The sequence below is a fragment of the Ixodes scapularis genome, unplaced genomic scaffold (genome assembly GCF_016920785.2).
Source record: "Ixodes scapularis isolate PalLabHiFi unplaced genomic scaffold, ASM1692078v2 PGA_scaffold6__148_contigs__length_123643588, whole genome shotgun sequence".
In the NCBI taxonomy this organism is placed as follows: domain Eukaryota; kingdom Metazoa; phylum Arthropoda; class Arachnida; order Ixodida; family Ixodidae; genus Ixodes; species Ixodes scapularis.
The window spans coordinates 71,022,168-71,094,256 of record NW_024609881.1 but is presented as its reverse complement, the minus strand read 5'-3'; the positions used below and the strand labels follow the sequence as shown (position 1 = coordinate 71,094,256).

General features: G+C 44.1%; 1 pseudogene; it reads right to left on the bottom strand.

Moving 5' to 3' along the window:
• Positions 1-21,734: 21,734 nt before the first annotated feature.
• On the bottom strand, positions 21,735-43,697 carry LOC121838318 (annotated as a pseudogene).
• Positions 43,698-72,089: the final 28,392 nt, after the last annotated feature.

Below are 72,089 nucleotides of genomic sequence, written 5' to 3'. Positions count from 1 at the left end.
CAGAGTCTGATCTCTCCACTCTTTTTACGGACGAGGACTAGAGGTATAGCCCACTCCGAATGTTGTACTGGCTCGATTATATCCTGCTCTTGCAGTCAGGACAGCTCTGGTGTTACTGCAGGTCGCAGTGCTAGTGGAACGGAACGAGCCGTGCAGAACTTGGGCGCTGCTTCCTCCTCTAGTTCCAAGTGAACTGAGGGTCCAGTGTATCTCGAAATGTCCTCACTAGACATTTCGGGATACACTGCAGAACTTGGGCGGCACCCGAATCAACTTCGAACTCCAGTGGTTTGCCCTCAATTCTAAGTGTGACGTGAAACTTTGAAACAGCTGTGTCCGACGCCAGCTTGTGAAGTTCATAAAATGAGCATCCAGCATTAGGCGGTATTTGGCTCTCTGAACTTGTCGGTGCCATTATCTGGTTCGCCTTCTTGAGCGGTTTGCTTCCCTGATGCTTTTTCTTGGCAATACAAGCTTTTCAATATGTCCGCGCTTGTTGCAGTATCTGCAGTCCGCGTTCTTGAAACGCCACTCTTGCGGATCATGTTGTCCCGTACACCGGTAGCAACGTCGTCCCTGTTGTGTTCAGGGCTCCTTGTTCCTCCTTTCCGTCTGGTGCACCTGATTCTCGATTTTCCTCTTGATGTCCGGCTGCTGCTTAAGTGCGCACTCAGTTCTGACTGCCATGTCAAAAGCAGTTGCAAATGTCAAATAATTTCTGCAAACAGACGTTGCTGCAGCAGCTCGTCGCGTCCGCAGACAAATCTGTCGCGCAGCATGATGTCCAACGGCAGTCTGGTGTCGCAAAGAGGCGTTGCTGGTGTCCCAGTCGTAGCCCTTGTACCGGAGACCTGAACTGCCGTTGATGGCTGCAATGTCGTCGTTGCAACAGTTATCGATGAGGTCAAGGGTATACTGAAGTTGCAGTCTGCTGCCAGTTGCTTCAGAGTCGCGACGTAACTGTTGATTGACTCGTCGGCTAACTGATTCGACGCGGGAACTTGTAGCGACTGTACAGCTCCGATGCTCTAGGGTCGAAGTGTGTCCCAAGAATCGACACCAGTTTCTCGAACCCGATAACTCCCGGCGTCCTAGGGCCACTAAACTTCGAACGATTGCGTACGTTTCTGGCCCGCAAAGCGTGAGCAGCAGTGCCCTTTTCTTTTCTAAGCTCGTGATAGAATTAGCCACGAAGTAGAAACCTCAGCGTTCGATCCATGACGCCCATGCCTTGCCTGTGAAGGCTTCGATGGTACCTTGGGTCGGCATGGCGTGCGGTGGCTGTCCAGGCTTCGTTGGCTCGTACCAGGTCTCGTCGCCAGTGTTGTATTCGCGAGGCAGAAAGACTACCGCCGAATACTTCGTATTTATTCTGGTCCGGCCGTTGCGACCGGTCGGCAGATCGAGAGCTTGCGAGTGCGCGCGTTCTGCGAGTGCGCGCGTTCTGTGGCTGTTGTGCCAGCATCGCCGTCCTCTAGCCAAGTGTTCCGACACAGGGTATAAACATGAACTATCATTTTTTTATTTAGATCATATTTTACGGAGGTTTCGGGAGTTTTTGAAGTTCGATTAATGCCAAGCCTTAGCACAACTAAATATGCATTTAAGCATTGTCGTTTGCTTCTATTATTCGGTGAAGTAAATGAAAAGTAGGCCGAAATCGCTGCTGCCGCCACGCTGATTCTCAAAGAAATGCGGCAGAAGTTCACGCAGAGATAATATATAAGAACGCATGGTGAATGCAGTCTTTCAGCACTTTTCCGTGGGGGGAAAATTCCCAAATCCCTCTCCTCCCTGGTGCAAGCAGGTCAGTTTGTCTATGCTGGAAAAAGCGGTGGAGAAACGGTGGACTGTGGCGATTGAGTTGAAACTACATCGTTTCTTTTTTTCCTACAGGGAATTTCGGGGAATCGCCGAGTGGGTATAGCGCACACCAGCTCGGAGCACGTGGAGCGAAAGCTTGCGCTACAGAACCCAGGGATCCTGGGTTCAATCCCCGCCCCCACCCGTTTCGATCTAGATGAGCATCGTACCGACGTGCGGGCGTGTATCACTACTGCGTGATGCACGTTAAAGACCCCGGGCTAGGAGTCGTACTCCACTGGCTAAATTGCTTATCTACAGTGGGTAACAATGTCGCCATTTTCAGGCAGACTAACCTCCTGCTGTATAGACAACTAACGACCAATTTTACTTTTTGGCTATATTTGACTGCGTTAGTGCAACTTCTCTGGTGCTGGACGAGAAAGAAAAAATGTTCCTCCTGGGGTCAAATTCTCGGTGAAGTAGGAAGCCAAAAAGAAAAAAAGAGAATATTTCCCTCAAGTTGGGTTTGTAGCAGAAGAGGAGGAAAAAGCAAATCAGTTCTTAGTCCCACGGTGTGTATGGTCTTTTCTTTATGTGTATGTTTATTCTAGTTCAGCTGGCCTTACCTGAAGTAGTTGCTTTAAAATAAAGTATATCCCTCCCTCTCTCTAAACCTGAAGTATGAACGAACTAGCTCAACTTAAGCCTGCTACCGTTGCTTGCTTGGCTTTTCGCTCAGCCAAATCGCTTATATAGGATGCACTCAAATGAAAGCACAATTGTGTTGAATCGTGTAAGAGTATTTAGAATATTTATCGATCACGCCGCTGAACTTGCATTGCTAGAGGGACTTCCTTTTTGTGAGCACCTTCTCTGCTTGAGTTTGTTCGAAACACAGCCACTTCGATCCGAGGCAATCGATGATAGCGTTGGTGCCATCACCAAGTACGCGACTCACAGAGCACTGGTGAACACCAATGTTTTCGTCGCTACCGGCGGTTCCCTGGAAGTCGCCAGCGGCGTAAAAGCGTAGAGCTGCGTGGACTTGTTGTTCGACCGTCAGCACACGGGGCCCTTCACGACAACGCTGGAGCTTTCCGCGAAGCTGGTTGCACAGCCAGCGAGTAACCCTTTTGGTCAGCCGGTATTCGCCCACAAACCTCGCATCGCTCATCTCGAAAGCATCCCGGTGATCTCTAAAAGCTCGATCCGCTGGCGAACCCAACAGTAGAAATGCATATGTTAGGGTCGTCATCTTTTACGATGCAGATTGATCTCTGGCTTCGTTTCGACCACTCAGTTTACTGCATCGTCAAAGTGCATCGTGACGACATTTTGACGTCACCGCCAACTGCATCATTTTAACGAGCATAGCTCGAACTGCATAGAGAAAAACTACATTTCAACGTCATGTCACGTGACCAGAGAGAATAGCCAATCAGTGCCCAATGCAGTTTTCTACATCATTTAGTTTGCGTTCCAGCATAGATAGACAGGTCACTTTGCATGTGTATAATGCACCTGCGCTTGACGCGCAAAAAACGACAGAACCATTTCGTTGTTGTGCTTACACATTTTTCATAAAGGGGCGGCGACACCGTGCGCTTACGGCCCGGTGACGTGGCAAGACGACTTTGCGTCAAGAACGGTGTGGGAGGCCCAAGAACGGAACCGCAGCCCGTTTGTGTATACAGGTTTCCAAAGCCGCGGTGGCAGGAGCTTCCGAGGTCTTCGAAAGCGCGCACCCCCCGTGCCGGCCGCCGGACGTAACACCTAGTAACCCAAGTGTAAAGGGGGACGACGGGGCTATACTTCGTTTCAGCTGAAGTCTAGACGCAGCGGACGCTACGAGCTAATGGGATCCATCAAGCAGCGTCTAAAGCGCGAAACACTGGGCCTTTTTTGTTTATGATTTGTTCAGTGATGATAGAACACGTACAAAGACATAACGAACACCATGATGTTGCGCTTTTGATGCTGTCTGATCGGTCCCTTCAGCTCGTAGCGTCAGCTGCGTCTGGAGTGAAGGTGAATCGAAGTACTATACAGGGCGTGTTTGGGCCGCTGGCGGGCGCCACGAGGCGGCCTGTACGGGTGAACCAAGGTGGGTTAATATTTGGTAATGAGCTATCCGTAGACTGTCGCCGCGAAGCGACGTGAACGCCGTTGGGGGGGGGGGGGGGGGGGGGGGGGGATGGGTGTTGACACGCACCCCTGTTATACATCCTCTTAACCCCAATGCGCGGCACCGAAATTAGAGAAGGGGGACGTCACGGACAATCTTCGTTTGCTAGGTGTAATTTACAAGAGAAAGTTGCTTAAACCGCTTCCGTGCGTCGAATGCGTGTATTGTCTCGCACTTTGTTCCCCACTTCGCGTGCGGTTACGAAGCACGTGGGCAATGTACGCGCAACTACTCTGAGTGTTACGTGGGGATCCACGTCATCCCGTGGTGACGTCGCGGACTTTGGATACGTGTTCTTCGTCCGCTCCAAGGTCAGAACATCTACCAGGGCACTAATTCCATCCCATTAAAAACACAGTGCGACGAAAGAAATCGATGAAAATGCCCAAAATAAGGTTAAGCTTTCCTGGGTAAACCGAAAACGCCGGTTTTATTTCTGCTTTTACCGACATACCAAACAGAGGTTTACAGGCCAATTCAACGCCAACTCAATGGTGCGCTTACAAAGGGACGTTTCGAAGAGGACAGGGAAGCTGCTAGTCATGTAATGCATTCAATCACCCGATATAAAGAGCAGAAGGGTACTCAATACTAACGTGCAATCGCCACAGCTCGGGTTTTAATGGCCAGTCATCAGGAAAGAAGCATTTATTGGGGAGACGGAACTCATGTCCGCTGATCATGGCGCAGCTTGCTTCTTGTGGAACGAGAGACGAGTCCAGGTGGCATCCTGGGTACACAGGTAGGAAAGGCTCAGAAGAGCATTTTACAGCGGCCTCAAAACGTCGAGCTGAAAAGTCGCGGCTACTGGAAAAACAATATTCACGGCTAGAGACCGAGGCCCACCTTGCTCCTTGCTTAACTATGGATGAGGCTATATTGTGTTTTGAATGATCTTATTAGGATGCTTCAACAAACCACCCGCCGAGGACTTGAGATTCATAAGCAAACACACAGCCGCCATTGTTTCTGCCCGACGCCGAAAAATTCATGACCTTGCCTTGAACTGATTCTATACATTGGGATGGAACGGAACGGTGTGGTAGGACCGAATTCCTATGGCAGCAATGAAATATGACTGGCTGATAACCTACAGGCGTATCCATGTTGCATCCGAAATTCGCTTGTTGCAAAACCAGAGCGGGCCTCTTGCTGTAGGTCGCAGGATCACAAGTTGACAGGATACTACCGTAGTTGTCCGTGCTCGACGCAGAGAGACCTTGAGCTTGTTCCTCTGTCAATTCCAGTGGTTGCGATGAAACAAATGTCCAAGACCAGCTCAGGCAGATGGTACAGCGGCCACCATTAAACAAAAATGATGGGTGGCTCAGCGGCGTCCATCGTGCGAAGCTCTTGGCGCATAAAAGGTAGCCTCTCGAAAGATTGCTTTCGCGGCTTGTTGCTAGTCTCGACTGATTCATGGTAAGTGCTAGTAAGTCTACATACAAGGCATCCACTCCGACTGCAACGATTAAAAGCCTGATATCCCGGGTGAGTAAAGTTCAGGGGGCGGCGTATGTTGAAGGTCCGGGCGGAGTTGAACGAACACTTGGGGTAGGGGCACTGGTGGACTGTCCTCCCTGTTGGCATTCTGTCTTGCTTGATGATATCTTAGGAAATCGGCTAAATAAGTCCGCGTTGTCTGGATTGAGAATGTCGAGTGAAGTTGTGGCGTAGAGTAATATTGTAAATGTAATGAGAGCTAGGACACAGAAGCCGACTCGCGGCCCAGATATGTGTCTCAGACTTGTGCCTATCTCAAATACTCTACTCAAGATACTGTATTTCAAATACTTTTTGATGCATCTTGGCATCTTGCAAATACTTCTGATCGAGAGTATTTGGCATTGTATTTTAATTACATTTTTGAGTATCTTGTACACATTATCTCAAATACACTTTTCACATTCCGCCATTTTCCGAGTTTTTCGGTATAAAGTGTCGTGGGCGTGGCATGAGCAAACTTGAACATTCTTTCGAGCAACCAAATCCTGTTCCTAGCTCAGATAAGCTCCGGTGACTTAGATTGAGCTTGTGAAAACATCGCTTTTGTGCCGATTGTGACTCATATTTCACACCAATGTCCGTACAATGAACGTTTTTCCCTTCGTCTTCCTAAAGGTGCTTTTGTTTCGTAGAGTTTACTCAAAAATATTTCCAAACAAAATGGGTGGTTTTAGGGAAGTAAAGATTTCCACACTGAGGCATTGCGCCTCAGTGTGAAACGAGAAACGACCCACGACAACAATGCAGACTTCAGTGTAAAGAAAATAACGAAAAGAACAAGATGAGAAGTGGACACAAAAAGAGGTCACTTTTTTTGTTGTTGTTGCTTGTTATATATCTGACCCCGCTACAGCAAAACGTCGAGGTTTCTTTTCTTTTTGTTGTCAGTTCGGCACTTATTGCTCTCGCGAACACTGTCTGTAAGCGAACATTGATAAGAAGAGAACAGGACAGGAAACTAACTACGCAACAACGTCTCCCAAAGTCGAGTGCCTTTCTGAACGCAACCCACTTGAAGAAGGTGCTGCGAGTGCCGTGGCTATTATGTGGGCTCTCTTTGTTATCCATTCACTCATTTCCGTATCCCGAGTTCGTCTATAGTTCTGATGTCTAGCACGGCGCCACTCGCGCATGCACAGAAGAGGATCGTTTTGCCTGCGAGGGTCGCATGATCTTTGAGCACGCGAACTCATAGAACTGCGAGCGACTGATGGCGCAAGCCAGACTCTGATGTCCTGGAAAATATACCAACGAGTATTCGGGCTGCAGGGTCTCCTTACTACGCGGATACGACACTGGCGACGAGAATTCAAGAGCCTACGACGCCTGGAACCTCTGACCACGAGCCATGTCTACTCAAGGCAAAATGGAAGTCTTTTCAGGCAAGTCATGGGACTTGTGGAATGAACGTCTGGGTTTCTACTTCGTGGCGAATGGCATCAACGCCATGGACAAGAAGCGAGCACTCCTACTCACGCTCTGCGGTCCCGAAACTTACGAGATCGTACGAGCGTTGGTGGCACCCAGAGGACCCGGGGACGTTGAGTTAGACGAACTCGTGACAATCCTCGGCGCTCACTTTGATCCTCGACCGTCAGAGCTCTATAGCCGGTACAAGTTCCAGCGGTGAGACCAACTACCGGACGAGTCGATCAACAGCTACGTTGTGGCGCTCAAACATCTGGCGGGTGACTGTAATTTCGGCATCCTGGCTTCCGCAACTGCGCGTGTTACATCGACGACGGCGCCACAAACGGCATCGCAGCAACCAACGTCGCAACAGGCATCCAGTGCCCCGGCTACGGCTGGACAACTAGCAACGCCACAACGGGACACCAAACTGCCGTTGGACGTGATGTTGCGTGACAGGTTTGTCTGCGGCATCCGCGACGAACTTCTGCAGCAGCGCCTGTTCGCAGAAAAAGATTTAACGTTCTCGAGCGCCTTAGATATCGCCATCCGAGCAGAAAGTGCCTCGAAACAACAAAGCATCAAGAAAAAAGAAGACCTCCAGATCAACAAGACAGGGGCAGCAAACAAAGACTTCACGCAGCAATCGACAGTGCTATCGATACACAGGCCAGCATGACCCACAGGGATGCCGATTCAAAAATACAGAGTGTCGCTACTGCAAAAAGCTTGGACACATCGAAAAAGCATGCATTGCGAAGAAAAAGCAGCAAGGCAAACCAGCTGACAAGAAAACTAACCACAATGTTGCAGCGACTGAAGTGGTGAGCCAGCCAACGGGCTCGTTTAGATGTTCCTGTTACGAATTGAACAAGTTACAAACGCCAGGAGGCGTTCCGACGTTCCATGTTTCCCTTCAGATTCAGGGAAAGCCACTTAAGTTCGAGGTCGACTCTGGCGCTACATGTTCGTCGATCAGCGAAGAAACATTTTGCTCAACTTGACCCAAAAATCCACCCAAGCTCACGAAAGACGACTAGGAACTCTACACTTGAAGCGCTGAAGGCCTAAAACTTCTTGGCTCACTTCAAGCAAGGGTACGCTTCAAGTCAAAAGATTACCTCCTGCCACTTTTGGTGATGAAAGGAACTGGCTGCAGACTTTTGGGAAGGGATTGGTTCAACGCGCTTCACATCCGAGTGAAAAGAATCAACCAGATGCAGCAACACACCGCACCACCAGAGGTGGAGGAAGTCCTTCGACGACATCCTAATATGTCATCCTAATGTGTTCAAGGACAACATCTCTGGATACACGAGACCTCCAGTACATTTGGAGCTAGAGGAAGGAGCTTCACCGAAATTTCGCAAAGCTCGGCCGGTTCCTTCTGCGCTCCGGTCAACGATACCAGACGAGCTCCAACAGTTACAGAGTCAGGGAATAATTGAGCCAGTTCAACACTCTGCATGGGCTACGCCGCTGGTACTCGTCCAAAAGAAGAGCGGAGCCATCCGACTTTGTGGCGACGGGTGGTTTTCATTTGAACCCGTTCGCATTTCTACCTTCTCGTTTTTACCTTCTCATTTCAACCCAGCGCAAAAGAACTTTCGCGTTTCTCCCTTTCTCATTTAAACCGTTCTCAAAACAAACTTTCGGGTTTTGACCCTTCTCAAAACGACTTTTCTCATTTTAACTTTTCTTATTTCAAATTTTTTCAAAACATACTTTCTGGTTTTGACCATTGTCAGAAAGACTTTTCTCATTTTAACCTCTCTCATTTTGAACCCAAATTGATCCAACATCATGATCTCGCAATCTTTCTGCGGTATTTATGGCGAATTCGGGTAATTAATTGCCTTCGAGCCCTTGCCTCTGGCACCGGCGACCAAAAACGCGCCAGCGGCGCATCACGTGACATTCTCCACCCGATTGCAAAGCACAATGAACTGGCCTTTTTATTTGACTGGGTCGCGAGTGAGTTCTTCTTCGATCATTTTATGGTACAGTGAGCACGCTGCATACGCCAACAACATAAATCACGACTCTTTGAGATGTGTGTAAACAGAAGCGGCTTCACAAAACTTTTCAAAATATTGGCATTACCACAGTCCGTACAGCTGACAGAATATTAAAATATAAAATCAATGAAAGGGCAGATGTATAAATCAGTGTGGTGCTGCCCGCACGCGCGTCAAATTTCAATAAACTTCGTTTGGATTTTCGATTAACTGTTGCCACGGAGGCTTGCCAGCGTCGCTTTCCATATTCTGTTTACTGTTAGTAGAGAGTTTTAGTAGATCGTTCCCATGACTCCGATAACGATACCTGAAACTCCGCCACCGCCTCCCTTGCATACCATCGTTATCGGGGCTATCAGGGGTATCGGAACGATCTGCTAAAAATCTGTAGTACCTTTTTTTGGAATTCCCAGTCTTCTCATTGCACCCACCCTCCTTGAAATTGTAATGCTTGTTCTAGTTTCAAACTGCATCACTTTGCATACTTTTTTTTCAACGGTGTAATAACTTGTTATTACAGAGTTGTAAAATAATGTGATGTATGATGCAGCCCGTGTCTCAGAGCAAACATACCTTGCTCAGGCTGGATAAATTCTTCCAAAAATGTTGACTTTCTTTGAAACACAAATTATCTTTCTCTTCGTTGTTTTTGCTATCTTGTCTCAGAGCACAAAAGGGTGCCTGTCTCGATGGCTTCGTTTGCCACTTGAACTCGCTATTTGCCACCTCAGCGAGCATTGTTTCGTTTGGTTCCCTATCCCGATTCGGATGTGACGACACCGGATACAGTCTGGCAGACAAGCTGCCCGACCTCTTGGAGCTCGGGAAAACTGCTGCTGGTAAATTTCCGGTACACGCCTGAGAAGCGCAACCCGAAAAGCTTGCACCCGCCAGCCTTTGACCACGCGAACGCCCTTGCCGAAAATATGGGAAAACTTTTTTTCAGGGAAAATGACCACCCGAATTGGCCATTACAAGCAATAACACACGACTAGCACAATGATCCATCCGCTCCACACGACGACATCTTAGCAACATACAGCGACAGAAGAGAAAGGAAGTACCGAATATGCGCTAGCACTTTTGAAACCACGTCACCATGTGACCACGTATCTACGTCAACAGGCTCGGGGTGGCACGCAGGCATAAGGAAAATTGTTTCATGTGCTATGCAAGAGATGGTGCCGCTACGCTTCATCTTCAACCTTCATCCTCAACTGTTTTTCCTTCTTTCTATGCCTCACTACGGTGTTCAAATGACAACGGCTTCAAATGAGAAAAAGTCGAAACGCGAAAGGTTAAAACGCGAAGGGCATCTTGCGAATGGGTTCAGACGAGAAGGGTTCAAATGAGAATGGGTTCAAATGAGAAGGGTATAAATAAGAAAGGGTCGAAACGCGAAAGGTTAAAACAAGAAGGGCGTTTTTCGAATGGGTTCAAACGAGAAGGGTTCAAATAAGAATGGGTTGTTTCGAGATACACCCGTGGTGACTACCGGAGCACGGTAAACGCCGCATAAAAAAAAAAAAAAAAGAAAAAACCAGCTATCCGCTACCCACAACAGGAGAAACGCTCTCGAACCTCAGAGGAGAAACTGTTTTCTCAACGCTGAACTTGTGCCAAGCATACCAGCAGCTAAAGGTAACGGACGAGACGGCAGCAGTACTGACAATCAACACGATGAAAGGACTGTACAGGGTGACGTGACTTCCGTTCGGGATCTCAGCAGCGTGCGCCATTTTTCAGCGGATGATGGAAACGACACTCACTGGCATCGGCGGAATAAGCGTACACCTTGATGACATTCTCATCAGTGGAGCGACCAAGGAACAACACGCTGAACGCCTCGAACAAGTGCTATCCAATCTAGACAGCACCGGTCTGAAAGTTCGCAGTCACCGAAGTCACATTCTTAGGACACAGGATTGACGCTTCAGGGGTACACACGACTGCGGACAAGGTGAGGGTAATTATGGTTGCTCCAGAGCCAACAGGAAAAACCGAGCTGCAAGCTTTTCTGGGGTTGCTCGCATTTTATGACCGCTTCCTCGAGAGCAGAGCTGCAGTCGCATCAGTCCTGTACAAGATCCTTGAGAAGAATGTTATTTTGTTGTGGAAACACATTCACCGGGAAGCATTCCAAAAACTTAAATAATTAGTAAAAAAATGCACGGTCCTTGCGCACTATAATGAAAACAAACCCCTGCTCCTTTCCTGCGACGCGTCTCCTTACGGCGTGGGACCATTACTTGCGCAGAAAGACGCTTTGGGACGTGAGGCTCCAGTGGCTTTTGCGTCACGAACGCTAGGGGCTGCGGAGAAAAACTATTCTCAGACTGATAATGAAGGGTTATCCATCGCCTATGCAGTATGTCACTTTCACGAATACATCGCTGGACGACAGGTAACCATCTACACGGGCCACTAACCCCTATTGTGAATACTTGGAGGCACAAAACCAATACCACAAGTCTTATCCCCGCTTATTACACGATGGTGCATCAAGCTAAGTGCGTATCACTACGAGTTGAGATATTGACGGGGACGGACACACCAAAACGCGGACGCTCTGGGCAGGCTGCCTCTACCTGCTCGTGTCGACGAGCCCTGCCCACCTGGCGATGTGCTGATGTTAGCCTGCTCGCCAATTCCACAACTCTGCCCAGAACGCATTGGAGCGCTCACTGAACAAGACAAAGCTCTAACACTCGCCTACCAGGCCATACAGCACGGCAGACTAGGAGACCTAAACAAGGACGAGTGCAGGGCCTACAAAAGTGTCGCCGACGAACTTTCGACGCTCAACGGTTGCTTGACCCGAGGTATAAGAGTGGTGATTCCTAATACAGTGAGAGCTCAAGTGCTCGACTTGCTTCACGCTGGACACCGAGGCATAGTAATAATGAAGGCGACTGCCCGAGGTTACGTTTGGTGGCCTGGAGTGGATAAAGACATCGAAGCCAAGGCAAGGGCGTGCAGTATTTGCGAAGAGCACCAACGGGCACCACCTAAGGCACAATCCCCGGAATGCAAACGACCATCGACACCATGGGATACACTGCACACCGACTTCGCTAGTCCCATTAAAGGTAAAATGTTGCTGATGCCAGTTGACGCCTTCAATAAATGGCTAGAAGTTCGTCAGATGAAAAGTATCAACTCCAGCTCACTTATTCGGGAACTTCGTAACTTGTTCGGAACGTTCGGCGTACCACGCAAGGTTGTTAGCGATAATGGTACGTCATTAGTGTCACACGAAACCGAACAGTTCTTTAAAAATAACAGAATTCGTCACGTCACAAGTGCTCCGTATCATCCGGCGACCAATGGTCTAGCGGAAATGATGGTGTATGAAACCAAACAGGCGTTGTCTAAGGACAAGGCAGGAAGTTTATTGTGCCGACTTTCCCGATTTCTACTGAAACAGCACACAACGATTAGTCTCACGACAGGAAAGACTCCGGCTATGCTAATGTTTGGTCATGAGTTGTCAACCGCAATCACTCTACTACATCCGCAAGCCAGAGGGAGGGATGAGGAGACGTTGGAGTCAACTACGTCCCCAAGAAATATTTCGGCTAACCGAGAAGTGTATATCAAAAACTTTGCTGGAAAGCCATCGCGGATCCGAGGAACCGTATTAAAAAGACTGGGATCTCGTTCTTGGATCATCAAAACAGAACAAGGCACGGTATGGCGACATGAAGACCACATAAGGAACACTGTAACAGACTATTCGGAAACATTGGTCACGGGATACTCTGTAACACGAAATATTAATAATGGTCTACAAGCTGTGCCAGCACAATGGACCATTCCGACCATTGAGGGACCTGCACCAACCGAGGAGCAAGATGCCCCACACGCTCAATCGGACATCCTTCCTGTTCCAGACGCGGTTATAACAACGGGTTTGGCTAGGCCTCAACGTCAAAGGCGGCCTCCTCAAAGATACGGCGGAGGCATCTGAGGGGGAAGGAGTGTGATGTCTAGCGCGGCGCCACTCGCGCATGAACAGAAGAAGATCGTTTTGCCTGCGAGGGTCGCGTGATCTTTGAGCACGCGAACTCATAGAACTGCGAGCGACTGATGGCGCAAGCCAGGCTCTGATGTCCTGGAAAATATACCAACGAGTATTCGGGCTGTAGTGTCTCCTTACTACGCGGATACGACAATAGTGAACTCGCCATATAGGGAATGTGAATTGTAGTTAAACGATGCGTCTAAGGTTTGCCACAGGACGTCACACTCAGCGATGTCGCTATTCGCAACTTTCAGCGATGGTGGTACCGTGGTGTGAGAATCGAAGCTCCCTAGCTCCTGGATGATCGGCTTCACAAGAAAGGTGCTTGCAAACACCTTCCTGGCGGGAAAAAATAAAGTAAGGCTGCTTGTATAAAGCAAAACTAGAATTGATTACGCGTCGCAGACCCCGCCTCTTACTGATGTTCTACGACAATCATCCAGATGACAGCCATTTTTATTTATTTTTTTTTTTTTGGGGGGGGGGGGGGCACCAGCGCGCCCCTTATAGGTCGTGAAAGTTGCGTATAGCTGAAGCGACGTCATTTCTTTTTGTCCCAGAATTGTTTTGTAACATGTACCAGTGATATTCTTCTCCTTATGGTTGGACCGCATAAAACAGCCCTACGATGTTTTTGTTTGTTTGTTTGTTTCCCGTTATTTGTTGTTGCGTGCTAATAAACCATTCTGGTAAACCAGATTTGCGCAACTATAATTGTGTTTGACACTGATGTCGATACAAATTACGCAATCCAGAAGTATCTTCAAAAGTAGTTGAATTACATTTCTAAGTATTTCTACTCTACTCAAGATGCTTTACAGTGAAAGTAACTTGAGTAGTATTTTAAATACCTTATGAAGCAGGTATTTAGTAACTTAACTTACATACTTTTATCGAGTATTTTGTCCAACATATCCGCTCAGCGGCGCTACTGTGTACAATATTTTGAACTTAGTATGCAAGTTTTGCGAATAAATACTTCGACTAAATAATTGTGATGTTCATGATTCGTTTTTATTAATGTTTAAATAACCTTTGTATTTTGCGTCACGTCGACCACGTGACTTATGGCGGCGGCCCGAAGGCCGGCTACGAGCGTCCCCGGGTCTCGCCGGTCCCACGTGGTCACACTCAGCCGCTTTCTACTCAAAGGCCACTTCGTGAGCAGCGGGCTGGTACACGCCAGCACGCTGCTCCGCTCGCTGTGAGTTCCTGGAACGAGCTCTCTACGTAGTAGTTTCTGTCAGGTCAGGTGTTCTCCCATGGAGAGAATGTAATTTCACGGGTTCGTACCGTTTTGTCGAATTACGTTTTACGGAAACACCGAAACACGTTCCGCAATCAACTTTTCATGGCACACGTTGCGTCGACACTGTGACGTTTCGTGGAAACGTCTAGTAGACATGCGCTCCTGGAACATATTTTCCTTTACCAAGTGCGCAAATCAAGCGTGAAATTCAATAAAAGGCGACACCCCCTTTCCCCTTCCAAACAAGGTGACACACAAAAAGTTTGTTACGAAGAGAGCAGAGGAGCTGTGCTCGAAAAAACGGCGAAAGACTTTCAAGGTGTGGGGTTGAAGCTTACGCGGGAAGTTTTTCAATAAAACGAACTGTTAATGAGACGTCGCATGTTGACGAAACAATCTGTGGTTGCGATGAACTGATTTCCACCGCTTTATCGTATACGCTGCAGTGTATTATAGTACTAGTCTGTCCGCCGCTCATTTTGGAAGCTTTCGCAATGAACTAATAGACCGCGTTGTTGATGATCCAACTGATGTCTCATTCTTCTCTCCTATCCCCAGGTAATGTCCTACGGAAGCTACTGGTGTGTTATTTGTGCGCCAACAATAGAAAATACATAAAACGCCAGGCGATAAGTTTTTTGCTTCGGAATCCACGTGACCCAAGGTATGTAACTCTAAGTAAAGACTCATTAGAGCTAAACAAAGAATATTCGTGAGTAGATTGTTTTTCGCAAAATTAACTAAGTAGCTTCAATAACGGCTATAAATTACATATTAACATGCTACTGTAGTACTATTCTGTAACCGTCACTCGTCTCATCGGTTCAGCCTTAATTGTGTAAACGGAAAAGACGCGTGCCAGAAGTGAGTGCTGTGCTGCCACTCACTGCCAAATGCCTTATTTCAGGAATACGCTGCCATTTGCTTCCAAGTGCTGCTCGGGCCTCGTGCGCAGGCACTTTGACGCCACTTACGAAACCAACACAAACACATCAAGGGGGTTCAGGCGGGGTTAGCCATCAGGTGTGTTTACCGCACCATTCTTTTTGGAGCATCGACAGTCCACAGTCACTTCACGGTCGCAAGTTGGGACGCCATGACGACAGCGGCACTTGTGCTGCTTGGTTTATTCATTAGAAGTTTGAAGACCAACTGCCAGGATCTCGACATCCGACAGCATGACACTTCCAGTTCTGCGACATCATATGTTGCCACCTTGGGACCACTCTTAATACATGGGAGGAAGAGGATTGTAATCACACCAGTGGGAAATACCTCAAGGCCATCTACCTGTACTTAAACGTGCTTGAGCACGTGTTTATCTAAGATTATGTGTACACTGGCAGCGTTACTTGGAGCTGGGGTTTCCCTACCAGAAGAAATATTCGACTGGGCCATAGGTAAAGCCGAGTCCAACTCGCGCTGCTGATCCGCACGGCCCGGTGCTTCTACAAGGACGAGGATCTGGGCAATAGGAGCGTGACGGGCCAGCCTTCCAGACGTGACATAAAGCATGGCGCCGTGAGAAGGACGCCTATTACACCTGGCAAAGTGGATGCAATTGCAGCTGCGTGCCTTGCTGCATGTCCACCTTCCCGGCTCCAAGCTATGCAGCAATCGGCAGGTTTGCCATCATGCATTATATAGGTTTTATAGACCACACGCGAAATAGCTCTCGGGTATCATCACAATGCCGCTCGGAGCCAACATGTTGAGGGTTTTGCCATCTTGGATGTGTAAATGGCACTATATGCTGTCTCGCCTCAGCATGAAGCAACTGCGAAGGCTGTGCAAGAGCGAGTGAGTCGCCCTGACGAGCAGCCGCTGCATGAGCGTTCATGGAGCCGCCGACGCTTGATCCAAGGCATTTAGATTGCACGTTTAGCAGGCGCGGTCAACAATGGCTGCGGAGCCTCACAAATATGCAGTGAATTCAGATGGCATTCAAGTAGCTATCTTCTTATTTTGTTTTCAATTCTGTGAACAAAAAAAAAAAAGAAACACTTGCCAGTCTCTGTTTCCTTCAACTAGGAAGTTTTGTTTTAGTGATTAAAATGCTATTAAAATATTTAAACATTATTTTTAGACATCATCTCTGAGTGTATATACCTCAGTCCTTGCAGCAAGCCCTAGCGAGAAAATCAAACTTTTTTTTTTTTAAATTCTGACGACCTAAGCTGATTTTTGAACTCTTTCGGCTATATGTACTGGCTGGCATGTTTACTTTCTTGGAGCCGCCAAGAGAGCGATTCAGATATAGAGGGTAGCACTGTGTGCTCCATACTGAAATATCACATTATGTAGTGTGGTTAAAGGGACATTGAACTGAAATATGAATTACGGCTAAACATGCAGTGGGAGCGTTCAAGTGGAAGCTACAAACCCCAAAACATCACTTTTATAACACCGTGTCGAACGGATGGCTGTAGTTTTGGCAAAAGAAAAACGCAATTAAGCGAAGCTGATGTCATGTTACCGGGCTTCTCGGCCTTCTCCTCTGCCCCCATTCAAGCTTGGAGGACCTCTGTGACGAGACGTGAGACCATTGACGTAACGTCAGACGGCCTGTCAGCTTCGCTCAATTGCATTTCTTTTGATGTTTTGAGGTTTGTAGCCTCCCAATGAATGGTCCAGCGGCCCTTTCTGAGGAATAAACATTACGATTCAGTATCCCTTTACGAAGCCTCTCCGATGATTTTTTGACTGGTCTGTAACTTGCGGCGAGGCTTACCTCTGACAACATAATACCACGAAGAAACTTTCTTTAAAACAAAATTCACATTGTTTTGCTCAGCGAGAGGCTGGCCATGGCATCAGGATCGCGTAACTTTTTGTGGCATCCGCTGTTTAGCATGTTGTCCGAGGCACCCGAACAAGTCTTCGATATTTATCCAACTCAAGTCACTCGTCATAAAAATGGTGTTTGATTCCATGTCCTTGGTGCTCCATCCACTCATTCTAAAAGCATTCTTCGCTTTAGCAGGAAGATGTTCCTTGCCTTCTGCATCTAACAGCGCTGCTGCCATAATCGAGTATCGCCGTTTTATATACGCCTACGTTTTTTGACTCTCGTCAGCGCGCACCAAGTCATGTTGTAGAGTGCGACCCCTAAATGCGCCTGATAACACTTGTATTCTTCTCCGTCACGTGGGCATTGAAGAAAAGGCCGTGAAGGTCACTCTTCGACACCAATTCCCCAATCACCTGCGTTATCTGTAGAGCAGCAGACGAGAAAACCGAACACCTGATACTAAAATGCGGGGCCCTCAGCCCATGCTCCCGTGGATACGGGCTGCCGGAGGAGTTGGGATTTCGGACAGCTGGGGTTGAGGGCGACAATTAGGGACTCATGAAGTACGCATAGACCACCAAACGCAGACTGGATCACTAGTGGGAGTGTTCCTGGTGGCTGTGTAAGACGCGAAGTGACCATGGCGAACTCCTGGTGCTCCAGGTACAAGACGGACTCCTGGGACCCACCCCCGCCGACTCAACGGACTCAACTGATCCAACAAACGAAGAACTCGGCTAGTCTTGGCTGGGCACTTGGCGGACCAAAAGCCCCTTGATCTGTTTGCTTCTGTCTTGCATATAACGTAAAATACGCCAATGCACGAGGCCCGTGTCTCGAGGGGTCCTAAGAAGCGCATGGCGGTGCAGCACTGAAATGAGCGGCCCTCGGAAGCGAATGGCGGCGGAGCACCCGCTCGTGGCACGTGTCTCGTGTGTTCCACAACAATGGTTCGCGGTACTTGTAAGCGTGAAATTCATCAAAGAATTTTAGGCGGACTCGAAAATATGACTCAGCCGAGCTAGCTATTGGTATGCCCTCACTAGACTTCAAACGAGCGCCTCCCCCCCCCCCCCCTTAATTTGGGGCCCCCCATTATATCCAATAAAATTCAATCCAAAAGAAAAACCCGCCGTTAATGTCATGTCATGGGTGACAAAAGAAAATCTCACTCCAGTCTGTCGACAAAGCTTGAATATACACTGTGTCAGACAGTAATTTGACTTTCACGTCCACCCCCTCTGAGTGTTGTCTTGTGTGTCCACCGTAGCTTTGAGCACTGACTGGCCTACTTTTGAGTACGTGACTTGGGTGAATCATGCCTTTCTTGAATATGGAAATGGAAGCTCCGGTGTTTACAACAGCTTTCATTGTCACTCCATTCACTAAAATCTGAATATGTAACGAACATAAAGAAATTAGGCACACAGTCTCGACTGGGGTCTTCGGGTCAGACTGCCAACTTTCCTCTACTCGTTTCTTGCATTCTCATTCTCAATAACGGATGGGGATTGAGACACTTGGCTATCGGCAAAGTGCATTGTAGAAATGTAGCCTGTGGAGCATGCTCCATTTCCCTCGAGTTTTTGTAAACTGCGTGTTGTCTGCAAACAATGGCCACTTCTCCCAGATCAGAGGATGATGGTGCTGTTGAGCGAGAGTTTGCTTCAGCTCTGTCATCCGGGCGGGTAGAGAAATCTTGGAAGTAGTATTTTTCAAGGTTCCGAGCAGCAAAAATGTTTACCCGCATGTTCTGTATTCTGTCGGCTGCGCCAAACTATGTAACACTAAAAAAAAAAAAATATATCCATAACGCATCTTTTTTCTTTTCTTCTTTTTCTTTTTCCTTTCTAGATTTCGCGGTACTTAAGCTTGTTGATCTTTTGGACTTCCTTCAGGTTTCTTCTTGATATCTTTAGTTTTGGTGAGTCGTTCTAAATTCACGGTGACAGGTTTCTTTATAAATGCTTTTCTTGTATAAAGAGATTTTGCTATCCACACACCTGCCAAAACAAGAACACATCTTCGCACTGCCGCCACAAGCGACGTCAATGCTTGGCAGCACTGAAAAGTACTTTTTCTGTCTTACAATACGCAAGAACAATATCGTTGCAAGAGATATAGGATACGCATGGTCCATAACTTGAGTGCATACACAGTGTCAAGGACGCTTATATTGAAGAGGAACACTTACAGTACAATGGAGCTTAGTCAATTAGAAGGGGGGGGGGGGGGGGGGGATCCGTGGCTGAGTGGGCTAGCGCACACCACCTCGCACGTGGACCGAAAGCACGCGCTACAGAGCCCAGGGATCCTGGGCTCAATCTCCACCCCTGCCCGTTTCGATCAGTATCTGGAGGAATATCGCGCCGGCGCACGGTCATGTATCACTACTGCGCGGTGCCCGTTAAAGACCCCAGGCTAGTGGTTGTACCGCATTGGCTGAATTGCTCATCCACAGCTGAAACACCAGACGCCCACTGAGACAGACTAACTACCGGCTGTACAAACATACGCAGAAATATTTGCTTTGTTTGTGTGCGTCAACAAAAACTTTGGTTCTGAATTTGATGCAAAATCGGTTCATTTTATGCAAAAGCTTATACGTCTCATCTCTTGGATATGCATTTTCAGCAGATCAGTTATCAATAGGCACCATTTTCAATATCACTAGGCTCTCAGGTAGATTATCTCAAAAATTTGAGATTATCGTCGGCCATGTCTGCGCTCGCACCGCCCTCTCTTTGTCGTCATTCCAAGCACTTGCGTGCCTAGTTTCCTTTCCTTCCGCTCTCGCGGGGTGGCGGTCCCGTCGCGCGTATCTTTCTGCCGGATGGCGGTCCCATAGCGCATGTCAAGTTTCCTCCGGCTCCTCGGGGCGGCGATAGTTCGTACCTTTTTTCAAAATTCCGTGTCAAGTCTGTGTCGTGTCCTAGAGAGCTTCGCCGGTGATCCTCCTTCGCGGTGACCAAAGGCTCATCATCTTTTTCTAAGTCGCAGGATCCGAGGAGGTAGCGCCATTGCCTCCCCTGCCTGCTGGGTGGACACAAACATATAGTAACATACAGACGACCAAAACCTCTAAAGGCGATTGACTCATCAGCCTCTGTCGCCATGGCAATCGTCATTTCGTTTTGTTTTTCTTCAAACCATCGAAGGACTTGAAAGTTGTCCTAATCCAGCCGCGTCAAGATCGCTATGTAGCTTCATCTAAAGTCACTGGATGTAGGGAAAACCGCGCCGAGCTCTCCGTATAATCACCATTTTTGTTCATGAAATGAGCAGTTTCTTCGTGCCCTCTTTATTCTTTGTAAGCCTATATGCATTCGCTTGTGATGGGTAGCTTTATAGAGGTTTTTTTGTTTTTTTTGTAGGCCGAGATTTTACTATTCACACACCGGCGAAAGCGTAAATCTTCGTACCACTACCACATGCGGCGTTGGTTCTTGCAAACATTGAAAACTAATTTTCTTGTCTCGAAACTTGTAAAAAGAAAGAGCAATATTAATGTAAGAGATCTGCGGAGGTAAGCATGATTGATCAGTAAATTGCAATCACTGTGCCAAAGACGCTTGGTTATATTCGCGAGGAACGCTTCTCGTACTATGATGCTTCATAGCGATCTTCGCGCGACTGGTTCAGAACGACCCTTTGAAAGCTTTGATTTAAAAACAATGAAATGACGATTGCCATAGCAGCTAAGGCCGATTAGCCAACCGCCTTGCGTTGTTTTGTCGTGTGTATGCAAGTAGAGTATCTGTTTGTGCCCGGCTAGCAGACAAAGAAGGCATCGGTTCTTCTTCCCCAGGATCCAGTGGCTTTTGTTCACACAGCCCCGATTTCTTGCGTTGCGTCACCAATGCATACAGCATACGTACAAGTAACCGGAACATCTGTTCTTTATATTAAGCGTGACTGCCAGCTCAAAAAGATAGCCTGGCACACGACATTCGATCTAAACTTTCCATGATTTCTGCGTAAAGTAAACAAACGGTGCTCTGTGAACAAGCATTTAGGGGAATGGAGGGAGTGAATTGACTCGATGGTGTTGAGGTATTAGCGTGGTTAAGGGTTGAAGAGATTTATAAAAACCGTGCGCTTTCATCTTTCAAATTGCGTGGCGACAAAGGCGTTGCTTGATCTCAGCTTTCCGTGAGAGCATATTTCTGTCGCACGAGCACCAGTAAGCTTATATAAAACAAGTCACATTCGTACTCAATATCGTTGCACGCCCCCCTTAACCTGAAGGGTGGTTCACATATCTGCAGCAATAGCGTTCAAAACAGCCAAAACAACAGAAGTGACCAGAACAGCCTAGCCACCGTGACGCTCGCAACGCTTGTCACGTTGTGTACGGCCAACACTTGTCCCGGTGACATTGTTGTTGCTTTCGCTTTGGTTGTTGTGAATGCAACCGATAGAAATGTGTAAACCAGCTTTGAGACTGCAGCCAGGGCTGCACGCCCGCGAGAATGAGACCTTCGAAAGGTTCTGAAGCTGAAGTAGTGCTCATGCCGAAAAGGCTCATCTCAATGCAAGGTGTGCCGACTAGCTCGCGCTTGTAGCTTTAGCTGCACAATGAGACCAATGTTTTTGTAATAAATAGCTTTATTGTTCAGTCGTGTTTCTGTGACAATCCCATGTAATATTAAAAAAAAAGTGAGCGCTGAGGCAACCTTAAGCACAACTTTTATGGTAAGTAAAGCTGAGGCTCCTAGAGCGTCTCTTGCATTCTAACGCGCATATCAAGACAGGAAAATTGTGGCTTCTAATTTGTGCTCAAATACAACAAAATTGTACCTCTTTAATTAGACTTTCTAATCACGCTCTTTTGTGTTACCGCCTTCCCTTCATGCCACGAAACGTTGAGTTCACAGTTAAAGCTAAGTTTTATGTTAAACTAACGTCTATTTTTCAGGAATTCGGTTTCCTCGTAAGTCATCGCACATTTCCACTTCTTTGATGCTGTTGCGGAAGAGATGCGCGAGTTTTGCGTTCTCCATGCAGGTCACTTCGCCACCCCGTTTGTACTGGGATTCCTGCGGGACAGAAAATAACAATATTTTTTCACATTACAAACAAACTGTTTCTAATAGATGAATGCATAGCACTGCAAAAAATAAAGGCCCCATTTTGTTTTAAAAGACAAATAATGTATTTAAGGGATGATGCTGCAATTTAGCATACTGATGTATTTCAGAGTGGTAATTTCAAAAAAGCAATTATTTCTCAGATAGCTTTACTAGCTCCTGAGTTGTCAAAAAGTCGTAACTTTACTTAGGTCCTCCTGACGGTTTGTTATTGTAAAACTCTTCAGAATTCGTCAGAGCGTTTTATAGAATAGCATTCACAGAGACATGTCTTGTGCGGGGAGGCTATTTTAGGCCTGCTTTAATAGACCCTTTCCGGAATTCAGTCTGGCGACTTTGATCATTATTATCATCATCTGAAAACGGCATATATGTTATACTAATGGCGGCCTTCCGTTTACTGATGAAGAAAGAAGTTGAAGGTGCTCCCTAAGCAGATGATTTGAGGCCTATACATTCTAGATGTTAGCGCGGCGTGAAGCAGGAATTGGACGCAAGAGCTGCGTAAGCGTTCATTTCTAACTCGGTCCCGGTCAATCTTTCAGCAGCGCTCACTCGGCTGTAAGGCCGTTGATGTATAGAAGTGTATCAAGGCGTCTACGTGGGTTGGCGCTTCGTTCCGACTGGCTGCATTTGTTTCGCCATTGACACTAAAAGAGATTGCAAAATAATTGTAGTGATGTGCATATTCTCGTTTACCGTTGACCTTTAAGTGACGGAGCCCTATTAAATACTGCAGACCACAAGTTCATTGCCGCCATTAGTATAGTAAAAGATAAACTGCCATTTGAGCCACCAGATGGCACTGAATTCCGGAAAGGGTCTATTCTATTGCATTGGTAAAACGTTTGCAGTCAAGTTGCACGATACGGGAGGCTATATACATTTTAAGACTAATTAATTAAAATTATTTTATGACATTTAAAGCAACAAAAATAGCATCACCGCATAAAGCATGCCTTGGTAAATGCAATTCAATAAAAATGTCATATAGTCTGAAAAATTTTACGCTTACGACCCGTAAGGGGGACCTAATTAAAATTGCAAATTTATTGATAACTCAGGATCTGGTAAAGTTTTTTCAAAAACGATTTACACATTTGAAATCACTACTGAGTAATACATCAGTAGACTATCAGTCAGCACGATAAAAAAAGAAAACAAAAAATGTAAAGACCAGCATTTTTCCTAAAGGAGCGATAGCTTTAAATTCTTTTTACAAAAAGACATCAACCAGTTATTTCGGCAAGCCAAGATCATATATATTTTATTAGTTCCCCCGCTAGGTTTAGTGGAAAAGAAGTGAATGAAACCGGTGTCGCACTGCTTATACAATGTACAAACGAGTCTGAGGACAGTCTGAGGCGACTTTTGTTCCCATATGAGTCGAACTCTTGGTCATGTGAAAATTTTCTGTAGGCATGTTCGAAGCCACCATGCTTTCAACATACTTGCGGGAAGAGGTCACCAGTTAATTTTTTCAACACATCTGCAGTGAACAGTTAGTATTTGGTATGATGTGCACGCAGCTTGTCTGCGGCTTTGAGGTACCGCATTTTTTTGGGTTATATTCCGTGAATTATAGGACTACACATTAATACAATTTGAAAATTTACTTGGTTCGGACTATCTACAGATGCAGACTATACGAGGATATTTTTTTAGGTCGATCGCTGTAATGAGACTTGAATGATTTCATGAAAAGCCGAGTATAACGCATGACTATAATAAAATTACGATTTTGCGGATTTTTATATTTTGTGAGTGAAATTTGAAGGGTGTTTTTCGGAGATGACTTTTCACGGGAAATTGAGGGCTGCCGAAGCGTCTTTTGCTCAATTCCACTTTTCTGAAATTTACAAATTAATTTCATTATTTTTATTCTTTTTCGATGTAAAATATTAAATAATGTCTGTACAAAAACGTAAACCAACTTCATAAAAAATTACCCGTATCAAAAAAAATTTCTGTAGCTGCATTCAGCATTGGCGGCAGCACTAACTGCCCACGACAAATCTTGAAAACAATTGAAGCTTCATGAAAAATTGGTACCTTGAAATATCAAGCGCCTGTGAGCGTAAAACTTTCAGCTGCCCTCCCAGTCCTCTAAAATTCGTAGGCTCGCTTCTTTCTCTGTAATAAAAACACAGCTTGTCCTTTCTATAATCGCAAATAGTATCCGGAAACCAAGTCGTCTGCTTCTTGCGTAGGAGTTGCGGTGACGTCAGAACGACGCCGAGCTCTGATTGGTTACGATTGAAAGAATAGTTGATAGATTTCAATGCTAGATGCCTGGAGGTATCTAGCATTGAAGCATTTAGCATTGGATGCTTCAATGCTAGATGCTTAATAGTCCGCACCATCAAAGCAAAAAACTTTTTATTCTTGACCCTATTTTTGGCTATCAATATACACAGGGTGCGGACTATAGTCAGGAAAGTGAGATAGCTCCACACAAGTAGGGAGTCAAGCTTACTCTTGGAACGAACACTCGCTTTCTTCCGTTGTTCAAACAATGCTACAGATAACGAAGTGATTAACCCAAGAACTATGGCCGCAGCGCATACGGAGCGAAGAAAATTCGCAGTACAGCTGAAAAAATTTCAGCACGAAATAAAGCAAGATTAGAGATACCACAATCTTCCCAAAACTTGTAGATAACGCTTTAGCATGGGATCGCCAACGACTATGCAGAAGGTTTTCAAGCAAAAACGTTTTTTTTATAGAAAATTTGCCTCAAAGGTACACCGACTGCATAAAATGCAGTATATGTTGTGACTGATAGAATCGCAAAGGTAATATAGTTCCTTAAGGGGCCCAAATTGTCTTTCTGGACACCCGTTGTAGTTGTGCCTTTGTGGTGAAGACGCTTGAGTTCTTCGTGGAACTGCTGTATCAGGGACGTAAAATTCCCCACTGGGAAAGTTTTGACAGCTCTAAGCATTTCCTGCTCGCTCCTCAATTTCCGGTGGGTAACCTCAGTTAAACCCAGACTATCTGGAACTATATTCTACTCGTGAGTAAAGTAACTATGTAATCTACTTATGCAGAAAGAAACGTTAGTGGTGACAAATAGTCCAATCTAATGTCACCTTCGCCTGGGACGCACCGCACCGCACCGCGCTGCACCGACGGACGCGTCACGTTCACCTTGTCGTGTCGGTGCGGCTGCACTACGTTCGCCTGGGACTTCATGCCGCGCGCTGCACCGGTGCGTTGCCGCACCAGCTGCACCGTCGGAAGGAGACCATGCAGGCAGACTTGTACGTAATCCGTTACAAGTAACGAAATTACTTGTAATCCCGTACATTTATCAGTAATGTAGTAACGGAATAATTACATATTTTCTAGAGTAATTTTAAAGTAATTCCCTTACATTTTTCACGTAACGGATTCCTTGTAATCCGTTACATTTTTTTTCTCAGGACCAGCCCCCCCCCCCCCCCCATTCTAAATAAAGCTTTTTTCTTCTTTTTATTTTTTTTTTTCATTTTTGTGAAGTCGAGCGCAGTGACACTGTCACGCGAATCGACCAGCGCAAAGGGAGGTTTGGCACTCTTCAGTTCCGCAAAGCCTCTTTTTGCAACACCAAGCCCCTGAATCTATCTCTCTCTTAGACCCTAACATCAATGTCAAAAAATCTAAATAAACAATTCTACAACAAAAAAAAAAGGGGAGGGGGGGCGAGTTATTTCCGCTTTTTTTTAGTCCCTTTGTTTTTTCTTTGCGATCGAAGACGGGGAGAGGAGGACACCAAGTGATTGTGCGCCTCTTCGAGAAGCTCGAGGAGGTAAGTGCACAGAAAATAACTAACAATGTCCTTCTCGGTTATAGTGACCACAACCATTTTCATAATGTTACAACACGAGACAACGCTCCGTCTACCCTACCCTTTTCGTGAGTCAGCTTTTTGCGAGCACTTAGAAAATGGTAACAGTCTTCCCCTCTTCTTCTTTCTGTTTTGCCCCAGCAGGACGCACCTTATCACAAGCAGATATTTTTACAAATAAAACATAATGGTGGCTGACGTAGACTTGATATTCTGGACTTGAAGAGAGAGTGAAATCCGTGAGTGGGGCCATAGCACGGCTTACTCTACCCTCTGCTGCCCGTGGCATCAGCGGACGTCTATCTGGAGAACACCGGAGTAAACTGCAATCGGTTCGTGCTCCGTGCGTTTTTGAACGGCACCAAGGAAGGTACACACGGCAGACGTGCGTTTACATTTCCTTGTTTTAATCGACGTTCTAATTAATTGTTGTTATGAGTGTCCTTTTTCTTTTATTACTTATATTTATATACTGGAAACATTTTTTTTTTATTCACCAACATCTCAAGTAAGGCTCGAACTGTTCAGAACCAAAGGAAGAAGAATATCGAGCGAAACCTTATTTATTATTTAATTATCACCTTACTGTTACAACTTTTTTTTTGCTATTGATGACTTCTACAGCTTCGCGATTTAGACAATGGAGAATTTTAGTAGATCGGTCCGATGACTCCGATAACGATATCCGATACTTCGCCGCCGTCTATGCGTATGCATCATATCGTTATCGGGTACCGTTATCGCGGCAATCGGAAGTATTGGAAGGATCTACTAAATCTCTCGAATAGCAGGCAACAGCTGCAACGACGAAGCTTTGCTCTACATTCGAGGTAAACAGTAGTTCCCCTGCTTCGCTGAAAAAGCTCAATGCAGAGCATGAAGCGTTCGTGAGGAACAACATTGCGCTCCCATTCAGTGCCTCAGCTCAAATGGTGTTCAGCGTAGCAGTCGACATATTGAAAAAGAAATAACCCAAAATGTCTGACGAGACTTTCGAGAGCCAGCTGTTGCTCAAACTACTCAAGGTCATTAAATGGAACAGGTGGCAACAATAAGAACTTGAATAACCCTCGTACCTTTGTTTCTTAGTTGACGACACTAATGTTAAAAGTAACGCCACGAAAGTAACGGATTACCTTTGGGGGTAACGGTCAGTTACTTTTATGGGAGGGTAATTGTAACTGTAATAAATTACAATTTAGCCTCGAGTAATTGTAAATGTAATTCCTTACTATTTTTCAGTAACGTGTACAAGTCTGCATGCAGGTCCTCGCACTGCGACCTTGAGACGCTCTCCGCTTCCTTCGGCACCTCCTCTCTCTCTCTCGCCTCGTCGTCGGTCTTCCGTCCTCGTCTCGCGAAACATGGCGGCCCGCAGCTTGAGAGAACGTGATGTCGGCGCTGCTATCTTCTTTCCCTCAAGCCCTCTGCTCTGGCTACGATTCCAGCAGTGACGACGGGCGTCGGTTTTTCCCTTTTCGGGAAGTGTGTGTGTGCGGTGCTGCGTTGCGTCATCCGCCGAGCAATCAGTCCACCACGCCGGGCACGTGAAGCTTTCGTCGTTCGTCGGATTCAAGACGTCGGTGAGTCTTCGGACTTCGTTTGGACTTTTCCCTGGACCTTGGGTCCGGCAGTGGGGACTTGCCTTTTCGGAACTTTCGTCTTCTTTGCACCGGAGAACTTGCTTCCCGGCTGCAGATTGTGTCGCGAGCGGTGAGTTGTTTCGCGTTGTGTCGGGAATTGAGTGCTGTCTTGTTCTTTTTCGCGGCCCCGCTGCCCGAAGGTTCGTCAGTGTGTTGTTGCAGTAACGCGTGTTCGGGTTTCGTTCTGATGGTTTTGTCGTGTTGTCGCCATGCGCCGCTTTTTATCGCCTAATTTAATTTCTTGTTTTTCTTTTAACCCCTGCGTGCCCTCGCCTCTGTCGATTTTCGCACCGGACGTGTACCTATTGCTTGTCACCAGTCCGACAATAAAATCGCATATGTGTAAACACTCTGTTTCATAGTCCATGTGTTTTTGTTTTTACGTTGGCGGGCGAATTTTCGGTATAACAAGTACATACTTCAACCATCCACTTGAAAGACAATTTGTAACTTTCATTCCTCGCTAGATGGCGCGAGCCGTCGCCCCACTCTTGCAGATATGTTTTACCGTCCAGCAGTTCATGTTTTGCCCTTGCAGTGACCGCACCGAGCGCGTCGCACGGCGGGATGCTTCGCGTTCGCCTGGTAGTGCGTCATGTGGTGCACCTACACGGTGGCGTGGCCTTGGGGGCGACATTTTCTCGGTGCCGTGCGCGCTCCAGACGAATGTGACATATGAATGTGACTTTCAAGCCTGCAAAGACTTGGAAGTCACTGAGCTTCAAGCACACGCAGGTTCATTGAAAGAAGCAATCGCATTATAACCAAGGTCAAAATAAATAGGAATGCGCATTTGACGTTTGAGTTCTATAAAATGTATACAATGTTTACGCATGTTGTCTCATCAAACTACCACAATGCTCACGCGGCATCTCACCATATATTCGTTGAAACAAAAACTTGTGTTTTACTTTTTATCATATTTATAAACAATCTACTCAATTAAACGTTTAAATACATGGAAAATTACTCACCATCCTATTAAGAGAGGAAAAACAGAAGAAGTTAACCTTCTCGGCGACTGCCCACTTGCTATGGTCCTCTCTATAACTGAATATGATTTGATCTTTTTTGTGGTGACCGAACATGATTATTACTGTCTTTACGTTCATCACGGAGTAAGTCTTTCGGCAGAATGATGTCTCCGCTTTTCCGGCCCCGTTTCTCCAACTTTCGACATAAAGATTATCCTTCACAATATAAGGAGCCACCACTGCAGCGTATATATCTGCAGAAAATGGAAAGGTGTTAGATGACCACAGTTTCAAATAAAATATCCATCATGTTGGGAGCTTCGGAATAGAAAACAGGCATATTGAGTAACATTTACTACTAGATCAGATTAAAAGCGAATAGTGTATAGGGGGTGAAAGGTTAAGAAGTCAGTAGATGGTCCGTTTCGATCGCGGCCTAATTTCTGCCTTTGATAACACTTCGACGCACGCGTATCCAAAGATGCTGCAGCAGAAGGCGACGAGCGCGTAGTAGAGGCAGAACTTCTACTCGGTTCTTAATTTTTATAGATCATAGATAAGACGGAAGAGTGCACGCTTCTTCAGACGTCACTCCAACAGATGGCGTTCGTGGACACGGCGATCACGTGGAGATCTTGGAGAATTTGTATATGCAGAAGTTATTGAGGATTTGCATCTTTAATTTTACGCAAGATATCATTCCCAATACCAGGCCCACTACCCGAGCAAAAAGGTTTTATGTACGGCAGGGTTTGGTCGCGGAAGCTTGTGCTATCTTTTGTTTTGGCACTCTATTAGTACTAAAATATTAAGGTAGGCTCGTCGGATATGCATTTTCGAAATGCATATCGCTACCTCTTTTTCGTCTTTTGTGTTATGATTAAAACGGCAGTTGTGAGTAGCGCTTGTTCAGTCAGTTTCTACTTGACCATCGCGCTATTTATTTCGAAAATTCTATCAATAGTTTCCTTAAACTCAGAAAGCGTTATTAGAACAACTCAGCTAAGAAACTTTCCATAAACGCTGCTTCTACGAGTAGTATCCCATTCTCCCCCGGAGGTTCGCCTCCCGTCGTTCGACCTGCCACCGTTTTGGGGACGGTTGCTATGGTAACTAGAGTGTACTCGACGGAGCACACAAGTTTTCAAGCACGGCGTCTAATTGGCACTTTACTGTAGCGTTTCAGAAGAATACGCGACTGGTGGCGGGCTTGAGCGGTACGATCACTCGCCGGAGATCCAGAAGTGAGCTGATCTAGTAACCTCGCCCTAGCACGAGGCGAGCGCACAGTACTCCTTATGGTGTACGGCACCTGTTTAAAGTTTAGCTGCCACGCTGTTGGCGTGGCAGGTAAACTTTGTTTGCTGCCACGCTAACGTCTCTTAATTTATCACTGATTATGGTGACATGACTGTCGGGGCTAAGACGGAGACCTCGCCTTCTCCATATACAAAAACAGACTTCATTCGTTCATATTCTGCCGTTCAAATGTTACTATTTAGTATTTCCCATGCTATCCCAAAATATACGTAAACGTCCCTTGAAGCAGAAATGGCATCACAAACCTTTCTTCCACGTGCCGCGCTTCGCAATCGATTGCAGACGCTGTCTTCCCAAGCTTCTGAGAGTGTCGTTAAAGAGGCTTTCGTTCTTCTTAGTAACGTAGACCCCTTCATACAGCAGTTTAAATTTTGGGTATTTATTCAGTATAGTAGGTGGCGCGTGTTTTTGGTAGACGTTGGCGTATTGTACACGTAGATGTTGAGCTGAAAAAAAAAAAGAAAAACGCAATTACTTTGGTGCTTATAGTTCCGTCGGCCGTTTTATCGAATGGCAACCAAAATTCGGCGTCGGTAAACTATTAACAAGACGCTGCTCTCCGCTAATAATTTCTATTATCGCTTTATCACTGGTGGAAAGGCCGATGGTGGGACTTCCGGTGGCCATTGCTACATACCAGGCAGTACATGAGAATCAGGTTTTGCCATATGGCGACCTCAGACAGGCTGTACTGCGAGAGTGCGGGTGATCGAGAACTCGGCGCAGGTTTGGGTAGTCGGGAGTCAATTTATGTTCTAGATGGACAATCGCATTGCGAGAAAAATATCATTAAGCGCTCAAGCATTTTGAATGGCAAATCGAAAACCAGATGACCACGTCAGAGATGTTGCCGATTATAGTTCCCGACAGCCTGAGAAACCCGGGGAGTGTATTACCGCGTTCGCACTTATTGCCTCGTGGTTCGCCCTTCGTGGCTGTTATCGGCTGATGCCGCTATCTGATTGAATGCCTCGCAGTAATAAGATGCCTGGGAGTTGTCACACCCTGCGATTCTCAAGCTGTAAGTTATCATTATCAATTACAAGGATACCCACTTCTCACCTATAGCACCATATTCAGGCTGTTCTTTTTAGGCGTAACAAATTTGTTAAAAAGCAAAAATAAAACACAGAAGCTACAGTTAATTATGCGATTTGTGCAGGTGAATTATAAAACCAAGGGGGTGTAGTATACTTCAGAATTAATTGGGGGGCAAGTTGGTTGAACATCTAGACGGTGGATTTGAAAGCGCAAAAGACTGAGAAGAGAAGAAGGGGAGAGGACAGAGCGCTTACTTACAACTGTCAAATTTAATAGAGCATCTTGAGAATGACAAGGTGGAAGTGAAAAAAGAAAAGAAAGATGAAATTAAAGTCACTGCTGCTAAAAAGAACATATTTAGTATTATAAATTGAAATAAAAATTATTTTAACTTTAGCCAAAGGCAAAGTACTTGTCACGTAAAAAAAAACAAAAAACTCTATACTACAAAAAGCGAAAGAAAAAGAAAAACACGAAATAGAAGAGAAAAAATTACGCTGAGCAAGCGGCTAAAACGTCTTCAGATAAAACACCGCTAGAACTGAAGTTCTCTCTGTGTTTCAGGTCTTCAGGGGAAACACCGAAGGAACTGAAGTTATTTTTGTGTTAGGGTCACTGATGGCGCGCTTATCGCCACTGGTGAGGATGACTTGAGCCTCGTACAGTTCTCTGGTGTTTTTGTCACGGAACCGCTTTAGAACTTTGGTGTGGTTGAATGTTGGTGAGCATTTGCAGTCTCTGACATGCACCGCAAGATGTCCCGATGGTGCTGATTTTAACGTTTGGGCATGTTCTCTTAATCTGGTGTTAATACATCGCCCCGACTGACCTACATACACTTTGCCGCATGTAAACGGTATTTGATATACTACTCCACTTTGACATTCCACATACTTGAGTCGATGTTTTACACTGCACTCTGCCTGTTGATGCTGTTGGCAATTGATCTTAGGGCAGAGCCTTTTTAGTTTGTCCGGAGCTGAAAGCACAACTTCGACTTGAACCTTCGCAGCTGTTCTCTTCAAGTTGTGGGACAAGCGGTGTATATATGGCAGAACAGTCGGTCGGTGTTTCGTTCGTTTTTCAGTGTCACGTTTTTTATTTGAGGTCATCAAGGATTCGGCGACGTCATATATTATGGAATTCGGATATCCGGACGCTTTCAGTCTTTGCACTTGAGCATCGAAGCTTTCCCCCGCTGAGTGCATGCAAGATTTTTAAAGAGCTGTATTCAGGCAATTTTTTGCTATTCCTCTTTTTATAATTTTGGAGTGAGCCGAATCATACTGTAAAAGACCTTTCTTCGATCGAGGGGAATACATCCAGCAAGCGTGGTTGTCGGAGAACACCAGTCTTAGATCTAAAAAGTGGAGTACGGAGTTCGCCCAAGTGAGAATGAGACGCAAATATTCAACATCATCCAATCTAACTTTTTAGAAAATGGCCAAGGTCTCAAGTTCACCCAAGAGTCACCAGTGAACTCCGTACTCCACTTTTTAGATCTAAGACTGGTGTTCTCCGACAACCACGCTTGCTGGATGTATTCCCCTCGATCGAAGAAAGGTCTTTTACAGTATGATTCGGCTCACTCCAAAATTATAAAAAGAGGAATCGCAAAAAATTGCCTGAATACAGCTCTTAAAAAATCTTGCATGCACTCAGCGGGGGAAAGCTTCGATGCTCAAGTACAAAGACTGAAAGCGTCGGGATATCCGAGTTCCATAATATATGACATCGCCGAATCCTTGATGACCTCAAATAAAAAACGTGACACTGAAAAACGAAAGAAACACCGACCGACTGTTCTGCCATATATACACCGCTTGTCCCACAACTTGAAGAGAACAGCTGCGAAGTTTCAAGTCGAAGTTGTGCTTTCAGCTCCGGACAAACTAAAAAGGCTCTGCCCTAAGATCAATTGCCAACAGCATCAACAGGCAGAGTGCAGTGTAAAACATCGACTCAAGTATGTGGAATGTCAAAGTGGAGTAGTATATCAAATACCGTTTACATGCGGCAAAGTGTATCTAGGTCAGTCGGGGCGATGTATTAATACCAGATTAAGAGAACATGCCCAAACGTTAAAATCAGCACCATCGGGACATCTTGCGGTGCATGTCAGAGACTGCAAATGCTCACCAACATTCAACCACACCAAAGTTCTAAAGCGGTTCCGTGACAAAAACACCAGAGAACTGTACGAGGCTCAAGTCATTCTCACCAGTGGCGATAAGTGCATAAGCGCGCCATCAGTGACCCTAACACAAAAAGAACTTCAGTTCCTTATTTGTTTCCCCTGAAGACCTGAAACACAGAGAGAACTTCAGTTCTAGCGGTGTTTTATCTGAAGACGTTTTAGCCGCTTGCTCAGCGTAACTTTTTCTCTTTTATTTCGTGTTTTTCTTTTTCTTTCGCTTTTTGTAGTATAGAGTTTTTTGGTTTTTTTACGTGACAAGTACTTTGCCTTTGGCTAAAGTTAAAATAATTTTTATTTCAATTTATAATACTAAATATGTTCTTTTTAGCAGCAGTGACTTTAATTTCATCTTTCTTTTCTTTTTTCACTTCCACCTTGTCATTCTCAAGATGCTCTATTAAATTTGACAGTTGTAAGTAAGCGCTCTGTCCTGTCCCCTCCTTCTCTTCTCAGTCTTTTGCGCTTTCAAATCCACCGTCTAGGTGTAGTATACTACTAATCATAACGATTAGTAGAAGAATGAGGAAATATTTGTTAATGAACTTATTACTTAGAGAAAATAAACATATGGTTCCAATCAGATTCTTGCTGAGGATCATCGAAAATCACAAAATAAACCATTTTAGAAATACTTTAAATGCGTGAGAAGCTTACTAGTGCGCTAAAGGTCCACTTGGGCAACAGGTACAAGACTGGGGCTCTGATAAGAGACGAAAGAATCGCGCGGGAACCTTATCGCACCGGTAACCTTGCTCCTGCTGCACGACTGGCAACTTTAGCGCTCCACTGCGCTTCTCACGGGCTCAGAGTGTTTCTAAAAACCTATTTAGTGGTTTTCCAAGACGCTCAGCAAGTTTCTAATTGGAACCTGATGTCTATTGTCAGTAATATAAAGTATATTTAAATTTGTTTACTCAATTAGCCCTCTGATCGTTCCGATTACCCTCTTATATTATGTCCCCCCAGCCGTATAACTCACCTGCAGAAACTGCATAAGTGTAGCGTTCACGCCGAGTTTTAAACAAGTTTGTTAAGCTTAAAAAACAGAAATCACAGTGTATACTTCGAGCTTCCATGAGCGTTCAATGATACATAGTTAAGTATACGGTAGAGAACCTGAGATCGCCTAAATATGGCGATAACTCACTCTGCTGGCCCCAATCATCCTAGAAACCTCAAGATCACGACGATACGCAGGCGATTTTCCTATTAAAAACAACCAAAGATCTTCGGCGATGGGAGAAGCATGTTCAGAAACCAGGACCACTTTCAGCTAAAAGCAAGCCAAGGATTCTCACGCATCCATCCGGTGGAACAGCGGAGTGATATATCAAATGAAGTGATGCTCGTTGCCGATACAGCCCGGACTACGATTCAACCCAGCGAGTGCTTGCTCGAGAGCTGGCGACACGAACTCTGTCTCGCAGAAAAAAAAAAGAAATAACAACTTAGTGTACTGTTCTTAAGACGATTATTACAGTAATATGTTCGTTTCTAGAAAAAGAAATTGTCAACTGCTCTTATTTGCTTTTGTCATCTACAAAAACATACGTATTTTGTAATAACGGCGTTTACAATTTCTACGAAATGTTGCGTTTTTATTGGTCACATGTCGTTCTGGCTGCCGGAACAATGCTCTTCCCATCGCCAGAGATACCCTCGGTGTGCACGATTTCTGATTGCTTTTTAATTGGGAAGTCGGCCGGGCATCGCCATGATTTATGGATTTCTTCGATGCTTAGATCCAGTAGAGTGACTTATCGGCGCATTTTAGGCGATCTCAGAAACCCCCTCGGGCGTGTTTAAGTTGGGTTTTTCTCCGGTCTTAATTCTGCTGTAACTATATATTTAAAAATCGAAACAGCTCATACCAATTATGTCGGTCGAATCTTTGGCAGAGAAAGTGACACAGAGGAAGAGCTGGGCGTTCTCTCGACCGTTCTTAGGATAACTATATTCTCCGCCGTGCAGTATGGGAAACCTCGGTACGCTGTGCTGAAGCCATACAGTGTTGGCGGCTCCCACCATGAGGATTCCTGCACAAACAGCGCCGAGGCGTGTCCTTATAACCAGAAGACATACTTTTTTTTTTCGGTGAAATTGTGCACTAATTAACGAGAGAGAATGCACTCTACTCCGCTCAATTGCGTGAGAGCCCAATCTTCTCCCTGCGCTGTGGGCAGCAAGCGTTCAATAGACTAGGTTCGCCAAGAGAGCAGACACGGCCGTCTTGAACAGCGTTCGATTGCCCACGACGATAGATGTCGGAAGCCCCTCCTCCTAATTTGTAATTTCAACAACCAACAAAAAAATTACCACAAACGTCTATTAACAGGGTAAATTTTTATTGGACAGCATAAGAACGTAGTGTATAACCCCTCTCTTTGTTTGGAGGCCGAGTGAAACAGATTTCTTAGCCTCTAACACTTCTGTAGGTGGACATCCGTAGCGAACACTCTGACACGCTTTTTTGTTTTTATTAACATTTGGTTGATTTTCGTTAAGATTACGTCCTCATGTACATGTAAAACCCTTAAAGGGACCATGAAATGATTTTAAAATCGAGTTTCATCCACCGCACGTCGTAAAAAGTGTGAAAAGAAACACAAAAACACAAAAATAGGAAGCCAAAAAAATTTATTTGCTATAGAACTTTTAAAAGAAAACTGGACTCTTTTGCGCCTTCCTTCCTTCGCCTGTTCACTACGATGCATCCGCGGAAATGGAGCACGTCAGCCAAATCCAAGTCACCTATTGGGTAAGAGCCTACCTCACCAGCTCCGCGATCGTAAACAATAAATAGCCGGCGAATGTTTCCTAAAAGTTTTGTTAAATAATATTCAGATCCACATTTTGTAGCATAATTAGAGATGTGTGGCGAAAATTGCCAAATTTGATAATGCTGAGAGCCAAGCGCCATCTATCGTGTGGTAAACGAAGCAACTACTGCGCGTGCGCAGTAGGGCAGGGCCGACAGTTACTTGGGTGGCGGCGGCCGCCGACGAAAGTTTATTTTCTTTGTTTTCCTTCCTCTCAAAACTCTGACTGACTGAACGTGTTCTTCCCGCGCGTGCCGACTTCAAGCAGCAAGAAAACAGTACTTAAAACAGACCACGACGAACAAGAACGCTGGATCCACCGACTCCGACGAAGCGAGGTGCTCAGAATATAGGCCTTGCAGGCATTCCGACTCGGCGCTGCGTTGCTTCGTCGCAAGACCGTCTGCCTACGACCGGCTGGCGTGCTAAATGGATATGCCCGCGCGACCCTTGTGGACCCTTCCCGTATTATAGTTTGATCACTGACCTCAATTCTAGATTAAGAGGTGAGGTCAATCTCTTCCCCTTGTTTTCCGAGGCAGTGTTGACGAACGCTCGTCGAAAAGGGACTCTCGTCGATTCTATCTTGTTTTGTGTGATATAGAGCTGAAATAAACGCCGTATGGATTACCTTCGTAACACGGTATGTACACTTTGTTATTAGTATGCCATTTTTATTCTGACAGACTGCACGTCACTGTCGAGCTATAACAGTTCGTGGGAGGTATACGTACAACCCCGGTCCAACCTTTCTTTGCCGAGTGTCGCGTCAGTATCGAGTTGCAATCGTAAAAGAACGGTCCCGAAGCGCTTACAAACAGCGCGAATACAGCACTTCCATCGAACGCGCGCGTCCGCTCCGAGTGTAAACAGGTATTTACGTGGCTCTTGCTGACACTCGTAGTTCAAACGTATCTTTTTTAACGTCGGCTCGCTCCTGCATCTCCGAGGCCGCGAAAAACGCCATCTACGTCGCTTTGCAAACGACTGACACGGGCCGGCCCTTCTGCCAACAATGACAGGGTGGTTGACTTCTGGAGTCTTCACCGGAAGACTCGCTGCACTTCCCAACAGGCATACCGGCGTATGGGACTAGTCCCATGCTGTCGCTGTAGCGCAACATATCTCATTGAATTTCGCTCAGCTGCGATGCGGCGATGAGAGGCGCCGATTCAGGAAATACGTCGGTGACATGAGCGCAGTAAAACCTACCGGCGCACCCCAACTCGTTGCCGCTAACACTCCCATTCTCCTATTGCCGAGAGAACTTCCGGCTCCGGAAACGGTTTACGTCACGGCTTGTTTTGCGGTCAGTTGGAGAGAATGAAAAAGTCGATATTTCAATAATTTTTTGTGTAGAAGTTAATAAACCGAGACGAAAACGGATGCCTGTTCGGCATTCAGTGAACATTGACGGTTTAATGTAAAAGTTATCTGGAAAAAGTAAAAAGGTCATTTCATGGTCCTTTTAAGAGTGCACGCCTTTGAGGTAAATTTTTTGTATATGTAATATGTCCGAGCCGTGATCTATCGGTTGGACAATCCAGCTTCAGCGTCTTTTTGACCTGAAACTGACAGATACAGTTCGTGTTCCAGAGTCTCTAGATTATAAGCTCCGAGTGGGTCATTTCTGGGTTTTCCCTTCTCCCAGGTTTCCCATTTCCCTCTTTTGTTCAAACTATATATAAATATATTCCTTGGCAATCGAAAAAATTGGGAATAAAGGCATATACTGATAAAAAGTGAATATTTACTAGCTGAGTGATATTCGTCCGATTTATATCAGATTAACCTACATTAAAGTTGAAATAATTTTTATTTAAATAACTTTTTTTTTATTCTGCGAAGAGCCGAGAAATTTTTTGTGAAGTGAGTACACAGCATGACACTGTCAACATAACCGACGAACGGCTTTTTTCTTACATATTAGTGGTTGCCATTAAAACTACTCTACTCGTTTTCACCTCAAGAACCACTTGAAAGAAGTGCGCCTCCTCGCGGATCATTACAGACTTTTGCTTTTATGGTTATCATTCAGATATTTTTAGGTGCATTCCAGATTGGATATATGATTTCTTATTAAGACACACACGTTCCAAGCGCAAAAGCATCGCTTTTTTTCCGACAACCAAATCTCATAAAAAATACTTCGCGCCACGTATGAACAATAAGCGAAACTTTATTTTTTCTTGAGGTGAAAACGGGTATCGTGCAATAGAAATTGCTCATCCGGGGCACAAACTTCTGCGATAAAAGTTTGTGGCTGATCAATTCCATCCCTAATTGCGAAAAACTGCTTCGCGCTAACTGTTGCTTTATGTGCCGCCTGCGTGAGAGGCACCTGAAACATAAAAGTGTAAAACACTTTTTTTATGATGAGGACCACTTTCTATAATATTTCAATTCCATGTGAGCTTTTGTACGCGCTTGTCATTAGACTGTCGAGCTTTTCTCCGCACCCGCACACAATTAGGTTAGCTTTTCTCCGGTGAACATATCTCCGGTGAGCTTCTCTTCGGGATTTAAATATTCAGCGGTGTTCGACACTTCTTTGCTTCTCCTTTCGTTTTTCTGTCGTCACCGCAGTCTTGGATAACCCTGCAACTATCACTTTATGCATATCTTTATTACCACTAACTAGCGTTTTTTTCTAATTAAAATTTTCAATATTCAACAAGGTCTCGCCTTGGTTTACTAAACGCCTTTCTACTTATTGCGAAGCTAGTGAAAGGTACACTTCAAACCTAATGTAAAAGATTTGCTAAAAAAGCCTTTAAATGTATTTTTCTCAAGACAACTAGCGCCACGGCTTCCCAGTGGCAAGTCGGTAAATTGTAGCCATGCTATCAAAAATGCAAAACTAAACCTATTATTGTCTTTTTAGAATCTCGTTCCAAGGGAAGTTGAAAATTTGGGATATTGCGCCCTATTTAAAGATTTGAGATCTGGATGTCATGGTTGTTTTGCTTCTCCTCCAGAGCATAGGCTCAATCAGTAGACTTTTTTGCGCTTAAGGGTGGAAACGAAGCTTTCTGGTGTCTTTTTGGTATCAGACATTTGTGTGATTTATAAAAAAAAAGAAGGGTGTGTGTGTGTGCGTGTGGGGGGGGGGGGGGGGGGGGGGCAGGGGATTATTGCAACCTCGATTGTTCTACCATTACACAAGCTTTGTGACCGGCGGAGGCATTTCAATGAATTAGGAATATTGTTTGAGAGAATAAGTTCCACGAGTATATTTTACCTTTAGAATGGCCGCCCTTCGTTCCATTGAATCCCTCTGGAGCCTGGTCGTTGTAGGCCACGTACGCGAGGTGCTGCAATGCAAAATGTAAGAAAGCTGAACGACGGCAAAATGTAACTTTTATGTTTTCATCTATCTATTTTCTTAGCAAGACATTCACCAGGCTAATTGATGTTTCGGCAGTGAAAATTGATTCTTTGAGATCTCAATTGAAACAAAGAAGCTGATACAGCTTTGCACTGATTTAAAATTGATCTCTAAATTGTGCGCCTCTCAAAGAATGCCCTTCATGTACGAGCGTTGCCGTATTACGTACGTAACTATAATATCCCTATTATTGTTACGTTTACCATCATAATAACATTACTATAACTTTTAACAGAAACACGCGTATAGCTGTTTTTTCTGTAGCGCCTTGGTTAGTGAAATTTCATTAAATTTTTTAAACGTCCCACGTCTGTTGTTCCGTTGAGCAGGGAAAAAACAAACCACTGCAAGTTATGGAGGAAACGAAGGGAACGGTAATATTGAAAACAAAATATTCAGTTCCGAGCAATAAATTACATACTGTGAACGACTTATTGTTCCCGGGCTCAATACTTCGCGATTTAGGTCAAAGCTGAAGTTTTGGAATAATTCGCGGGCTCTAATTTTCGCGACACGGTGGGATTTTAATATAAATTCCAATGAGTTTACATTTTACCGGAATTGTTTGCGGCAGATATACTTAACCAATTGTAAGCGATTCGATAAATTCACGAAAATTAGGTCTTTGCGAAAATTAAGTCGTTTAGAGTATGCACTTAGCACTATAGACATTAGAAGTTTATACAGCCAACTGAGTGGCGATTGCTGAGAACCATTTCATCGCTCTGCAGCCAATGAAATTGAGTTATTAGCCAGTAAAAACACCAAAGCGCGAACCATGCATCAAGAAGCATGAATATATTAATCCACTCCCAGCGTTTGAACGGTTTCTGTGACTATGCTAATACATAATATACAAAGTCCAGTTAAATATTAAATATCTCATCAAGAGAAGTACGTACTAAGGGCTCGAAACAATTGTGAACACATAAGCAGGGTTCCCATTGGGATATTTTTTATAATATACCACTGCACTGTCATCGTGTCTTATTTAATTACTTACTAGGTAAGAAACTTCGACTATATGCTCTCTGTAAAACGGTTCCACTAAAAAGATAAAACCAGCCTAGTTAACCATCCTAACCTTGATTTTTTGCTGCTTTTCATACAGAGGCTTCAGGGTGTGGGCCACAGGGTTGTTTCGATCGTAGATGGCCGTGTGTTAGCCTCGTCCAGTACTTGGTCTTGGCCTGCTTGCTGTTTGAGTCATAGTAAGCTATCTCTTCACCCTCCGGAGTTTCATAATTGTCCGGGGACTTTTGCATCTTGGGAAGTTTATACATCACAAACCTGCGGGAAAAATTGTTGATTCAGGCCGGAGCACGAAATTGCACCTCATTTTTCAATTTGTATTTACAGTCATGTCTCGTTTATATGGACCCTGTTAATATGGCTACCCCGCTGTATGGACACCATCTTTAGAGACAAACTGGGGAAATACTTGCATTTTTGTCTCGTTATTATGAACAACTCGCATCATAGACGATGTTTTTGAGGAACGGAAGTGTCCATATTAACGAGACATCACTGTATTAATTTGGTGAATAAGTATCAAGGGAGTTAGCTCTCGCTGATTATAACAGACAACACATCGAAAAACCTAGAACAGACTATTCACGCTTGGTATTCTTCTTAATCTTAGGACGACACTTTGTTCGATAGAGCACAATATTTTACTTCTAAAACTACAGACAATCGGCGGACGTGCCAAGTTTGAATGGGCCCTAAAGCCTCAACTGCACTGTACAATAAAAGCCGGTGAGTCGGCTTTCCCGTACAACATTCGGAGAGCCAATCACTGCAACGTATGGAGGCAGCGCAGCGAATGCCGATGCCGAAACATATGTTTAGACCAAAAAAACGCAGTCTGAGTTGTGACATTAAGCAATGCAAAATGTCACGCTTGCATCGCTTAATGTCAGAACTCCGACTGCGTTTTTTGGTCTAAACATATGTTTCGGCATCGGCATTCGCTGCGCTGCCTCCGTACGTTGCAGTGATTGGCTCTCCGAATGTTGTACGGGAAAGCCGACTCACCGGCTTTTATTGTACAGTGCAGTTGAGGCTTTAGGGCCCATTCAAACTTGGCACGTCCGCCGATTGTCTGTAGTTTTAGAAGTAAAATATTGTGCTCTATCGAACAAAGTGTCGTCCTAAGATTAAGAAAAATACCAAGCGTGAATAGTCTGTTCTAGGTTTTTCGATGTGTTGTCTGTTATATCAGCGAGAGCTAGCTCCCTTGATACTTATTCACCAATGTGAGGCCAGAAAATAAAAATATAGTAATGTTTAGAAGAAAAAAAAAGCTAAACCTGAACCATATCTAAAAACGCATTGATTCACACCATTTTTATGGCTTTAAACTAACAATTGACTAGGAAACTCAATATAATTTGGAGGATAATGAAATATGTTGTAGGCATGTTGCATAAATGTAGACGTGATAATCTAACAACTATGCTCGGGTAAAAATCTAAAGTTTTGGAAAAATGTACCTGCCAAGACCTGTTTGTAAATATTTCAAAGCTATAATTCTATAAACAATAAACATATACTTTAACATTGTCTTACTAAATTGTACACAGGTTACCCTAAAGTAACATTGAAAATATGTCGCTCATAGTTAGGCTGAAGCGCGAGTCCGTGAAGGACGACGGGGCTTAGGACGATGACAGTCGCCGAAACCCCGTGGTCCTTCCCAGCTCCTTCGGTATTTGATTCATTTGAAACTAAACTTGTCTGAACTTTCAGATACGGTTCGTTGTTTCGTGCAATGCGCTCAAAACATGCGAAAGTTATAAGAAAACATTTTATGAAAAATTGTTGGGCACCTATGTTGCATACGTAAAACGTTCTAGAATCACGTGATGTGATGTCACGTGACGTAAATTTCCCACTAATTTTAGCGGATAAACTGAATTGGTGTGTAGGTCAGGGGACGTTAATTTTCTCGCTAAATTTAGCGAAACAATTGGCGTCACGTGACCTGATGTAACGTGACCTATATACCACTTCAACTTCCTCGGTAAATTTAGTGGAGAAATTACATGGGTGTGTAGGTCTGTGCCGTCCCATAATGCAACACTGCGCGCTTTGCATTATGGGACATCACAGGCCTAAACACTAATTCAAGTTCACTGCGAAATTTAGCGGAGAAACTGAATTAGTATGTAGGTCTCTGACGTCTCACAAGGAAACACTGAGCGAGTTGCATTATGGAATGTCACAGGCCACGGCATCACGAAATGCGGCTTCGCGAAATCCCGAGCAACAATACCCATGGAACGTTTCACGTTAAAATAGAATATTCCAATAGTATATCCGAAAGCCTCAATTTAAAGGAAACCGCCTAGGCATGCTCAACGGAAAATCATAATTCTAGGAATGCAAATATTTCCCTGTTAATAAGATACTAAATATTGCAATTGTCAGGGAAGTTTTGAAGGCGGCGCCATCGGATAAGCTTTTCACAGACACTGGAAGATGGTTTCGTTAAAGCATGCTTGAGTTTGAATGAACTGTGAAGTTTTGTACGATGACATGCCTATCTTGTGTTGGTGATCGAGACGCGATGGTACATAGAAGGGATCTGTTAGTAGCTTTTACGCCATGGAAGATTTTCACTGATTTTTTGAAACAAACACAAACCAGAACGTTTTCTAAGTGATGCAAGGTTAGGCACGTTCAAACTAGATTTCATAGATATTACGCAGAGGTGCGATGATAGTTTGTATGAAGCGAAAATATCTATATTGAGTTGCTTCAATTGCAGAGGTCAATGTCAATCCGTCGTCCCAGTTTGAAGAGGGGAAGAGGAGTATTTGCGGTTGGAGTAAGTGAGGGTTTTATAGAGAAGATGTTTTAGAGATTTGGAGACGGATAAAAAAATCCATTTTAAAAATACAGACATACATTTAGCATTATTTTTAACTATTGAATATGAACTTCCCAAGACCTATTAGATTGAATATAAACGCCCAAGTATTTGTGGGACGATACTCTCTGTAAAACTTGACTTATTAGTAACTTGAAACATCCTTATCAACTACAGAACCCCTCATTCCCTTGCACTTTTTAGTGTTAAGCTCTACTTTTTATAAGTCACCACATCAAGCCTGCAGTTAAGATCAGATTAAAGAGTTAAGATCAGACTGATCGCAACAAAGACGGAAACTCGAAGACTAGTCTAGAAAAAAAAGATAAACCACTCGAGTATACGAAGAGCGGTTTTTTTTTTTATTCCCAATTCTAATTAAATGAACTAGAAAGTTTTGAAATCACTCACCAGTCCACATCCTTTCCCTTGTCGTTCTTACAGTGAACATTGTGCTTGCTATTCGCACCGGCAGAGTTCACTATCTCTAACAATATGAATACAGCGACGAGATCTCTGTCGGTATACCACATGATGTATTGATTTCCATTACTCCCAGAAGAAAGCTTTATAGCTAGCTCTACGAAAAAAAAAAGACCTTTGAGCATTTTTTCCCCTTTGCTGCCATTGGTCGATCCTGACAGGATCGCCTTGTTTGTAGTGGGCCAAGCTACAAATGTCTGCAGTTAAGTAAATATTTGTTTTATTAACTGCACCAAAACTCGGTGCTCGAGGTGATGACACGCGAACTTTGCAGCTCCCCTTTTTTGATTGTGCCTTGTTTTTGTTTATTTGGATTGCTTGCGTTGGTTGCTGAACCTTTACGTACGCACACAAAAAACCACAAAAAACATATTCACATATTGTTTACCCACGATATTTTGCGCGTCACTGAGGAAAATTTTCCAACCGCTTATTTCCATGTTTTGCCCAAGGAAAAGTTCAGTGAACCATATTGAAAACAGATAAGGGCAACGCTGTCCGCGGCCAACAGGACAAAGCGCGTGAAAAGTTCATTTAATGAAGGGAAAGAAAAATAAGAAAAAAGGGCACGGTTGTTACGTGGAGACTTCAAACGTGCTCTTTCCAACATGTGATTTTTAACGGGCTGGTTCGTTTTCACCGGGAGCCAAGTAGACCAACTAAATAAGCTTCGCTTTCGAGTATCAGAACTGGAATCCCGATATATTTTTGTGAGCGCCGCTATTTTTGTGCCCAGTAAAGAGCGGGCAGTAATGGCGTTCATTACTATGTGAAACTGCGACTTTTTGAACTTAAGATACGGTGCCAGGAAACTCGGGCGATATTGTGTGGCTTTGTCACAGAGCATTTGATTTGGTTATTAAAATCAAGGTACCGCTTTTTTTGTTCTGGGGGGGGGGGGGAGGGGGGGGGGATTTAATATAGAGATTCGGATAACTAGCAAGAATAAATGTAGGTACCAAGATGGCTGTAGTGCCGTTACACTGAAGCATAGCTTGCTGAGTAGCTAAGAAAGCCACCACCGAAGATACAAGGCCTAGCGTAGCTCAGAAGCTAAGCCTTGTGATTCTGCAGGAAGGAGCGGGGCCCTGAAGCCAAGACCCCGGCGTTTGGGAAGATGGGCCATAACCACGTCTAGGGTGAACACCCGTCTCTCGACTCGCGGAGCCGTCCCACATTGATGACTTGTGTCCAGCGTCCCGTGAGAAATGCCCAAATCTTGAAAATGCCTCAAATTTACACTGTCTTAAGTTCACCATGCAACTTATGGCGCTGCTGAATAACGGGGCACGGGGAAGTGTGGAGGTCGCTGGTAATCGTGTGAGTCAAAATGGTACGCCATTTTTTATCCAAGCATTTAGGGAAGCGACCGCTGTTCTTGCAGGAGATTCGACGCGCATACGCCGTTGTGTCTTTCCCCTTGGTGGCTAAATATTTCAAGAAAAACTTGCGCACCAAAAGTTTAAATATAAATTATTGTAATAATTTCAAATCATGCTGTGTCAGTGCGAAAGGGTGGCTCTAGAAAGCTTGCCACTCACAACGGTTATAGGGCTGGCTTCTTGTTAGAATCGCAAAAAGTTGTAACGTAAAACACAACACGACCAGGTTTCTTTGCAAATATCACTTCGTCCCTAAGCTGAAATCAAACGAAACTCTCACTCAGTAGTCTGCACTACCAGAGTTATAATGGGAAAACTTATAGAAGCCGTTATATATGTACCCATATGACCTCAAAAGAATTGCTGCAGCAATGTCGAACGCTTATGATGGCATGTCATCAGATAATCGCCACATGTTAATCACATCACACATCAGTCTACGTTACATAATCACGTGATCACTATAGATAAATAAAAACCAACTATAGGGACGTGACACCATAGCATCACATGACATTATTTCATGTCGCCACATGACACGATTGCAAGCGTGCAATTTATGTGCAGATAGGCTCAGTCAAACAAGCTTATAATAAAAAAAACTTGCAATGAGCAATCCGGCATACTTTCCCTCAGGCACCTTCTGACATCAGGGGTGCTCAATAGTGCCACTGTACATGCATACACATATAAAAAAAACTTATAATGTCGAGTAAAATTCCACACAATAGTATTGTTTCATATACTTATTTTAACAATCCCTGCAATTTTTGCTAGCAATCACTATACTATTGAAGAAAACAACAACTTTGCCCTTAGCCAAGGAAGCAGATATAGATGACAGACGGTCCCAGCTTGTCTCGCCACAACATTACTCGCCGTTCTTAAATACAAGTATTCTGGAAAATAACATTTAGATTCTATTGTGCACTAAGCAGAATTGAAAAGAAGATACAAAACAATGTATGCCTGATAGATAATATCCTATTTCGTACAAAGGAATTCTAAAATAGCATGGCCTCCAGCTTTCGTTTAAGTTAAATTATCCTCAAGATAAACGAGAAATAAAAAGTATAGATTCATCTGAATCACGTATAATGAGGTGGCTAGAGGTATATTAAAGAAGGACAGGAGCCAGTCAACAGTTAATGGAGCCAACTCACAATGAAAGGAAGTGTCAACATCAAACCAGTTTTACGGAGCACTCACTGAACGCCATATTTGTGGGTGCTGTTTAGAGCGCATGCACCGAACTAGCTTAGATTAATTGGTCGCTAATACCGGCAATCTTGATGGTGTGGAATACACGATGCAAAAGAACTGTGGAAGCTCGCCATCGGCATGCGATCAATAGTCGAGCTCATAGCTACCGCCGCCAGTGATTACTCTCTCTAGGGTGGGACACCAAACGCAAAAGGTTAAATTTTCTGGGGATTTGTCTAAAGCTTAAAGCATCTACTCAAAATTTGTTAATTGCTGCAAAATTTCTTTTGAAAGCTACCATTTATTTAACATGTAATATCACTAACCGAAATGCTTAGCCAGAATTGTTACAACGAAACCACACATTTCAATTTTACTTTTGTGCTAACCAGGCCTGAAATAAGTCAAATGTTTGCCATATATTTTGCATAAGTTCAACCTTCAGGGACGTCATGCACCATATAAAAAATGCCACATGTGATGATTAGTTCATTGCCTGCATACCTGATCAAATTAGTGGCATAGGAGGAACGTGCAACAGAAAGGTGCGTCGTCGGAATCGCTATTGGTTAGTGTTGGAACTAAGGCGTTACAAGTAACGATATTACTGGTAAGGCGTTTGTTTTCTGACTATCCTACTAGCGTACTCGTTAAATTCCCAAATGACTAAAGAGTAAAGTAATGTCATTATGATTTTACGGTGTCTCCTCTCAAATTACGTTACGTGTTACTCGTTAGTGTTGATAAAAAATTACCGCATGATTGTTTAAAAAAAAATAATTTTTATTCTGTACAGTGCGTAAAAGTAGCGAAGAAACCGCGACAACGCGATGTATAAGCGGCGTCATTTCAAACTCCTTCGGAAGACACTTTTAATGTTCTCACGACCGGGCCCAAAAGCTTCGAAATTATCGCTGCGCGGACCGCCTAAGCGTCCTAAAGATCACCGCTGCCGTATACCTGATCAGTGGTCTCACTGGAAAGGGACATCCGTTCTGAAGGCAACAGACTGCCGCCGCTCAAAGGATGCTTCCTCAACGCCCCAAGCTACTCCAGCTGGTCACATCCTTCTCTTCAAAAGAAATATATTGTCGCTCTGTCAACAAGAGAAAAAGCGTTGACGTTCCCACGCTTTGAATCAAAACAAGTGTGTCAGCGGTGCCCGGGTGCTGACGTATCTTTAATTAGAAATGCCACGGTGTTCGCTGTATCGTGCATACAGCGAACACCGTGGGAACAAAATCCTGGTGATCTCGATCAGACGACGGTTTCCCTGCAAATAAGCAGACCTCGGGACGGAGATGAAATGGAACCCGCACTTGCCTTCAAGAAAGTGCTTGCCGCACAAATTTGTTCGCGCCAGGCGACCGTTCTTTTCGATCCACGGACATCATCCACCTTCTGTGCCTTTCAAAATCCGCCGGGAACTTGTGCAAACTCAATGCGCTACTTTTTTTGTACCTTTCGGTGCAATTAACGGCAACACAGCTCCGCGGTGTGCTGAAATGCTATGACGCCCATGCAAAACGTGCGCACTTCTTCTCACACTTCCCCGCTCCGGCGCGATCGCAGCGCCGCCGCAGCTCCGTGACGTCAAGCCCGCTTGTCGGTCTATATTGGCTATATCATTTATGAATAAGTTTCAAAAGAAAGCGCCCAAAGATGCTTCCCTGTGGCACCCCTGACGTCGGTTTCTTCAGGCTACAGCACTGTCTTTCTATTAAGACACAGAGATGACGATGTTTGAGAAAATTCTCGATCATCCTTGAGGCAACACCTCACACAGTGTATGCATTTAATTTAAGCAACGCTTTATGGTTTAAATTAGACGTTCGAATGCTTTTGAAAAATCTGTAAAGACCCCCAAGGTATTACATTTTTCCTATGTTATTTAATATTCGCTTTTTTTGTTTTAATTGTGAGAGTTCCGTGGAATGCCTCTTTTGAAACCAAACTGGCTAGATGTTAAGACGGAATGTTTCTCACAAAAAACTTATAATCTGGTTGTATTATTTTTTAACACCCTATGAAAACACTGGTAAAAGCGAAATGGGCGTATGGCTTCCCAAGTGACTTTTTTCAGGGCTTCAAAATAACGGAAAATAACAAAATAACAATTTTTTTTTTCAAAAAAAGTCCCCATTTTCAAGTGCCGAACTCAACATTTATGTTAGAACAGCCGCAATTGATTGAAATACATATTTCAGAGGTTTGGTTTGACGACCTTGTAAGTCATTGCTTTTGCCACTTCCAACGCTACTAAAAACCACGGCTACCTCTCTCTCCTTAGGGGTAAGAAAAAGAGTATCAGAGGCGCATTTCACAAACGGGATGGCATCGTCTGCATTTACGTTCTTAACTATGTTTACAAAGTAGTCATTAAGCATTCGGGTCAATAATTCAGCAAGTGTTTGGTTGATTGCAATAGGAAAGAGCTCCTTCGTCTAAAACAACCAGTTTCAAAATAATCCCATGGAAAATATTAAAACCAAAAAGTTACCGACAAATATACTTGTATTTATTAAAATGCTAAATGTGTGCATAGTTTCTTATACACTGAAAGGGAAGCGGAAGAGTCTCTGTATTTCAGAAAAACACTTCAATTTCATGGATTTGGCCTCCAAGGTAGAACATATCGAAATTATCTTTAAAGATGGAACACAATGTCTCCAGAAAAAAAAAAAATGTTTTCAAAGCAGTTCTAGGCTCCTCCTTCCAAGGGCGTGACGTCGAACATATAAATACCGTAAAACCTTTCATTTTTGAGGGCCCAGTTTTTCACATATTGGGGCGAGTGGACGTATTCGCGGCTACTACATTTCGTGGGTTGTAGAGAGCTGAATTTGCGGATTTGGGTGGCTCTGTCATATCCATCGAGAAAATAGTTGCTTTTTTGAGCAACGTCGTATTGACTATGCCAATTCATGTCCAATGGGAAACTACATTCATCATTGCTCTGGGGTGATCTCGTTCACCCATAGATATTTCGACTCGATGGACGTTTTGACTCGATGGGTGTTCTGAGTAGGATGGATGTTCTGACTCGGATGAATTTTCTGACTCTATGGCTGCTTTAATTTTATGGGTGTTTTGATACGGATGGATTTTGTGACGTGATGGACATTTTGATTGATGAATGTTTTGGCTCGGACGGATATTTTCACACGATAGATGTTGTCTCGGGTGTCATGTGAGCTAATGGATGTTTTGACTCGATGGATGTTTTGATCCGATGGATTTTTTTTTTTTACCAGAAGCGCCCCTGGTCAGCCTGTCCCGCATTTCGCTAGCAGGCCGCGTCCGGTCTTCAGGTAGCAGGCTAACCGAGTGGCCGTTTCCCACTCCTCAGAGGATCGAAACAACAGCCCGGAGGCTCTTGCTGTGTTTTCGCATACGAGGACGTAGGTATAGATGGACGACTTTGTCGACTTTGGTGTCTTTTCCCATTCACTGGACCTGACTATTGAGAAATTACGTTTATGAAATTAAACGCGCATCGGAACTTTTGTTCCTTTTTTAGCAGCTTTGTTAACGTCTTGGGTGATCTTGGTTTTTGCTTGGCTTATCCAATGCGTTGCGAAAGTTCAGTTATGTTGTGTTTTTTTTTCGAAAATGTCGATTATAATTCCTACAGAAAATATAATTCCTGCGTTGTTGGCTACAACATGATACAGCAACGTTGTACTACGCACGGTTATGTGTCTGCGTATCAGCGTGCGAAGAGTGGAAGGTTAAACAGCCGATCTAATGTCAAGATTAATGAACTGGTCGGAAACAGCTTTGCCTCGCGAGCAATATTTTATTGTTTTAGGGCTAGACCTAACGGAACGGCAATTGATGCAACTTTGATGGGTTTTCATTAGAACGCTCGTTTTCGCGAAAACCCGCCGGTGACACTTCGTGCGTTCGTTTCTCAGCGCCATGCACGACGTCGCAAAAAGAGTGGCGTGCTGAGCAGGTTTACAATGAACGCAAATATTTCAAATTTTTTTCTTTGCTTGCATTTCCGCTGCTTGGAATGTAACAGAGGCATTATATATACGTATGAATAAGCAGCTAGAGTTAGAAGCCACAAAATCATCAAACAAAGGCACTCTATTATCTTGTCATCTTGTTTTCTGCCACAAGTTATTGCGACTTCAGACTTCATTATTAAGTAATATTCAGCAAGCGGTCGCAGAGACAAAGCTTACATTTTGGGTCCGAGCGTATTTTTGGGCGCCCGTGTCTCCCTGTTCTAAATAGAACACTGGAAAGGCGTTGTGTATTTTAAGGCGTCTTTACGTGTAAAGATGTGTGGGGGTTCTTAATTTTAATGAAGGGTATTACGGCTGTGACTGAGGCCTCGTAATCGCCATAAATTCTCACACCCCTCGTACACATGTAGTAAGCGCTGGACGTAGTAAGAAGGCGCCACAAAATTAACGACCAGAAGGAAATGCAATTTTGATGAAGTAATAATTGTCCCCGGTAGACTTTCAAAAACGCACACAGATGCACTATTCTATTGCGAACTGTGATAGACACTTTGTACATTATAACGCACACTGTACGGCAGGGCTCATGTTTGCGCCATGCCACGGTCGCGTAGTGACTCTAGATAATGATAAATCTATAGTTTTTGCTCTACGCTCTTCACGAACACTTTAAGACATGTTTCGCGGCGTAAGTAAAACACAGGGCTTCTGGTGACAAATAATAATAAAAATATTCTTACTTTACAGCTGTTTGAGAATATTCGCCACTGATTCATCTTTCCACGGATATTACAGACTAACACTGTTCCATAGTTTCCAAGATCACAGTCCAGCGAGGTAACAACACAGCCCAACACGCGCATGGTCATAGCTACGAAAACCAAGCGCAACACGCGCCATACGCACGAGCTCTGAAAATGGCACCGACCGGAATTTCGTTTTGTGAATCGTCTATTCGCGTCTCCAGCTCGACGGTCGCCCTCCCGCGGCGGAAACGGGAAGCGCTTTAGTGAGGGTCCCCCGATTCTCCTGCTCAGCGGGCACGGCGGAACTGCGCACGATCATGGCTCACGCAGTGTCATTTCCGAATGCAAAAAACACTCTTCACTGTCCCAACATAGTGTTGCAGCCGGTATGTGATTGTACCTTATTAGAGAGTTTTAGTATTGCGTATAGAAGCAAACGAAAGCTCTTTGCGTTTGCGTTAGAGTTGCGTGCCCCACGTTGTGCGTGCGCCTCATCGCCATGCGCCAATCCAAGACCGCAATTTTGGGCTCCGCGCACGTGCTAACGCAAACACACAGGACTTGCATTCGCTCGCATACGCAATACTAAAACTCACAACTGTTTCACCGGCGTCCACGCCAACGCAACTTGCTGCAGTGAGCAGACGTGCAAGCAGGGAGGCGTTCCTTCGAACTGGAAAGGCTGAGGCTGGCAAAACGACGGCACGTAGGGTTAAATATAACTGAATGTTATATATATATAAAAAAACATATATATATACACATACCTTTATATATATATTTTTTTTTTTTTTTTTTGGAGGGGAGGGGGGGGGGTGGGGCATTTGTTTTGGAAGGATTTTGGCAGTGACATTGTATCTCTTGGCGATGGTCATAAGACGCGACTTTGATAGCAAAATATGCTTTATTCACAATTAATGCAATTTTACATTATATTTCACATTAGTGAAAATGTTTTCATTGATCTTATCCTATCTTTATTTTATAACTTGGCAATTAAAAATGCTGCATTTGGCACCAGAGATGATAATTGGGACACTTCGGATTTTGATACTTGTTCGGGCGTTTAAAATTAGATCATAAGCAACAAATTATATTAGAGTTTGAAAAATTGTGTATGAAAGTATGTGGATTTTAATAATAATATTATTAAAACAAATCACAGCAACGTATGCCCCCAATTAACACCACGATCACAAAAATACGGTGTTTAACCATAATAGTCTTTCCAAAAAGGTATCATTTTTTGCTTTTCTTTTTATCTTATGAAACGAACTCTGACAACATTATCAAGATAGACAAGCAGTCAAACACTGGATGCCATATACCGGGTTTTTTTTTTTTTTAATTCTTACAGATTTGTTTAAAAAAAAAGTCGTGAAAGCTACACTTACGGGGTTTGTGCGAGTGAGTTATAGGCCCAGGGGGACATTATGTGGGTGGCTAATCTTTGCGATAAGCCGGCTAATTAATTAAAATTTATTAATTAACTTTTTAATTAGTAAAAATAGACATATGGTTTCGATTAGAAACTTGCTGAGCGTCGTCCAAAACCCCTAAATCAGTCATTTTCAAAAAAGACTTTCAGCGCGTGAGAAGCGTAGAAGTGCACTAAAATTACGCTCGTGGAGCAGGTACAAAACTGGAGCGAGATAAGAGAAGGAAAAATTTTGCGCGCGCCTTACAGAAACCGCTAGCCTTGTACCTAGTTGCTATAAAAAACTCATGTTTTTTTTTATAACGTTGCTATAAAAAACACACACACTTCAGCTGTCTGACTCGGATTCCGTTTTTGTGTTGTTGTAGTGAGAACGGCGTTTATTATTTATATGTTTTTTGAACTTATTGTGAAGATTGGAATTTATTTTGTTATTCTTGTGATAGGAATAATGATAAAGCAATTAATCATGGAAATACCCAAAACTCATTAAAATACCAGCAGTTCATTATTTCAATGACAATTATCTTAGCAAGAGAAGGCAGTGAGAACGCGCAAATATCCAGCACTGATTTTTTTTTAACAACTATATTCCGTTTCACCTTATGTTGTACCGCAGACAAGGCTAGAAGCGCGAGCTCATAGCGTTGGGAGCTACTCTTAACGCACGAGAGCTTGTGCCGCCGAGATGTGCCCTGAGCAAGGAGCTCGCGCTTGTAGCCTTTCCTGCGGTACATACATGTTCGATTCAGGAACATCAAAATATTTTAGACAGGGTCTATCATGCACCTTAGACGCATGATAGACCCTGTCTAAAATATTTTGATGTTCCTGAATCGAACATGTATGTCACTAAATAATGTTTATGTGTACAACTTCTTTAACTAAATATTTGCGATGTGAGACATATCTTTAGTTATGAAGGATTTGAAATTAAGACCCATACCGACAAATTAAAACCAAAATAGAGGTTAGTTTTGGTTTCGTTCCAGAATTAAAACGTGCCTTTGAGCGTAAATATTACGCTAAACACCGTTTTTGTTTTCAGGATAAAGAGGTGACCTGCGCTCCTAACACCCTAGCTTCCTCGTCTACGCAGAAATAATTTGTGTCGCTCAGTAAAGCCAGCACACTAGACAGGCTCAGCAGTGGCACGCACCTGCGACCCTCACTGTAACCGCTATTTTGGAAAATGAGTGGCGCCACCTATAGTTGGAGTCGCGAATGCAGTACGTTTTGCGTTGCTAGCGGGAGCTCGAGCCGCAACGTCTTGAGTTCAGGGACGGATCCAAAACTCCATTTGGGGAGGGGGGGGGGTTTACGGAAAATTTGTAAGGATACTATTCTCCCATTCTTTCTTGTGCACCGGGGGGTTTACCAATAGCGAATTGCCCTCCGAGAAGGGGCGAGGGGGGGGGGGGCGACTTTGTTTGGGGGGGGGGGGGGGGGGGGGGGGGGCGGCCGCCCCCGTCGCCCCCCCCCCCCCTTAGATCCGCCACTGCTTGAGATATGTATTGAGCACGCTCCCACTTGGTCCGTGCACTGCAGCGTGTAGGGTTTAATAAAACTATATGACCTATGATCAGAATTTACAACATGTATAATGCACTTTCAGAGTTTGCGGATTCGCACTCAGCTGCAAAAGAACGGGCGCGCGTGCGACCCAGCTAAGAAATGTTATGCGGCGCATTCACCCATGCGCAACAATACAGCGGGTTGAACCGAAATGAAGTTAGGAATACTGCGTTTCTTCCACCCGGTTCAAGTTAAAATTATCTCTTCCCATGCCTCCTTTCATTGGAAGGGCAAGCGGAGAGGAAGCTACAATCGCGAGGCGGTCGTCTTGAACAGCGCTACGACAGCAGATATATGATCAGAGCACGAGACCTCGCGCACGCCTTTATCTTGGCTCACTTGAAACAAGCGCGAGCGCTCGTTCGATTGGTGGATTCTTTTAAATGAAATTCTAGAAGGCGCTCGTTCCGAGTTCGGTTAGAACCGGCGATTTGAGAACGCTAATCCCCACTTTATTACTACCGCCTTCACCTACAGCGCGGGGGGATCAGTCCTATCCACTGGAGCACGAACACTGTGATTCAGAGGCAGTGACTAGTGGGCCCATTTGTAAATGCCATCACTGAGTACAAGCAGAAAGTTATAATCTATAGTGTTTAGTTACCGTTCCTCTCCGAGCCCTGCCAACTGCGGAAGCTCATCGCATTAACGCTGGTTCAAACAGTCCCGTTTTCTTACATTGGGTTACGTTCAAAAGTTTACGCTACAAGTCACCGGGACACGTCTGTGCTTTAGATTAAGCGTGGAAACCGGGTCATTGAGATAGCCTGGCATGCGACAATCGAAGCACTAATCTTTTGGCGACTAAGTAAGTGGTGCTGCGAGAAAAGAAAACAACTGTTTTGAGCAGGAATACAAAACTCAAAATCTGAGTTTTGTTTGGCCTTGAGCACCCGCAGCCAATTCGTAAATCGGATCGCCACCGCAGGACTTTGCGCTTCACGCGTTGCTACGTAACACTGGAAGCGATCGTCTCCCAACTGTCGAGGAGGTGAGCTCCGGTATCGTATCCCCTGCTGAGCTCCCGTATCTTCTTGGGACTCGGACCAGGGCTGGGCAGAGATACCCTAAAAAGTATCCGGGAATACAAATACTGAGATACATTTGTCTTTTATGCAACAGGCTACACCTGAAAGTTTTCTGCAAATACGGCGAATGAGCATTCCGGCATGCAGATACAGAGACTTATAGGAATACATTTGTTCTCGACCGGTGCTACGTGGGGAAGGTGTAGCTCGTGGCGAACGCGAATGGTAATTTATGCTTGAGCTCCTTTTTCTGTGGCATTGTATGCTGTTCCCTTTACCTGGTAATTTTATTTATCATTGATGCCGCTAAAGAAAAAAAAAAACATGTCACCCCCGTTGAACTACATAGTTCCAGAACGGTAAAGACTGCGTGTCCTGCTTCACAAAAGGCGTCTGCCCAAAATTAACCCTGTTTCACCTCGAGGGCGCATCTTCAACTGTCGTGTTTTATGCTTCTGCGCTTCTGTGTTACCCATGGTGTCGGGAGATAGAGATCGTAGTTTTTCTCCACTCAACTCCTTTACAGCGTTCTCTCGGATAAATTGCAAAGAGTGCAGGGTTTTGCGAGAGGAGTTGACTTTGTTATTCTTGCAAGTAACCTTATTTAAACCACAGTTCTTTTTATGATGAATTATGTTATAGAGCGGGCTCATATTATAAATTATGAAGCAACCTGCAGCAAACAGATAGTTTTATCTTTTAATTTTTTCGTTTAAAAAACAACAACAAATATAACGAAACACCTAAGTCTGGCAGAGTATCGCGATACAAGCGATACATCCTAAATGTCTTTCACTACTGAGATACAAATATATTTTTCAAATGTATCTCGATGCAGAGAGACAGATACTTGAACGTATCTCCAAGATAGTATCACGATACTGTCCAGCCCTGCCTTGAACCAGCACGGCCGCTGCGGATTTCCCCGGGGCGGGTGGGAGGTTGTCGTGACGTGGAACGAGACGCGAATGTAAGACAAGCGGTCCGCTTAGGCGCATTATTTTTTGAGCGCAGCTCTTAGGCGCCCGTTTCCGGCTTGAGCGGCGTCGCCGTCGCCGTCGGCGTAACCGCGACCCCCCCCCCCCCCCCCCCCCCCCCCCCCCCCCGAGGTCACATGACCGCCCCGCCCCCCTCAGTACCCTTTCCTACTCCTCCTCAAGAGCTGCACTCTAATTCCGCGTAACAGGGAGTTGTAAACGGCTTTCACTTTTTGTTTAATTATTATCCTGTGCGCAAAAACCTGTTCTTTTTTTTTTTTTTTTTTTTGGGGGGGGGGGGGGGGAGGGGGACGGGAGGGGGGAGGGGTGGATGCTTTCGAGAGTTTTTAAGGGACGTCAGTAGAAAAGGTATTGGAGGGCGGAAAAAAATTAAGCTGGCTTGTGTAACAATTGTTTTTCGTTGTATTGGTTGAACTTCGTGAGAGTGCCTGCCCGCTGGAGGGAAAGGTGGCACTTCAAATTTCAGTTATTTTTTCTACGTGCCTTCCCACTTGCATAGTCTCTGCCTTGTTTATGTAGCTCACAGCGAGTACACCACCATAGCCTAGACATATCGTCCAAAAGATATACCGACAACTAAAAAAAGATAACAACACAAAGCTACAAGTTCGGCAAGGTTGCCTGCTTTTTTAGCCAAATACAAACACATTGCACAATATTGGAGCTTAAATACAGGCGATACAAGAATATTACATTTAAAAACTATTATTCTTGGTAGAAAACTATCTATGCTACAGAACAGAGGCGCAAGAAAAAATAAATGTTGAAAACGTTTTATATATATATATATATATATATATATATATATATATATATATATATATATATATATATGGGTGGTTTCATCTCAAATCGTGCAGGCAAAAAGGGTCGAAATTTTAATTTCGATGAAAAAAATATATGTTATGGCGCCGTTTCTAAAACCGCAGTCGACACAAACCGCAAGTTCGTCGGATTTTTTGTTCTCGACTTATGAATTTTTAAAGAGGCCGCGGCGAAAAGCAGTGTTTTTCACACCCGTCGTGGGTCGGATGTTTCGCTTGATCTCCTGCCATGGATTTTCCGTCCACATTATATTATCTTTTTTGGAGCACTCTGTGGGCACATTTAAAAGGCTCCAATACCATGAAATAATTTTAGGCCTTTTGCTTTTTTTCTGTAAAAATGTCAAAAACACCTCCTCGGTCAATTGTTGACGAACTTTGACAATTAATTACTGGCGATCTACTTGGGTTACACCGATATTTTTTATGTCCACGGAGAGCCCAAAACACGCTCTTTATATTTATAATAAAATGCCTTGGCTGTATGAAATATCCTTTGCGGTACGTTTACGTTAATGTTATGCAAAAACCAAAAAGTACCATTTTTGAAATTGATTTTCTCAAAAAACCCATTTTTAATTTTTTTCATTTTTCGTTCAAATGTAGATATGATAGTTGTCTACACGAAAATCAAGCCTAGAAAGTGTATATTTTGTTTGCATGTTTTATATTTAGGCCTGAATATCGGAAAAAGACGTCTTTGTTTTGCAAGACCTAAGTCAGACATAGCGACCCATGCGTGTCTATGAATAGTGAAAAAGTTTTCTTGAATTTTCTTCTGCATTTTGTAATCAATTATAAACGGATTTTGTGGTATTGAATATTTATGTATGTTTTGATAAGAGCGGGAACCATGAGATACATATCTAACCAAATGAGCAGGCCTAGTAGACTTTCAATAACCAAAAGGCACAGACGTTGTATTGTTTCGATTTATAAACCTTTCAATGTAAACTAGCACGACTAGCTATTAGCTGTCATATTACTAAGACAAAGAAAGTCAGCACATCGTCGATATATTATATAATTTTCTTTACGAAACTAAACACTGGGGCTTGTTCACCTCACATCGCACAGGTCACCAGGGAATGTCCTTTCACTTCCGTAATACACAAAAGTGGTGACACAAAAACGGTCCGAAACACACAGAGAGTGTGACATGGAGAGGGGTAGGATATAAAAATAAATAAATAGGAATTGAATTGCCCAACTCCAATCTTAACGAAAATTGCGTTAAAAAAAATAAAGTATTTAGGTTCGAGCGGTGGCAAGGCGATAGGTCCACGCCTGGTGGAGAGTCAAAGAAGTCGACGGCACGTAAAGGTAAAACAAACAAAAAATCAATAATTTAATAAAGACGGGAAAACTCAGCCGCACATGGCAAGATCAAAAACCAACTCCCCCGGGCATTCCCTAAACGGGACGCAACGAAATGCGTGCGAACACGCTCTCTACATCACCGCCAGGCCGCTACGCCGTGACGAAATAAACCCAACAACTGAACAGTGCTAACAAACAGTTAGTAAGAAAACATTGAAAAACAAAAGCAAACAAAAGAAAATGTTCAGAAAAAACCGCACCCGAGAAACAAAGTTCAGCGGGGCGAAGAAACACACACGAGTCGGTCCCACGGCATTGAAGTTTGGCATGATGACGGCGTCCAGATGATGCTCGAATCTGTTCCTCCCTCTATTACGCACATTCACGACGGCTGTGCGGAACAGTGGCATGACGAAAGAAAGTGAAGAATAGATTCGAGCAGGCGATGCGCGAGAAGGTAACCGAGACTATGCTTCAAGCTTCATATCGGGAGGAGCTTTGGAGGAAGTTTCTGCAGTTACTCAAACTTTCTCTTTCCCCTTCCCTTTTTCAAAAGAACATATCAGCCGGCGCTAACGTTTCATCTCGGGAGAAGCCCACTCTTCACAAACGGTTATAGTTGACAAGGAGGCTGACTTCGACCCAACTAGTCTCCGGGCAGAATACAAACACAAGTATATTTACCAACACGCTCGTTTTAATGTCAGTCCCCGGGCTTTGCTGTTTCCAAAAGAGTTAACCCTTTATAAGGACAGAACGAGCGGGTCGGTGGGGATAATTAAACTTAAACACTCCCTTCTCGTTTTCTTCCTCAAGTTTAATAGATAACCCTTCGGTGCTATCGGATCTCCCCGGAGAGAGAGAGAGAGCACGGCCGTTTCAAGGTAAGGATAGGGCGCTCGAAGCTAGGGCAAACAGGCGGTATCGTTTCACGCATGCACGGATGGCTGGTTTCAAATTTCCCCACATCCCTAACGAAACCGGCCCATCTTCGTGTGTGCGTCTGCGGGATTTCTGTCCCGCGCCGCCGGTTTTAGCGCGCACGCGGCGTTGTTTTGGCTGGCAGAACAGTTGTTGACCGTCGACATTGTAAGACCGTGGTGTCCTCATCCTTTCAGGCAACGATTCCTTTGCTTTCCCTTGGGCAATACTCTGACAGACTCCTCTTGGGTGGCTGTCAGTGTTCGCCGCGTCAACGACACAATCGTACCATTTCACTCCTCGTGACACAGGGTGCGCTGCTCGCTTTACTGTCACGGGCCGTCCCATCTAACACAACGAGCGCGAAAGGTCGTGGTCACCTGCTGGCTCCGAAAGGGTGGGACGTTCATGCAGGCCAATGAGGGTCCCGAATGAATAAGACGTCTGCCGACTCCTACACGTTAAATATTTACGACACCTGCTGGCCTGTTAAGAAGTGTCGCTTTCTCTTTTTGGAACTCCTCCGATGTAGCTTGCCGCCTATAATAAAATTTAAATAATCAATAAATATATCAGGGTGGAAATACTGTATTTCATTTTTATGTGGGAACGTTGAAAAAAAAGAAAAAACTATTTCCAAGCTTGTGAAGACGCGCAATTCGCAAGTCCATTTCTAGCCGTAAAAACACGTTTTTGTGCGATATTGACGCTTAAATGTAGAACATACAAACAAAATATACACTTTCTAGGCTTGATTTTCGTGTAGACAACTATGATATCTACATTTGAACAAAAAATGAAAAAAATAAAAAATGGGTTTTTTGAGAAAATCAATTTCAAAAATGGTACTTTTTGGTTTTTGCATAACATTAACGTAAACGTACCGCAAAGAATATTTTATACAGCCAAGGCATTTTATTATAAATATAAAGAGCGTGTTTTGGGCTCTCCGTGGACATAAAAAATATCGGTGTAACCCAAGTAGATCGCCAGTAATTAATTGTCAAAGTTCGTCAACAATTGACCGAGGAGGCGTTTTTGACATTTTTACAGAAAAAAAGCAAAAGGCCTAAAATTATTTCATGGGATTGGAGCCTTTTAAATGTGTTCACAGAGCGCTCAAAAAAGATAATATAATGTGGACTGAAAATCCATGGCGGGAGATCAAGCGAAACATCCGACCCACGACGGGTGTGAAAAACACTGCTTTTCGCCGCGGCCTCTCTAAAAATTCATAAGTCGAGAACAAAAAATCTGACGAACTTGCGGTTTGTGTCGACTGCGGTTTTAGAAACGGCGCCATAACATATATTTTTTTCATCGAAATTAAAAATTCGACCCTTTTTGCCTGCACGATTTGAGATGAAACCACCCATATATATATTTTAAAACTAGAACTTTCTCACTTTTTACGATATTGAAGTCGTGATATCACAGAAGGTAATGGTACAACTGAATGATCTAATTATATTTATAACGAGCTCTTTCAGGGCATTACAAGGGCCTTATTTTTAAATTAATATTAAGCAGGTCGCAGATACCAGCCGGTTAAACTTAATAACAAAAAAAAACCACCTGGAAGTTGAGTTTGCCGATTTTCTTTACTAAAAGGCAAAACGTCAAAAAAAAACATTTATTACATCCAAACCTCTTCATAATGTCCACAAAGGTGTAGACAAAAACGAAAATCACGTTGACCCAACAGTCACGGGAGGAGAGTGAGACAAACGTGCGACTTTGGACAGTCTGGAGAAACGCTAATTAAAACCGCTCCAGAACAAATAAATATTCGAACCTGCAGCTTTAACCTTTCTTCTAAGCAGACACTCCCCTACGGCGATGCATGTCTTTCGTCAAACTTAAAAAATTGGACCCTTATTGCTTGAACCATTTGGGAAAAATTACCGATATTCAAGAGAAGCAAAAGCCTCGAGTCAGTTTTCTTATTTCGTTAACTCTGCCCACAAGAACTCTTTAGATCACATTTCAAGTGCCGATATTTTCATTGAAATATTTTCCGGCGCATTCTCATCCCTAGAAGTGATCTGCATGAGTAACCGACGGCCAAAGCCGTGAAGCCTCTACAGGCGGCATCGCGTTGTGGCGAATACCCAAAGGGCAAGAATGGTCGGGCCACTCCCGCCTTTCCGACTCAGGAGCGTTTGAGTAAAATAGTCTGTTTGCAAGTTTGTTTTTGTGTTCATCGTTACCGTCATCTATAATTCGTGCCTCACACGTCACTAAAACGACCGATGACGCAAAACGGAGATGAAAGAAAGTGCCGTTGCCCTCAAGCACCTAGCAAAGCGAGGGTTCTTGCGCACAGTGGCGCAAGCCCGGGAGAAGCCTGACTCAGAGCAGCGGCATTTCCAAGGCGAGTTTGTAAACGGCACCTGTGTGCCGACCTCCCCAGTGCTTGAACGATGGATGGTACGTTCGAAACAATCTGTTCCTAGCTGCTTACGTGATCGAGGACCGAGGTTGCACGTTCGCCCTTTAGTCGGTTGGAAAGTTGATCGGGTGGGGGGAAAATGGTCTCGAAGTCGAACAATCTATTCGCCTCCTAACAAGAGTGTTCGTGCCTTTCAGCTGGCATTTAACCTTGCGGTATAAATATAAAAGAAGTGCGGAAGGTCAACGCTGACACCTCAAGAAAAATTAAAAAAAAAAAAAAACATCTGTAGCAGTTTCACCGCTGCCCTTCCATCCACATGTTTGTTCTTTCAAAAAAAAAAAGCGATACCGGTTGCCAGCAGTAACTCTATGATATTTATCTTGATATTCCAAAAAAGTAGTTGGTCTTTTATTTTAAAGGTGCTTGGCAATTGTTGCTTCCGCTAATTAGTTTTGTTTTCGGAAGCCTTCCAGATGGTGCTTTTTTAAATTGTGCTCATTGTTACAACTCTTTCGGTTTAAGTTTCTTTTTGTTGATAAGCTAAATCAAACGTCGTACATTAATTAAATTAAGTATTTCTTAAGAATCAATTTGTGCGTTACTCTCACACATTTTTTCCGAACATTTGCGAAAATTCGAAGTATCCTTTCTTAAAAAAACGCGCATTTCATTGCATGTTCCAGTAGGTACACAGCATAATAGAGCAAGAAATAATATTTATGAATCATAACAAGTAAAATACTGACTTTCTGAGCGTACAAGAACGTACTTTATCAATTCAGTTTGTGCATCCTATTTTTTTATACAATTCAAAACAAAGCAGAGTTAGACTGTATCGAAATACAAGTGCATCGCGCCATTGTTTTTTGGGAGTACATCTTGCATTCCTACCTCTCTATCTCAATACAAACTTTCAACATTGCCAGTACGAAGCTATCGATAATTCCGACTTCACCTTCCTATAAATTGTAGTCTACACCTTGTAGAAACTTTTAAGAACTCGCGGCACTAAAAACAAAAGGAAATGTTAATTTCTTTCTTAAAATTTCAGCATCAAAACGGGGGAGGATGTTCTAAAAAGCACGTTGAGAATTTGTTATCACAACTTAGGTGTGTGATTTCTTTCATGGCAGCGTAACTGCTTAATTTTGGCCCACTACAAACACTTCTTTTTAATCCCGGTAATGTTAGAGTTCCAATCTTGACAATTTCATTGTGAGATCACTACTTTTTGACACATGAAAAGACGTCGTGCCATCCTGATTATTGGTTATCCGGGGATATGTTTTGTTGTGCATTGACGCACAATCTTTACTTTAGCCTTTATACAAGTCTGAAAAAAGCGCCAATGTGTTCCGCCTAACATGTGAGTGTCATGTAGTCGTTCTGCTGTCTACCCTTTTGTCACGCGCAGTTGGAAGCCCTCATTACGAACGCCTTTAAAGAATTGGCACATCAACTCGCACCTTGGCGTTTGCTGGATAGACGATTCTTAAAGGAACAGTGACACCACCCAAATGTTCGTTTTAGCTTTTTGTCAGGCGATTTCTTATGATGTCGGGAGACTACAGATTCAATGTTCTGCTGCAGAGTCATTATATTTTTAATAAAGCCAAAAAAAAAAAAAACTCACCTGCTCTGCTCGAAACCGACACCGAAACCTCAAGCACGGAAGCTCATGGCAGGATATCACGTGGCTACACTCTACCGCGTTTTTTCTTCCTCTCCGCCTCTCCGGCATGGGAAGCAGACAACGACGACGACGAACCTGCGTGCACCATAGAGTAATTTAGAAAACGTAGACAGTAGAACACTGGGGGCCCTTCGCGTCCGAGATAAGTGCTCCATGGAGTGATATAGACCTTTGCAGAAATCGCCTCCTGCGCGCTGCCATCTTTGTCAGCTGGGCTGTGGAACGCCTTCCAAGCATGCGTTGTTGATCTGCTGTACGGTATATCGGACGCTGCGCATGCGTCCACAGCTCAGTGACTCAGCATTTTTTTCCCGCTCGCTTCATTCGAGGCTGCCGCTGGAAAGGTCTATACTACGCAGCAAGTTACTCCGTTGCTTGTAGTGTTGCCTCTGCCGACCGCTAGACATCGCTGCTGTGAGGAAAAAAAAACGTATTGAGATTCTTAGTAATTTGTATAAAAAACTTTTTGTAATAAACGTAGTGCAATATTATTTGTAGAAATATTAGAACCACCTAAATTATTTTATGTTACACCCTTACCGCTCATTCACACTGGAAGCGGATCCGCGTTCGCAAAGCGGTTGCGAACGCGGTTGTGTAAAGATTCAGTACAATTGTCCGCGCACTTCATGTCATCGAGTGCGCGTGCAATTGTTCTGGATTTTTATACAACCAAGTTCGCAACCGCTTTGCGAACGCAAATCCGCTTCCAGTGTGAATGAGCGGTTAGTCTCGTCGTAGCGGCGGCCCCAGCCCCACGGACATCACCGTTCGGTTGGGGCATGTTGGGTCGACCGGGCGCGGCTCGTGCTCCACAACATTTTGGAATCGTTCCTTAGCTTGAGGCATGTGAGGTATGTAAGTACTACATTGGGTGTTTTTTTCATTTTCAGCGGTAGGGTTGTTTCGTTCGAGGAGTGCAGTGAAGTCAAAGGCTGACTTTGTATTCTTTACTGCACTCGTCGAAGGCGTTCAAATGCGAAAGCCAAAAGCCAGACGCCGGCGATCTGCGGTATAACTCGTTCGACGAGCGCATTGGAGACGAAGGCAGTTAGCTTTAGCTCTACCCACTAATCAGTCCAATCAGAGCCCGGCGATGTGACGTCCTGACGCGCTCACATCTGCTCCTCTCCCTCAGTTTATTGGCGCATATGCACAAAATTTTTTCATGTCCTTCGAATTGTGTTCCGTTTATTTCTGTTATTATGCATTTATTTATTAGTTATCAATTGGCTTGCAAATATGCTTTCAGCTGACTGCAGGATATCATCCGGCAACTATTGCTGCATGGCTTGGTACCTGAACAACGGCAAAGCGCGCAGAAAGCAATTTACGAAGTTTGTTCTCTTTTCGCATCACTCAAGGTACGCGATAGACATGACTTCCATTGCGTTTTATTGTTTGTTTGATGACACCATCCGTAGACGATATGTACTTAAGGTGTGCTGGTGCTATTGCGAGCAGAGTAAATATTATTGAAAGTTTCTTCATATTTCGTTACGAATTGCTTTGTTCCTTCCTTTTCTTAATTGCGTGATCCTTCGTTTGGCAACACTAACCATGCTTCAAGTATAGAAGTTCATGTCCTCCAGTTGTATTTAGGTGCTACAGTGCGGCCATGCCTCTCTGTGTTGAAGTTTTGTCTTGAAAGAGACTATCTTGCGTAAAAGAGTTCATGGTGGTCTTTCTCCTGTGCAAAATAATGCACTTTTGAGAATGTCGAGTACAAGCCACGTTACTGAGTGGTTCAAGCTGTGATGACCTTGTTGAATGCGGGCTGGTCAAGTGCACTTTTGTGTACTCTCATATGTTGGGAATGAATAATTTCGAAGATTATAAATTGATCTTTGATATCCTCTATCCACTTCTTTAATTCTCCTTCATTTTTAAAAGTCCCTAGGCTAGCAGTCGTATTGCATTGACTTAATTGATCACCTACATCGAGAGGTGGGCAGCCACATCTGAGGGCTAACGAGCATCGAGCTGTTTAAATAAACCCACACCCCAATTAAAGTTACTCTCATTTTTGATAATAAAGAAATGTCCAGTGTGGCTAAACGACAGGCTCCTTCGCGGCATGTACATGATTTTGCCTACAATAAACTATTTTTTGATCACTTATTGTTGGTTCCGTTATTTCCTGAACTGCAGTACTGAGCTTCACCCAACAAGACGCATATGCACTCGTGTAGTTTTTGTGAAAGTTGAAGAAATTCTTGTTTAGAACAGGGGCTGTGTTTTCTATTGGATAACGGAAAACGATCGTTGGAAAACACAGGCACTGTACTCAATTTCGGTAACTACATTGTGTTCGTAGAAAAACAACGTTCTAACAAGAAATGTGACTGGGCTAAAAGGCCTCCATTAGTCTTAAAAGGTGACTTCAAAATAACTAAAAAGTAAACCAATAAATACCTTAGAAAAGAGAAAAAAATTTCGCGAGCGAATTTAGTATAAAGCTGAAAATACGGAACACAAAATAACATTAATCGAAACCGAAACTAATTTAGGATCTCTGCCGACTGCTAGGTGTTCTTTCTGCACTTCCATTATCTGGGCCGCTGGGGCCTATGGGATTGTCGACTCTTTATGTTTACTATGTCACCCTATGCGTGCACCGTTTGTCGTGCAATTATTTCTCACATATATCCGTTCCGCTCGATGTTCTGCGCTTGAAGCAACATGGTAGAGGGGTTTAGAGTGATAAACCGGAAGTTCAAAAGTGGCACCCCCACCCCCCGGTTGCCGCGATGTTGTGTGCAAAAGTGACTACTCGTCACGTTACCCCGCAATAGCTGTGACATCACCGGTAAGATAGCAGCGCCCAGAGCTGGTGGACATGAGTTTGTATAGTGCGCGGTAGTCATGATGGTCGTGATGTGCCGCTGCTTGCCGACGATATCGGGCTTCGTCGTTCTCTCTGACGTAGGTATAACGTGAAAACATGAAGGAATGAGACTTTATACCATTTTTGCGCACGATCGCTCTGGGTATTAGCACCTGTGAGACAGCATTGGTCGCATCGCCGTAGCGGTGCTCGAATTCCTGGTTGTGTTCGAGGATCGATAGAATGTATACTGCTTTTAGCATAAACTTTTTGCATTTTCTTAGCTCTTTCTGATTAACAGAATGTCTGAGAATAGGCCACTTGCTATATTACCCAAGCATCAAGGAGAATACAGGGATTGGTGTTCAACGCGCCCACACGCCCAAGCCTTCCCCGTATAAAAGATTCGAAGTAAATAACCACAACAAAAACGTTGACGAACGCGCGTGCAAGATGCCATTTGTTTTAGGTATTTGCTTTAAAAAAGTTACTACTGCTGAGGCCAGCACGTGCGGCGCGTGGAACACCAATCCCTGCAGTCTCCTTGATGCTTGGGTAATATAGCAATAGGTCTATTGATCCGAAATGTACGCGTCGCACGTACGGCCTAAGAAAATTTCCAGCCCAAGGTAACCGCATAATCGCAGCAACCTTTAACGATGAAGCTCTTGAGACCTTTACGTTTTGTACTGATAAACGACTTTACGATATACATTTTATCCTAAAATGTTCGCATTTTCTAGCTTCATTTGAACATTGAAATGTCTGAGAATCGAAGCGAAAGCTATACGTCGCGTGCAGGGCCTATGGGAAGTTGTTTCAGCCCCGTGTCAACAAATAACCACGAGCAACTTTTAGCGATGAAGCTCCTGCGATATTGAAACTTTTGTTCTAGGCGAAGATTTTACAAATTGACAGATCTCAAGATTTCGATATAACGTGATTTCACTGCAGTAGCTTGCATCCAATAGCAGTATTCTTTTTCTAGAGCGCAGCTCTTAGGCGCCCGTATCCATCTTGAGCGGCGTCACCGTCACCGTCGGCGTAACAGCGCGCGCTACATTATAGGAATAATGAAAACGGGCGTAACCGCACGCTGCATTATGCGAAAATTTCCCCGCTAAAGTTAGCGGAAAAATTTTCCATCTAAATTTATCAGGAAAATTTCCCCGCTAAATTTAGCCAGAAAAATTTCCCGCTAAATTAACGGGGAAATTCGCCGCTAAATTTAGCAGGGAAATTTTTGGCTAAATCTAGCGGGGAAATCTTTCCGCTAAATTTGGAAGGGAAATTGCCCCGCTCAGTGCAGGGGGAAAAGTTTCGATAAATCCAGCGTAAAACTTTCCCCGATAAATCTAGCAAAAAATTACACCGCCAAATTTTGCGGGAAAATCTTACTGCTATATTTAGCGGAAATTTCTCCCTAAATTTAGCGAAAAAAATAACCCCGCTAAATTTAGCGAAAAAAATATCCCCGCTAAATTAAGCGAAACATTATCCCCGCTAAATTTGGCGGTAAAAATGTTAGCGAAAAAGATTCCCCGCTAAATTTAGCGCAAACATTTCCCAGCTAAATGGGAGGGAAGCAGAGTAGGGAGCAGGGGAAAGGGAGGAGGGACATACTCTTCCCTCCGTACCCTCCCCTCCTCTTCAAGAGCTGAACTCTCACTTTTTCTTTTCTTTTTTTGATTAAAAGTAGACGTTTGTTAAAGTGACGTGAGCGCGAACTCTTACAAAGCATTCGAACCAATCATTCGGGAAAAAGTGTATTAATAACGTTGATAAAACAGGTAATTTTAGGAATATCCACGGCTTCGCTGTCAACGACAGGGAACCCATGGATAATCGTCGCGAGAGATAATTTCACGCGATACGCCGAAACGAAAGCCTTTCCGTATGGAACTGCGGTGCAAGTTGCCAAGTTTTTGGTTGAGTCTATCGTTCTGCGTCCCGAAGCGCCGGAAATCCTAATTACAGTCCAAGGAACAATGATTTTGGCGCAGCTGACGCAAGAGATCCTTCGGCTCAGCCACACTAGCCATCGTCCAACCACTGCTTACCACCCGCCGACCAACGGGCTAACAGAGCGGCGCAATAAGGCTATCGCCGACACGATCTCGATGTACGACGACGTAGAGCACAGGGTGTGGCACGAGGTGCTGCCCGACGTCACGTTGGCCTATAGAACACGGCGGTTCAGGAGACCACCGGACATACATCATTTCAGATGGTGCATGGAAAAAACCCAGTTAAAAATACCCATTGGGTCCAATCGGAATGTGAGGAGCGTTCTTTAGAAGAGTTTAGGGAAGTGAAGCGTAGGTACATAAGAGGACAGCTTGGTTTGCTACGGGGTCTACAAGGTTTCGCATAAACCGCAAGGAGAAGGAGGTTTTCTTGGTACTCTATCAAACGGACCCAGAAAGCCAAACTAATTTAGACGAAATGATACACTACAACTCGTTTTTGAGGCTTTTCTTTTTTTGTTAATATATTGTTTTTTTTATTTCCAGCTCTTGGTTAACACCTCTAGAGGGCGTTGCACGTTGTGAGTTAAACTTTACTCTTTTTTGTGCATTTATTTCGAGTTTTCCAATTACGTCAAACGTTTCTACTCACGGTTATGACATCCTAATAACATTTTGAAGCTACTCTGCTATTATTTCTTAATAGAGAAGTTCGAACCAGGGGCTTGACATTTATATATACCACTAAAATATATAAAATTACCAAACTTGTAGAATCGTATGCTTAAGGATCTGAGCGACTGGAAGGTTCCGACCGGCGTGCACTTTCGTTTTGCGTCAGCAACAAGGCAGCTCTACGAGCATAGTAAACGCTAGCGTAGAATCTGTGTACTCTGAAAGCCCTTTTTGAAAACACCAGCGATTCTGCCGGGTTCACCTCAAGTCAACTCAGAGCAAATGCCTTTTCATGCGTCACGTTACAAAATTCGTTCGATGCAATTGATAGCCCAAGTAAGAAAAATATCTTGACTTTTCGAGAGTTGAATGACCTTCCCGTGTTTCTCACTCATGTTAACGCGTTTTAAAGTATTGAGCCCGCAGTCGGTGTGCTTTCCGCATGGTAAAGGCTCTAGTGAAAGTTGTTTTACTTAGAGAAACCGTACTATATGTTTACTTCATTCATGCTCTACTCCTGTTAAGCAAGAGAACTCGTTAATACGTCGAGAAAGGCTCTATATGCTACCTAAAACGAATGTAGATTGGCCTTCTTCTCATAGTTCTAATACCTCGAGAAAGGAACTATATATGTGCTATGCTAACTAATAAAATAAAACGAATGTAGATTGGTGTTCTCATCATAGACTTTTGTTTTTAAATTTGTATTAAAATTTAGTGCAGGTAAAAATGACCGCGGACGTTCTTCATTTCTGAGCTGTCGCGACGGTGGTTCCAGAAAGCTTCCATTGCGAGTTACCTACCTGTAGTAATGATTTTACAACAACAACAAACGGGTGTTTGTGTAATCGCGATGAAATTGGGTACACATCGTACGCTTGGGTGCGTTTCCCTTGCACGTTTTCCGCTAGGAAATCGAGGGCGCAAGTAACACACTCACAATCTCAGTTTTGCTGCCGACCTTTACCCAGCATTAAATAACGTGATCTCCACGTGCAGCCCAAATAATAAAAATTGTTTTTTTTAAACACGCAAAATCGTGAATATTTTATTATTATTATTATTACTATTATTAAGGAACTTTATTTTCTATTTCGATACATAAATGAAGGAAACTGGAGAAAAAAGCTATGAGAAATGTTTGACGGATCCCCTTGCTCTTTTCTAGTGTCATATACACAAGTCAAAACAAGGCAACAGCGAAAAACACTGAGAAAACTGACATAACAAAGTAAAATACAAAAATCAAACAGGTCTCAGAAATTGACTCATTCGTTTTCGCCCCACATTAGTTTAGTTTGTAATTCCTGGATTGCGATAGAAATAAAATCAATGTTATTTTTATTAGCGTGTTTAATATCGTAGGAAGTGTGTATTTGAGTGATTGCATTGAATAGTTGTTGTGACACAGTGGCACAGTCCAATGTTCCTCCGACCGTGTTCGGTAGGGAGTTGAACGTTCTTTTAGATCCGCAAGGTTTACCTAACTATCCGCATTTCTTTTATTTTCTAACTTAAAACTGATCGCGAGTCTATACTTGTATACATATGCTATTTATTATGTATGCTATTACTATTTATGTGCATGCTATTTATTATGAACAGACCCTGGGTGCTAGAGTCGTAAGAAACATAGAGGGGGGGTCCGGATGTTCTGACCCCCCTCTTGATTTCTGCATGCGTAAACTTTAGGGCGTAAAACGAAGGAGAGGGGGAGGGAGTTCCTAAACATCTGGCACGCTGACCAACACCTGACCCCCCCCCCCCCCCCCTCCTCAGGTAATTCCTGCATCCGCCCCCTTTTCGCAATAGGTATTGTTTGGAGAGTTGGGCGGGTGGTTGTGCCTTAAACTAGATAACAATAATTCAGACGAGAAAGAAATAGTCTGGTATAAAAGAAACTAAATATTTCTCGGTAAAATAAAACGGTTACGAGAGACTAGTTCCATGACCTTTGACAATCCAGTGCGTAAATCATTCACATGATTTTCCCAAGATAACTACTGATTGAAAATTACACCTCAACTCTTAAAATTCTCTGCAATATTTATATACTTTGCATTTAGGACAAGGGTCTTAGTTGTAGAAACATATTTGTTTCTAGGCCTAAAGATGATTGCCTTCGTTTTACTCGCACTGATGTTTAGCGCGTTATCTGAGGATCATTTTTGCAACGCTCTTAGGGTAACGTGTGCGCAGCTGATAAGCTCGTCGACAGTCTCGCCAGAAAAGAAGAGGCTCGTGTCATCCACGTGTATTACGAATTTATTCAGTGGATTTATGTTAAAAATATCATTTATGCATATATTAAACATTAACGGCCCTAAGAGGCTTCCTTGCGGTACACCGCAATTAAATGTTTTGTTGAAGACGCGAAACCATTAAGATGAAAAAACTCTTTACGGTGACCTAAATATGATTTAAGCAAGATAAGTGCTTGGCCTCGAATTCCGTAAATATCAAGCTTTTGTAGTAGTAACTTGTGATTTATATAATCAAACGCCTTTGTAAAATCTACAAAAATGCCTAGGGCCAATTTCTTTCTCTCAAAACTCCGTAAAAAAAATTATTTTTTGTTCAAGCAATGCAAGTTCCGTTGATCAATTTTTTCGAAAGCAGAACTCACTAATTCAGTAATTACATCAGTAATTTTTGGTGCTTATTCAAGAACTGAGATACACGAATATTTGTATAATTCGATGCTTCGCATGAAATAGAATATGAAATTCTAAACAGCACACGAACTAGATCGCATAAAATACGGTATGTTGTAGACCAAGTGTGAAAAAAAGTGTGTGTGTACTATGCTTCTTTTGCGTCCAAGTACAACCGCAGTCGGCGGCGACCGATGGAACAAATCAGGCTGCACCTAAAGTGCGTTGTCACGGCACTCCTCTTTACGGGTTTGCCCGTTTGCCATTTCCGGCCTTACCAACCGTACACGGTCAATGTCGCCCGATAGCTGTAGCCGGCGATAGGAAACGCGCCCGCAAGGCGAGCGTCGTGGCGATCCACTTTTGGCGCTGCCTGAATGCGTCCCTCAGATCGTGGCGTCGGTTGCGGTCGGAATTAATTTAAATAAAAATGAAAAAAAAATTGCGGTGGCTTAGCTCGGCTATGCCAGGATACACTAGCGTGAGCTTATGCGCACAAAATGAGAGGTGCTATCAAGCAGCTCCGGTGCAGCGTCAGACTTGGCTACTGCGCAACGGAGGCACACAGCTGGGCACGCGGCGGCGCCAGTGCGTCTGCCGCGGCTGTGACGTCACTCCTCTGGAATGCGAAGACCGGCGAGGCGCGCGCGGTGTCGGCGGAGCCCGCGGCGACGGCGGCTCCGCCCCGCCAGCTGTGCGCCGTGTGACGTCACTGCTCCTCGCGCTTGCGCAGCACGGAGCACGGCTCATTATGCGAGCCACGCGAAACTGCTCAATCTCGGCCAGTGTAGCTCACGCTACAAAAAAAAAGAGCGCGAA